The sequence below is a fragment of the Cupressus sempervirens genome, chromosome 6, assembly GCF_028749045.1.
Source record: "Cupressus sempervirens isolate cs-2001-9-10 chromosome 6, ASM2874904v1, whole genome shotgun sequence".
NCBI lineage: Eukaryota > Viridiplantae > Streptophyta > Pinopsida > Cupressales > Cupressaceae > Cupressus > Cupressus sempervirens.
Genome location: NC_143123.1, coordinates 502,933,740 through 503,005,828, shown reverse-complemented (window position 1 = coordinate 503,005,828; position 72,089 = coordinate 502,933,740). Strand labels below are relative to the sequence as shown.

The 72,089-nt window shown below is 31.7% G+C and overlaps 2 protein-coding genes and 2 pseudogenes across 2 annotated transcripts; 1 reads left to right on the top strand and 3 right to left on the bottom strand.

Annotated features, from left to right (window-relative positions):
- Positions 1-7,856: 7,856 nt before the first annotated feature.
- On the bottom strand, positions 7,857-16,438 carry LOC149553228 (uncharacterized). Its single transcript, XM_089790305.1, has 3 exons — positions 16,208-16,438; positions 9,343-9,498; positions 7,857-9,223 (listed from the first exon to the last, which is right to left on the bottom strand). Exons 1-3 carry the CDS (start codon positions 16,436-16,438, stop codon positions 7,940-7,942), a joined length of 1,671 nt encoding a protein of 556 aa, XP_089646431.1. The 3' UTR covers positions 7,857-7,939.
- Positions 16,439-38,518: 22,080 nt separating this feature from the next.
- On the bottom strand, positions 38,519-40,446 carry LOC149553226 (cytochrome P450 71AU50-like). The gene is made up of 2 exons (XM_089789863.1): positions 39,445-40,446; positions 38,519-39,358 (listed from the first exon to the last, which is right to left on the bottom strand). Exons 1-2 carry the CDS (start codon positions 39,508-39,510, stop codon positions 38,747-38,749), a joined length of 678 nt encoding a protein of 225 aa, XP_089645989.1. The 5' UTR covers positions 39,511-40,446; the 3' UTR covers positions 38,519-38,746.
- Positions 39,562-40,424, bottom strand: LOC149553227 (cytochrome P450 750A1 pseudogene; annotated as a pseudogene).
- A 23,133-nt stretch (positions 40,447-63,579) lies between the features above and the next one.
- Positions 63,580-64,843, top strand: LOC149553225 (UDP-glucose 6-dehydrogenase 1-like; annotated as a pseudogene).
- The last annotated feature ends 7,246 nt before the right edge of the window (positions 64,844-72,089 follow it).

The following is a 72,089-nucleotide window of genomic DNA, read 5'->3' as shown; positions in this document are numbered from 1 at the left end:
TCTTAATCAGATATCCTTCTTCATTCGCATATTATCTTCTTCATGTCTATCTCACATATTCAATCCACAACTTGACTTTTCATATATATAAAATACAATGTCAAGTTCACTTGAATGCCCTTTGAAACAAACAAATAATATCCACTATGTCAACTAGAATAAACCAACAAATGGATAAAATTAATTTAATAAAGGTCAACTAAAATTGGGTCACTCGGTTACCACTAAGTTCCTCGCTAACTAACTTGACTTGATTTACACTAAACTCCTTTGGTAACTAATTTGACCTAGTTTACAAAGGAATTTGTGAACTTCCCTTCTTCTAAACTTTTTCTTGGCAAATACTAGATTCTTTTGAACTCCGTTCCAACTGGCAGTGCTCAATAAGAGTATAACATTTGTATAACATTGGATCAATGACAATATATAATTGAATAGTTGTTATCAACAACTACCTCACATTTGATGATCTATCCACATGCTCAAGAACAACTAAAATCTGATACCACCTAATGTAATGCAAGGCAGGACAATCCCCAAAGGTGATGTCCTAGCCCCTAACAAATAACCATATAGAAAAATGCAATACAAGATATAAGATCTAATACCAAAAACAACTCTTTACTCATAACACAATTGATTACAAGCAATGTGTCAATACGTAAGGCCTTCCTAGTTATGACCAAATACAAAGAAAGTAATAGTTCTCCAAGATCCCTACAAATCTAATACAAATTGTATCTAGTCCACATCTACAATATGGTAGAAACCTCCAAGAAAGATCTAAATGTGTGCTCATAGACTACCAAGAAATCTCCTTGTTCCCCAAGCCATAGCAACTAAATATTCTCAAACTTCACTCCTCTTCCACATCCTATTCTCGAAGCTAGATGATTATGGATTAAGACTACATAAGACCCCAAGGTACTTATAACCAACTAAGACAATCATCAGCCTAGAGAGTTACAAATTAAATAAACCCTTACATTAAATACATGTTAACCCACAAGTGAGCCTGCAAAGATATTAAATACCAAATGCCTTAGAAGGCTTACAACACTCATTAAATGCACCTAGAACAAATAACCAAGATCCAAATAGGTCCACACAAGCTCCAAAAATTTTTGCACATCATGATCTCAATCCTCAAACAATTAATTCATTAAGTTAGAAAAGAAAATCCCTAAGAACTACATCCCATAAACTATACTAATGAGCGTCAGCAACCACCAGCCAAGCACTATCGATCTCCCTCAATTAATTTTGAGTATCATAGTAAAAATTGAGCAACATAGTGTAGATGTAGAGCTAGTCTTTAGTGATTGATTTCCTTCAATGACCTAGATCCTCGACCAACACTATACCCAAAAATGATCGAGCACCACTCATTTGATGATCGAGTCCTCAACTCCAAAGAAAAAGCCCTCTAATATGCAAGATTGCTAGCTACACTAGCATGCTCTTGCATTAGTATACAATCTAGAATCAAGTGTGCATAGTCTGATCTTTAGTCCTCAAACCAAAAAAACTTGATCTCTCTTAGTTTTTCTCCTAGTCTTCATAGGATAAAAAGTGTGTTGTCATCAATGAAAAGCTCTATTATGAATGCAACACATAACCATTGAGTCATGTCTCTAGTACCACTAGGATATTGCCCCATAGGAATACCATTACTAGTCATGCTAATAAGATAGCCCTATAGCCTGAGAAATGAATTTCTCATTAATCTTGAATGTAATGTCACCAATGGTGACACATTTTTCTTACCAAGTGTTAACTAGTTGCATGGAAACCAAATCATTGTGTCTTTCTATGGCCTCCATAAATGGAAGCAAGATGTCCTCAGTAATTTACATCCACACACACACACACACAAATATCATACTACTCATGTTTGATCCCTAGGTGGTGGAGGTGTTATGCCCATTGGCCCTTGGAAATGTGGAGGTAACTAAATCCAATCTTCACTAAGTGACAGTTTGTGTAGAGTATCCTTTATTACCTCTCCTTCAAAATTAGTCCATGTAGGCATAAAGTTAGATTTAGAGAGATCAAAGAAATCTAAACCATCTCCTTATACATAATCGGTCCACCCTTCATGGTATGGATCTATCGATTCTTCAAGTTGAATGGATTGTTCCTGAATGGATGGGGGTGTCTAGGTTGCAGTCCTTTGTCTCTCCTCATTTATGGCCCTTGATGACTAGGTCCTTTTATTAAGTGAGAGATATTTAGTCTCTTCTCCTTTCTCTTCATCTCCCCCTTTAGGTATGGTTTATGGTAATTGAGGAGTGCTATTATTCTTGAGCTTCTTCCTTTCCACTCCTACCACCATTATTTCAATTCTAGCCCTCTTTGAGACTGGTGGGGAAGCTTTTGCTTGAACCAATGCTTCTTCATGTTGATCCTAGGTTTCCTTAGGCTGAACCTCTCTCAATTGGGCTTCCTCTTCTTGTGAAATTTTCTTCCTTTTCTTCCCATTTACCCTATAACTATGAAATTATGCTACTTCTTTCTCATTCTCATACATGGTCTCTAGTCTCATAGGTGACTTTTCTGGTATGTTAGAACTATAACCTTAGTTCCTTTACCCTTCTTGGTCCTGATAGTTTCTTAGAATGTTGGTGTAGTGGGAATTCATTGTAAGTGGAAAGGCTTCTTTACCCAATCCTTAGTCAATTGAATGACATTCGTTGCTTGTTTCTATATTTCATCACTTTCTTCTTGACTAATTTTGACACTCATTACATGTCTCTCAAATATCTTTTCCCTATTGTTGAGAGGATCCAATACATCTAGTTTATCTTGGTTCCATGTCTTTAAAGGTATGGTCATATTGAACACCTTCTCTATGAGTTGTTGAATCATCCTACACTACTTCCTAATTTGAAGATCATTATCATCTACATTGTTCATCCAATCATCTTCAATTGCAGCATTTGGTATGAAATTTTTCCTAGTGAGATTTTGGACCATTCTAGTATTATTGAAGTAGGGTCGAGGAACTAGGTAATCATCTAAGGGATACTGATCACATTCAATCTTATGGGTAGCCATATCATTATTTTTATTTACCTCAAAAGCACTAATGTTAATCAACCATACCCATATTTCTTATGTTTCTCCCTCACTCTATCATAAGATGAGGCCAACTGCCAAATATCTCTATCCAAGGGATAGCACAAAAGCTTCTTGGGGCACATGAGAGTTCCAACTACCTGGATGTAAGTGAGTGTATTAAGCTAGATGAAGTAAGCACCCACTTGTGCTACTTTGGCAGTAGCTTCCATAAATAACCTCTTTAAGGAACAAGATTATAGCAAAGATAAAACCATAATTACCAACTTGTATTTTGGGATCCTCAATGGGAGCTTCTTCCACACCAACCATACACTATATATGGCCATGCATTAGTATCGTGCATGCTCCCTCTCTTTACCAACCCTAGATAGTTTGTTGGCCTTGCTACTAGCAGATATATAACATATGAAGTCATATAGAACTAAAGGTCTAACTTTAGTGAGATTAGCTTCTTATTTAGGTTTTTTCTAGTGATTGTGGTCCAATCAATCGACAAGCCTCTCCTCTTGACCAATCTCTATGAAATGGACCATCCATGTCTCCAAGTGATCGGTCGCATGGAGTCCCATGACACTACCAAGAAGGAAAATGCAATAACCAATGTCATCTACCATGTACCCATGAGTCATGTCTACTTTTATGGATCTTCTATTAGGAGAAGGTCTAGCAAGAACATATTTCTCTTACACTAGGCCTCTTGCCTCTTGTTCATGTTCCTAGTATCACCAATTAGCTATGTCATAAGTTATTTTCTGGAACTTATCAAGGTGTATGCCTAGAACTATCTTCCAAGAGATTTTTTTCACTACTTTCTCCTTAGACACATAATGATGAGTGAGTGCCATGATCAACTTGGAGGAGTCAATAGATACAAGGTGTGAGGCCACATTAACAAACCTGCTTAGAATCAATGAGGAGATCATCTCTGATCTCTCCCTTATCATGTTGCATGGTACTAGGAATACATTCAAATCTATGTATCCCAACTCAGTGTCTCAGACCTCTAAGTGTTTATCCACAAATTGAGATTTCTTTGTTGCAACCTAAAACTTGAATGTCACTAGTTACAGTTTGATCTTTGATCCCATGGATGATGATGAAGATGTTATTTAAACTTGTAAAAGATATAGATGTCAGTATACACATGCTAGCAGATCATCATGACACTTGACGACTAAGCCAGACTAGCAAAAAACTAATGAAATAGAGAGGAAAATGATAACAAGATGCTAACATTGAATCTAGCCTAGTAGCACACCTAGTGCATGTGCACAAGGTGCATATAGTGTCTCTCATGACCTAACAAAGGTTTGTGTAGCACACATGTGTAGTAGTGCACACGTGCATGTCCTCTTTCTCCTTGGATTTAAAATTAGAATAAAGGATGCCTTAAGTTATAAGTATCCAAGTGGTTCTAGTGTCAATCCATGCATAGCTATGAGGGTGCACATGTGCTTGCTAAGTTTACCTTGGGGTGCACAAGTAGAGTTTTTATAGATCGATAGGTGTAGAGGTGCACACTAAGAAGAGTTCAAATGTGAGTCAGTGAAAGGAGAGGGACCACCCTCCTATTTATAGGCACAAGGGTGAAAGGCATTCCTAGCACACCTTGATGGTCATGATGGTGTACCTAGTGTGCCTATGTGCACAATATAAGGGTGCACATGTATTCTTAATGTGCATGAGCACAATTTAAAGCCTTAATTGGAAAATTTGTCTCCCCAACCTTTTATCTTTGAATTAAATCAACTAATGAGACTCCTAACCCAGAACTATGGGAGGTAGTGGCAGGCTGGGAGAAGGGGTATTATTGGAGGTGCCTAAAAGGATGCCTTGTTTTAGAGAATAGATTCCCCTATCCCAAAAGAAAAGAGTGGGTCCCAATTTTGATTAAAAACTAGGTGTGTTGTGAGGCCACAATAGAATCTATAACCTCTAATTCTTTTGACCTAACTATCATTAATCTTTTGTAACCCTCCTAAGTTTATTTCTTGTAATCTTATCAGAATAAAATCTCAAACTAATTTCCGAATCAAACAACCCTAAGGATGTCACATCTCTCTTTCCATTACCTAAACCATCTCTTTTTACATGATTCAAAATCTCTCTTACACCTCAGATTCCTCCTATTTATGCTTTCTTTCAATGTGCTATATACTAAAAATATTTAGCATCTACCATATATCAAATTAGTAAGGTTTTTTCTATTCCTACTCATAGAAAAGAGAAACCTATTTTTTATCTTTCCTAAACTCTATCAAATATCTAGAAGAGCTAATTATAACCAATGTGTTTATGACTACTCTAACAAAAATCATGCTAGCGTCCAAGAGCTTGTTTCTAAGACCACTTCCTCCCCTAAAATACTGCATAATATCTTTATTTTATTTTATCAACTTATGCATAGTCTAATGGAGGAAGTTATTCTGATGAAGATTAAATTGTCTAGAAACAATTTTTTTCTTTTTATACCAAGGGTCCTTTTTTGATTATTTGATGAACATACTCATGGTGATACTAATGATTTCAATGGCACAAATGACGTTCCTTTGATATTGATGATATGCATGAGAGAATTCAAATAAATTATGAGTTATCATCTACCCTTTGAAAGCATCATCTCTTTATCCTTGTCAAAAATAATGTGACTACCTTTGGGGGAAGAGGTCAATTGATTATGATTATGATTATGATTATGATTACTATTATTATTATACATGATTTATCACATATACATATTGATCCTATAGTTAGTATATCTTCTATATGATCTTTTTATCATGCACTTTGTTTCTCGTGAATTATCCTTCTCTAAGAGCATTTCATAGTACAAATATGTCTTCCTTATGGAAAAAAAGAACAAAAAGAAAAGTTTAACTTGCAATTGCTCCTATTAAGGCATACAAAATTGCTTTAGTGTGAGGTATACTCCACTCTTTGGTACATATTATCCACATGCTATGAGTCTAATTTTGTAGTCATTTTCTTATTAATTATTTAACAATTGACTATTTCTTTATAGTCACATTTTAGCATATTCCTTCGGTGACAATGATTTTCTTAAGGAAATCATTTTGTGGTATTTCCTTTAGCATTCCTTTGTAAACACCATTTTTCTATGGGGAAATACTATGTGTCGTGAATTTCCTTATATGCAGTGCTTTGCAACAAGATAACAATGTTTGATTATTTTTAATTAATCTTGCAATAGTCTTTTGATACATGTCCTAAGAAATATTTATATTGTAGGAAACAAGAAAATAAGCACTCTATATGCTTAAAAATAACATGTTATAGAAAAATGAGAAATCTTATGAAATAATGATAATATTGTATAGATACAAAGATGAAGTAAGACATTGCATTTAGATTTTAAATTTTAAAATTATCACAATCATTCATAGTTTGTAGTTTGTTTTCATCTACCTATTGACTTTTTGGAGTGACATTAATGTAACTAATTTGCTAATATTTTTATGTCATTAAAATTAATTTTTATTATCTAATAGAAATATGACATTTGTATTGTGTTACAACCATTGTTATTATTGAATAATCGTATATTGACTGTTATTATTGAAGAGGAAATTTTATGTCAAAATAACTTTTGCCACATACACCTTCATGTACTATAGTATGATCTAAGGTATATATATTTTATTTTATTATGGCAAGTGTTACATGTATTTACACATATATTTCCTCGTTGATTAATGTTAGTAGTATTTTTAATAATTTCCTTATTCAATAATTGACTTATTATAATACTTGCAGCATTTTTTCAATTTCATTCAACATTCTCGATTAGGTCGTACAAAGCCAAATTGCTGATATGGAGGCCATAACTGCCATGGACGGGGATGTGGGAATTTATTGCGAGAGACGTGGTGAGAAATGTAATATAAGTTTAAAATGCACAATGCTTATAGCCCATACAAAGTGCATAGTGGATTAGCCGATAGAGAACTCGACAAGTATTTTGGAGAGATCAAAGATTAGGGGGACGAATTAAAAATAATAATAACTGCGCGATCTTTTCGTATACCGTGTGTCTTGGACGTTAACTCTAATTCGGATCCAACAATACAATAGATAACCCCAAGTGGTGCTGGCCGTGGCCCTGTAAAGATACGCGCACTAAGAAAAATTGTAAAGGATACGAACCAATATGTCACATACTCATTAAATGAGAATTTCATATAAAATTTCGGTAGAAATGGAATTCACAAACCCTAAGTAGCAGCCCAAACATAACAGGAAACAAAGTTTAAAAAACATAGACAACATATTGAATTCAATCTTCGAAGATAAGGTTAATATTGAATTTGATTAACATTTATACCAAGTAGTCGTGCCTCTCTTCTTGACAATCAAGTAGTCGTGCCTCTCTTCTTGACAATCTAAAAACTTGAGACACATTCGTGTGTTAAAGAAAGATATTTGAGGTCCACAAGCATTTAGGGTTCCAATAAGATGAGGGAAGATGTGTCTGAAGGATTACTTCCTCGCATGCTCACACAATAACCGTATCGATTATACACTCTGTATGAAGTGGAGGTTGTTGCCGTGAAGTTCCTTGGGCTAGAATAACTCGAAACATTACATTCTCAATATCCAGAACTCTCCGTGTCCCCTTTTACACCTTCATGTATGAGGGTTTCATTGTCGATTGGAATACCTATAAACAACTTCATTTGTCAATTTCTCACATCAATATGCATTTTACACATCGACAGATATTATCTATTCAGCCTGGGATTATATGGCAGAACATATTTTTTAAGTCATCGATTTATTTCGCTTTCAAGCGAGCTTTTTTCATGAAAAAAATTCAGGGAACCTTTAATTGTAAAAGGTTCTAGTAACCCAAATTTTGCTGGACCCAGGTGGGCGACAGCACCGGATGTTTGGCAGTATCAGTCTGAATCCGCCACACTTTCACCGAGCGGTCAAGACTCCCGCTGTAAACAAAAGCAAAACCGCGGAAATCATCGAAACTGGCCGCGATGGATTTAATGGGTCCACCATGGCCGTGCAGCACTATCAAGCTGGTATGCAGCGTACTCGCATCCCTTCTCCACACCCGTATTGTCTTATCCGCAGACCCGCTCAATACAAGACTTGAAACCGTAGCAACGCACAGGACGGCAAGCCCGTGACCTTTCAACAATCCCGCATGCCGCATAGACCTCGACAGCTCATCCGTTTCCCAGTAATTAACAATCCCGTCAGCCGAACCGGCATACAGAATCCCTCCATCTGGACTCACGGCTACCCCGTTTACAGGGCACTGCCGAAGATCAAGTGTCTGGGCGAGAACATGCTTTTCATTGAACCTCCTCCATACTCTAACCGTGCAGTCTGCCGAACCGGTGAAGAGTGACCCGGCGGGTCCAACGGCCAGACAATTGACGGCGTCGTGATGAGCCTGAATTGACTCAACACATTTCCAGTCGCACATTCTCCACACTTTTACAGTCTTATCCCACGAACCGGAATACAATAAACCCTGCTCCTCGTTCACAGCCAGGGAAGAAATAACATCAACGTGCTTGATCCACAGAACCTTATGATGCCGACGCACGGGAACAAAATTTCTAGGATTAACAGAGTTCTGAATCTGATCCGTTACCGTCGGTAGCGTCCCAATTCTTTTTCCCTTTCTCCATACGCGGATCTTCTTGTCACTGTGAGCACTGAAAATCTTATCACCAACGCTCACAATAGCCTTCACGGATCCGCTTCCCGATCTCAGGAAACCGTGCTCGTACAAAATCGGTTGCCTCCACACGCAGATGTTTGGGCTCTCGGACCCTGTGTAGAGCAGACCATCGGCAGACGAAATCGCCAGTGTGTAAACATGGCCGATTTGTTTAACGACATTGTTGATGCATCCGCACGACCGCTCGCCCGTCAATGGAGTTACAACCCGGGATTTCAATGGCGACGGAAACCCGTTGTTCCACGCGGAGACCGGACTAAAACGAAACGGCGACACGGGAATCCCCAACTCCTGGTTCATCAGACAAGTAATTTGGTCCGACTTCATAGATGTCGAAAACAATCTCTTAACGTTTAGGGTATCCTTTCCTTTCAATTTGAATATGGAAGACACTCGCAAGTGATCAATCTCCCTTTTGATCTGGGTAGAAATTTGTGCAACAACTGCACAATAATAACCAACCAAGCTGATACGTGTGTTTGAGTCACCTGATTACGTCGAATTATATATTAGCTGGACTTTAGTGTGTCGCATAATACCCTCGTCATATTTGCGAATGCAAACATGAATTTGTACCCGCATCGGTTCACACGTCTCGCAGGAAGTAAGCTTAATATACCCGGACTTTTTACAGTATTTAGGAGTTTACGTGTAATTGACAGAATATAACAGTACAACACAGGGAATGCGGGATTCTATAATTTGCACAATTATGGAGTGAAGCTTGAGGCCATTATATAAGATTGACCTTCCAGCATAATGCTTTTCAATCCCAATTGTCTAGAAGTTTAACCAAATGCTGCCATTTAATTTGTCCCTGCATATTGCGTTTATTTAAAATAAAAAAATAAGATCTCTTGACAACATGATTTGGAATAGGGAGAACGTGGCTTATTTTATTGGGATTTGAAGGATTTCTCGATATTCACTTTGGGTTAACAAATTCCTTTTAAACACGTCTACACAGGAATGGTGTCCACTTTTCTTCTTTGTGCGTGATTTGTGAAGCTATGGAAAGGAAGGTGACTCTGGATGACATCACTTCTTGGACCCTGTTCATTTGTCACCTTCGTTGTGGTCTCGCTTGGCATACGTAAGTTGTTAGTGCCTGCCTGAACTATAGCGGAGGGGGCAAAATTAAATTAAAATAATAATAAGTCAACCAGTCCTCCACACAATTTTTAATATTTCATTTGCTAAATTATATTCTACTGTTGAATATAGAGAACTGGTCGCTTTTGAAGCATTGACTACTGATATATAATTTTGTGGAATTTTAACTGGTGGTGAAGAGATGTTCACACTTCGGTTTCTAGATAACAGGCGAAAAAGAGTCGTGTCGGTGTGAGTGTTGAGCGAAGGTGTAGACGAGAACGTTAGAAAGGAAACAGAAAATGCAAGTTGCAGTAAGGCTGGGTCTTATGGAAGAGAGAAGTAGAAGTGGCTCCCAATTTTTTTTTTTGGGAATTTCTTAAAGCTAGTTGTCTTATGACTTATACTATATATTCAAAGTTCAACATTTTAGTTCTAAAATTTAAGGAATGTATGCATTAAAAAAAAGTTAAAAAATTATTTTCCATTAAAATTATATTTTAACTAAAAATCTAAAATTTAGATGTTTGACTAGTGGAAAAATATATTCTTAAGCTGATCGGACTTTTACGAAAAGATTCTGAGTATTTCCATAGCAAAATATAATTTTTCTCATGAGACCACCCACTTCATAAAAAATAGAGCTTAAGCCCTCCTCATGGGACTGCATCCTAAGTCCAATTTGGCAATTCCCTAGTCTAAAAGTTTGCTTTGTACTTAATATTAAACATAAAAGTGTCTCTCTTCTAATTTTTTAATTAGTACAAATTATAATTGAGAATCTTTTCCTATTTTCAAACACTAGTTATTGTTTAACAATTAGAATTAGGTTTTCCAAAAAGGAAGGGCTATAGTCATGCAAATGAATGTAAGAACTTATATATTAGTGCACTATCTTGTTGGTGCCATCTTCACATGAGTTTTCCTCTCATCAAGAGATTTTCTAGTAAAAATTCATTGCTTCATTATACATGGTTGATCTCTTGTTATGTATCATTGTATCGGCTATTGTGGTTGATTATAATAAGTTGGATTTAAGTTTTTAGTCTTCATTTAGATCTTTTGTACTCCTATTTTGTCTATTTCAAGATTTATTGTTTATTGCATCTAAAATATTTTTGCATCTTGAAATATTAAGTCTAGAATATTTTTAATAATTAAATATTAACACAAAAAAATTTAGGCTTCGGATCTTTTATTTCAAAAAAGAGAGAGGTAGGCATCAAGTAAGCCTAGTAATCAATAATCAAGTCATATGACATAAAATTGCAAGAAAAAAATATCAAGAAAGGATTCATAGAGCATCAAGTAAAATGATCATAGATAAGAATAAAATTATAAATCATTAGATCAATGAGAAACAACGATAGAAATAAAACATGCAAATTTTTGATAAATTGATTTGCAATGCAATAACATGAAATTATGAAGGGTTTTGAATTTGATATAACAAATCTTCACACTTCTAAATTTGTGAACTTGGGTATAATATTATATAAATTCAAATCTCCTAGAAGAAAGAAATGAAGCTTAATTAATTTCATGAATTCACTTACATAAGAAATGGGGTAGAAGAGTGAAATAAAATGAAGTTATTCAACATTTAAGGAAATTAAGGATAAACTTTTTCATATAAATAAGAAAGAGAAATAGTTTATGAAATGATTAGATATCCTTTGAATCTTCCATAAAGACCTTACAACATGATTATAAAGAAATGAAGGGTGGATTTTCAAATTGAGAAAACTAATAACTCTATTTAGACATGAATATAGAGTATTACAATTTGCATTAATAAAGGAAAATACATTCATTTCAAGTATGATACAATATAATCTAAGATAAGATTTTAAAAAAAAAAATACAACAACATAAATTTAGTTTACATTATGTCTTTTAGATATTTTTTCATCATTGAAATAGTTCCTAATATAGGAAAAAAATGTAAAAGAATTGACAAATGCAAAGGACTTCTAAATCTTCTATATTGTATACAATGTTATATTTTACTTGAGTGACATCAATATTAATATCTAAGTTTTTTATTAAACTCGCCATTATAATTGACACAACCTTTATCATTATCATTTGGAACAATAATGATAATTAAGGGAATGTGTTCTTATTTTCATAAAACCTTTGGTGAAAACATAATGATAGATAAGAGGGTTATTGTACTACATGTTATTATTCTATTCAATTAATATCTAGTGTCATAATTATTAGGCCGAGAGGCATATACAATGAGAGCAATAGTTCCCAGCATGGGAATATTCCAAGGAGTAATCTATGCAAGGGAAAAATAAACTTGGATAGTTACAAAATCAATCTAAATTTGAAATTAAAATAGAAAAATTATTTTGCATTCCACATTCCAATATCCACTAAATGGAATAAAAAATTGAACTTCCATTTGGTGATCAAATCATTTAAATTAAACTACCATTTGACATCATTGAACTGCCATTTAATATGTAATTTAACATTAAAAAAATTAAAATTTAATAATAAATGCAAAATATTTATAGATGCATGTTATTTTTATTTTATATAAAATCAAGATTGAAATTATATTGAATAAAAAAAGATATAAATGTAGATAAAGCTTAATTTTAATTGTATAGAAAATAAATAATTGATTTTTCAAAAATTAAATAAATTAAATAAATATTTAAAAAATAAAAATTAAATTAAAAAATTAAAAAAGAAATATTTTTAAATTTTTTTTGTAAAAAAATTAAAATAAATAAAATTAAAGATAAATAATAATAAGAATTAACAAATTTATGAAGAACTATGCATGCATGTGCATGTGACTGCTGACAACACTATTGCATCTGTTAGTGAAAGTAACTACATTGGTCAGTGCGATAGTTACTACTACTGACAATAGCAATAGTGCTTCCGGGGAGGGGAAAAGAGTGGTGTTGAGGCGTGGTGGCCTTTCACCATGTGTTTGTATTTTGAAGTTATATTTAATCTTTTAAAATTTCCTACTATAAGGAGTGTGGAGTGGCAGGGGATAGTGGCCCTGTCACCTAGATTTATTTTATTTTATTTTATTTCTTTTCTAATAATGCCTAGAGTAAAAAATGTGTTTGAATAGATATTTTATTAACCATGATTTAGTGTGTTTTATTTTAAAAACTTGAAAATTTTATGAAAATGAAGAGCCATATTTTGGAATTTGAAGAGTCAAAATGGAAACTTGAAGAACATGCATATGATGACAAACACGTGTAGAAAGATTTATATTATAGATATAAGTTGGTTTAGATTATTGTTACTTTATGTTTTCAAATGTTAATTTTGTACAACCTATGGTATGTTAGAATTTGTAAATTTACATATTATAAATTTTGATGTTACGTTGCATTTTCTAAAAGTACATGTGGAGGACAATATCACCATATGAATGTTTTAAATAATAAGAGTTCAAAAAAAATGTACATTAATATGTTACTGTATTTTTATCTTCTTCCTTTCCTTTCTAAACCCATCCTTTTAGGCAATACATATAATATCTCCTAAAAAGAGGGGTTTAGAAAGGTAGAAGAATAATTTGAAAAGATCGTTTACCTTACATTAATGTTAGTTTATGTTTTGTAATTTTATGTATGGAAGGAAATGCCACCATATCAATAATATTTTAATGTTAATATATTCTTTTTTAATATAGAATGTTAGCTTTTATTTTATTTTTATTTTACGTTTATGTCATGTACTAACTTCTCTTATTTTTATAACTTCTAATAGATTAATAATGTTACATTAAGCATTATACTTTTTATATTGTTGTAATACCCTGCCAAGGGATCCAAAGAATTAACCTAGAATTTCACTAAGTTTGGTAGCATTTTTTTTTAATTTTAACATGAAAGTAAATACCACAAATAACTCATGCACAATGATAGAAGCAATAGTAATGTCCATCTGAAAGTAAACATAACATACACAATTGGTTACATTCTTTAAGATCCCTTAACATTGAATTACATCTAGAAACATAAATCCATCTAGTACATCATCCACATGAAATAATAATGATAAGTCCAATGTTTATACATTACATTTCAAATGCTCAATCATCCACTATACATGTCACAGGGTATGACAAGCTCAAAAGAATATACATACATAGAATAAGGTACATCATCCTATTCTAATCCATGATTCATCAAAGTAAAGATAATCACATGATACACATGATACATCATCATAGAAGACAGTTACATCCATCATAAAGATCAACATAATAAACTAAGTGCACGGTTCCTCCCAACCGTTAATAGCATCATTAGACCATCGTGGATCCTAGCCATCCCTCCGTGTGTAACATTCCAAATCACCGAAGAGATTATCGGTATTAACATAGTAGGAATGCCACTCCTAACATATACTATATCATATACAGAAAGTAATCGAACATGCAAATAAAAGCATAAGATAACATCATCTAACATATGCTAATCATCAATGAAAGGATAGATATCCACCATCATGAAGGACGCATCAGCCATGATGTCTCAATGAATCTCAAATTATAAGAGTGGAAAATACACTACCACCCGACCGCATGGTACCTAAGTGGTCCACTCCCACCGTGCTCAAGAGATAATCTCAAGTCCCAAACAAGCTATCCAAAATCACAAAGCAAAAAACTCTATAAGTTCAGGAATCCTAAAAGTATACTAACTCAAAGGTTCCAAACACAAAATCGACATCTAATCCTAGAGGCAGACAAAGACATGTAGGAACCTACTATGGAAGCGAGCAAGTGTCATCGCATTTATCACGTACAAGTTACCCTGACAGTTAGCTAAACTCCATGGGTCCATACTGATCTCATGTGGCCACTAGTATCCTCTCATACTGACGAGGCATACTACAGAATGCAAGGTCGCAACCATGCGTCTCACTACTCCCGTCCTAGCCTTTACAAGCACTCAAGGCATGGGTGAGAACAAAACACTTATCTTTTTAGGTTCATTCAGTTAGTATTAGGTGTGAATGTTATCACTTATTAATCCAACTTACAATGAGTTACCCTGGCAGCCTCTTAGGGCCTCGACCCCCATTGCAAGCCACTTCCCATCACTACATGCAGATATCCTACCCTAATGCTCATGGAATCATAAATCTCAAAATCACAAAAGATAATCCATAATAAAATCATCAAATATGCATAAAAGCATCAAATCTCCATGAGCAAACATCCATAGAAAATCATGATAACAACAACTCTCTATTGGCAACTGAAGTATCACTGATAATCATAGTATCCAATGGTTCTCAATAACCAAAATATATCTCAATCATACTGATCGAAGACTCCAAAAATGGTTGAGTCAAACATGTCACGACATGACATCATCAAGAATAAATCCACATTACAGTCCCATCATGGTGACTAGAAAATAACCAAAGATAACTGATCGATGACCAAAAATAATGGTTAAGTCAAGTGTCTCATACATAAGAATTCTCAACTATCAGTAATCACATCCAATACATAGAGCATTCCATCACATAAACATGGTTGGGTTTATAAAGATCAAGATTAAAACATCATCATAACATCACAATCACATAACTCCCAAGCCTCTGGTAGACGTCTTATAACTGGTCAACACTAGTCAACCCATAACCCAAAACAATAGCATAAGAATACACAATGTAAACGCATGTTTTGGTTTTACTAAAATTACATCGTTGAATCAAATGTGGAGGTTTTCAGTTAACGTTTTTAGACATCAAGTGGAAAAATTCCATGTTTTAACTAAACCATGTTTTTTGTTTAATAAATAAAAGTTTCTCCCTAAAACCATTAGACTCAATTCTCTAAATGTTCTATATTTTCATTTAGACCCCCATCATTTTCAAAATAATATTTGAAATTCTTTCCATATTCATCTTTCCAAATTAAAGATTGTATTAAATCTATATTGCTCACCATTATAAAATATCTTGTTATTAAATAATTTCTCTTTAAATTCCAAACATCAATTAATATATCAATTATTTATTATTGATAATGTATATACATATATATATATGTACATATATACATGTATATATGTATATATATACATATATATGTATGTATATATATACATACATATATATGTATATATATACATACATATATATATATATATGTATATATATATATATAACATTTAATAATTTAATAACAATGCAACATTGAAAAGCCGAAATTCGACTTCGTGTAACATAAATTTAAAAAAAAAAAAAAAAAAACACAACGAAATATTTGAATGACCCCCCCATGCTTACTACGGTATGCAGTACCTGTGGTCGCATGCACTGCGCCGACAGCGGGTACGTAGTACCCCTGTCATCGCAGACCCGCGACGACAAGCCTCTACCTTCTGTAGGCATGGAGTACAAATCGTGCCAAGCAAATGTTAATATGTTTTTAAAAGATTTTTTCAAACGCCGATTCGCAATATGAATCGCGTCGCGATTTATTAAGTTTTCCCCACTACAATTTACCAATCGATCACTCACTGAATTATACATACATACATACATACATACATACATACATACATACATACATATATATATATATATATCAGTATATATATAAACATGTATGTTTTTCCACAAGGAATTATATCCACAATTTAAGAATTTCCTATAAAATATTTGCACTCTAAATTCATTCAATTAATTTTCTAATGGATTTGGCTATAAATTTAAACCCTAACCCCGTGATCTCTTTAGATCTATGAATATAAGGTTTCTCAAAATCAATTTAACTACCCATAATGAAAATCCATACAATTAAAATAGGAAAATCCTCAGAAGACATATGGAAGACACGAAGAAGACAGGGAATGCATGATGCGGAAATAGCATAAATAAAATCACAAGAATCTACTCGGATTCTGATGCTAATTCGTTCTTTCTCAGAAAACCCGCAGAGCAAGCTCCCTTCTTCAGAGTTCTCGAATCCTCCAATGCTCCAATTGCACTCCAAACGCTATGTCTAAGCTTCTAGGAATACCTGAATATAAAGAGCTCTCAGGAAACATCTAGAATGCTTCTAGAAACAACTAAAAGGTGTCACCAACTAAGCATTGGTCTTTTCCAACCTTCTAGATGGGTCATAAGGTTGTAGACACCATTTGCTTAATTGTTGCACTAACCTCCGTGTTGTTGACACATGAGAAATAGAAAAGTGCGTTAATTCTAATGCAAGCTTATAACTCCAATTCACTTTTTATACAATTTCCATTTAAATATTTATAACTTTCATTTTAATTTTTATAACTTTTATTATTATTATTTATTTATTATTTTATTAAACTATTTTATAATTATTATTAATTTTAATTTATAATTTTCTTTTATTTAATTCTTTTCCCTCAATTAATTCACATTTAATTAATTATCAAAATATCAAAGACCATGATATTTATATTAATTTTCTCAAATAATTAATTTATTAATTAAATCTATTTATTAAGACTTAATTAATAGAAAATTCACCATAGACCTCCAAGATAAAATATGAAAACCCATCATAGAGAAAATCACTCAAAATCAGTCTAAAGGGTTAAAAATCATGAATTATGTCATCCGACACATTCGGTGGGTAAAATATCCAAATACTTGTCCTACCTCACTAGGACAATTGGCTTAAAGGTTTGGGATTTTGACTTGAAAATTTATCTCCCTTCTCTTATCATTGAGATAGTATAATAGGGTACGCTCATCCTGGAAATTCAAGGAAGTCGATACCCGGTACCTGCAACCTGCAGAAAAACCATGCATGTACATAAAATATATAATGCTAAGCTAATTAGACAATGGTAGGAAGTGGTGCATTGTGTAGATCCTGACTAAGCAGGTGACTACGACTCCCTTCCTTAACCACATCAGAAACGCCATACAATAAGAAAACATGCACACCATACACATGCAAGTATGGGGTAAGTATCCATAATAAAACACATAAGATAATAAACCATCCAACTAATCCTCAACAATAAATGAAAACAATATAATGATCATAATGTATGCATGAAATGTAAAGTCTAAATGATCTCATCACATAACCACTGAATCCATAACATAATGTCTGATAGTCTCAAAACAATACCACTAATCCATCAACATAAAACTAGTCCATCAAAGTCTGATAATAATAACAACAATAAGTCTAGAAAAGATATGAACGAGGGTAGGCACTACAATTGTTCTAGAATTTATTTTCATATGTTAGTATATTTTTATCTTGTTCCTTTCTAAACATATCTTCTTAGGAAATACTTATAATATCTCCTAAAAAGAGGGTTTATAGAGGTAGAAGAACTATTTGGAAAGACCATTTATTTGACATTTATGTTAGTTTACATTTTGTAATTTTACATATGGGAGACAATGCCGCCATATTAATAATATATTCTTCCTTAATGAATTGTCAGTTTTTGTTTTATTTTTGCTTTAGGTTAATGTTATACTAACTTTTATTTTTTTTTAATGACTAAAAGATTAATGTTAGATTTAACATTAGACATTTTTTCATTGTTGAACAAGTTGTTTTACAATTATTTAAAAATTATCTATTGAAATATCAATTTTTTTGTAATCATATTTAAGGAAGATACAATGGAGAATCTAATTGGCATGAAGGTTGAATGTGCTCCATTGAAGTGGGGTGTTAGGGTGTGTGGTTTGAAGGCACAATAATAGGATAAGTGTCAAATAGAGATGATCCAACATTTCATTTTTAGCATGATCATTTTGTTATAGATGAGTGGACTAAAGAACCACTTGTGGAGCAAGTTAATATACACTATATTTGTCCCTGCCACTTGCCATTCCATTATTGAGATGTACAAATGTGGAGGACTCTGTTGAAGTGAGAGAGAATTATTGTTGGTGGAAAGGGACTGTCAAGGCTACATTTTGAACCCCACTAAGCCATGAAGATTTATCTAAAGTTTATTTTCTTGATACTATAAATTTGAAACCATATTCACATTGAAACTTGAAACCAGGGTTGGATTAGGTAGAAGGCGAATGGAGGTCTCGACAATGGAATTGATTTAATGTTTGACCTTTTCTTTTTCCATTCTTTGACCTTATAGAGGATGATAGATCATTCATTGGTATCATAACTTTCATTTTGTAAATGAGAGAAGACTTTTTGGATTTTTCAAATATGTAATTGTTCTCTACAAATAAAAGGTCTCTTTCATGTTGTTACAAATTTGCACCACTCTTTTCATTGAACATTATGAGTTAGCTTGCAAATTTTGTTCATTTCATTGTTATTGATTTTTTAATAAATTTGTGTTATCTTCAACAAAGAAATACAAATATAATGATCATATTTAACTACATATTTCATTTATATTATTTAAGTCCATGTTTCAATATGAATACACCACCTACGTACATACATTTATCTAACATGATTGTTTACTTTATTGATGATGTTGAAGGAACTATTAGAACCATTGCAAACCAAAATGGTCTTCTTGATAGCGAGTTTAGAATATTTTAGATGTGGTTTAGGCATGTAATAGATAGTTTTAAGACTCCAAATATTTATCATGTTTCTCAAGAATCATATCCTTTTATGAAAGTTAATCATACTTCTGAAGGTCCTACATGTAATAAGTGTCTACAAGAGAGAGGTATTCATAGATTTTCTTCTCTAAACCATATGGATCCCGGGTTTCAGCCACAAGTGCTTGTAAATTTGACCCTCATTGAAGAAATGTTGATGGCACATGTTAGTTATATACTTCAAGTTATACATGCAATTGGTGGTCAATACAAGTACAAGGGACACACTATGTATTTTCCCCAACATGTAGAAGAAATATCCAAAGTTTTTGCACATACAATTGACAAGTTGCCCATAATTATTTTCCATAGATGGGATCACCATGGAAGCTATTATAACTTTATTATAAATAAGGAGCATGTGTATAGATAATTAAGGTACAAAGTATAAAATGATCCCTTTAATGGAGATGTTTGAATCCATGAAGGTTCTCTCAATGACTTGACCAAAAATTATGATCATAATATTTTTAATAGGTTGAAAGTAGTGGAGATGGAATTTTATTCTGATGCAAATGGGGTTATCTTTGTCGATACACTCATGGAGGTGGATGAAGTTAATATACTTGAGAATATTAAATATATGGCCTATAGACAATGCAATGTTAAAAGAGAAATGCAATTGATTCATGCATGGGTGAACAATCCTAATTCAGTTCATTTAAGTTAATTGAATGGCTAGCTATAGGTGTATCTCCTATCAATGAATATGTTATGTCATGTTTTGGATGTGGCTTTTTAAATATTATATCTTGATGGAAGATGTGATTGGTTAGAACCAAGAATGAAGCAAGGTTATCTTCATGAATATGCTAAGCATTTGATTTGGTATAGAGATCATCATTTTGGTAAACATCCAAGGTTCAAGTATTTTATGACAAACATGATACTACAACATCATCCACAAAGTTCATCAGTTGTACTTGTAAAAAGGAACTTACAATATTTGTGAACTATAATCAATGAGTTATGTGAACAAATGGAAAGTATGGCACATAGTAATTTGGTTGATAGATTGATGAGGTTTGGAATAACTCTAAGTAGCACAAGGTCCTATTGGGCTAAATGTGAAGGTGAATTAATAGACTTGCTTTACCAACTAGGAACTCCTACAATTTTTTTCACATTAAGTGTAGTAGACATGCGATGGCCTGATTTACACACATTAATGCTTGGGACACTGCAAAGTGATCCACTAGAGGAGAAAAAATTAAGAAGACAAAATATTGTTGACTATACTCACATTGTTTCACATTACATGCATCTCAGACATATAATGTTTAGAATGAAATACTTTAAAAGGGTATGAAAGTCAAAGAATTTTGGTGTAGATATGAGTGGCAACACTTAAGTTCACTTCATGTGCACAGTTTCTTATAAATTGGATAGAGCACCAAACATGGACACTATTAATTTGTCAAATGAGAAAGAGAGGAAAAGTGTTGAAAGACATTTTGAATCCATTATTTATGCATGGAATCCTAGACATGATGCACACAAAAGAAATATACAAGTATGTTTTGAATGATATGATCCCATAACCCACTATGTTATGATGCTTAAAGATTTATTTAAGCACAAATTTTATTAATAACTAACTATAATGTCTACAACTATTTTTAGGCTTTTCAACATTTTGGTCAACATCTATATCTCAAAAATATTGCACAACTAGCACAAATGGATATTGATCAAGACTATGAAGAGATATTAAACTATGTTGAAAGACACACTATTTGTAAGAAGGGTGCATGCTTACATAAAAAGAGGGGAAGAATGGTTTGTAGGTAGTTGTTGTATGAATTTAGAGTTTTATGTCCATTTAATACATCAACTATTTAGGTGCATCAACAAAAACTTATAATTTTATCCCTCCTAGCTATAATGCTCCTCGACCAATGAATTTAGGTGGGTCTAGATTATATGAGGATGCAGCGAAAAAGAAATGATGATAGAGCTAACATAAATAATCAGCACATCTTGCAACTTTGGAGGGAAAATGCTAATTGGAAACAGGTACTTTCTAGACATGTAATTATCAATTATATTGCAAAGTATGATTCAAAAGCTGAAAGAAGTTTTGAAGCATATCAAGAAATGTTAATTTCTTTATCAAACTTGTAAAATCTTGATGATCTTGCAACAAGGGCATATAGAAAGCTTCTCACAACAATAGTTATAGAAAGAGACATTGGAGCTCAGGAAACATGTCATATGTTGTTAGAGATTCCACTGATGGAGAGTAGAAAAAAATTTGTTAATCTAAATGTTTCACCCAAAGTTTTCAAACCTATAACAATTAATATAGAGAATAATGAGGAAGATCATACAAAGTCTTTTATATAGGGTTATAAAACAAGACCCCTTTGTATGGAAGGTATAACAATTGACACAACAAGATCTTGGATATACAATGCTAGGAAAAAGGGAGATAACAAATGGGGCCTAAGAGAAATAGTAGCTATAGTTAGAGTTTTTCCAAGGTTTATATTGATTCTTCCATGGAACTCTAACAAATGGGTTGAATTTTGTTCACCTAAGTTGTTTCTCTACAAGCCTTTTCATGACATTGAAAGGGACATTTGTGATAGTGATGATACTATATTGGCCAATTGGGAGTCACTCTATTATAGTACTTGGCATGTTCAATGAGCCAAACGAATAGAAAATGATGAACCTACAAGTGACTAGGATGTAGAAGATATTGTATGTGCTCAAGAAAATACTACAGATCATGAATGAGAAAGAATATACAGATTACATCATGGTCAACATATGCATGTTTCTAAAATATACATGTTGGGAAGAAGAGATATTGATAGGAATACAAACTGGTCTATTGGATATCAATGTGAAGATAATATTAGAAATAGGAATTACTGTTGGGGGGGATGGTGCGGGGGGGTGGTGAATCAATAATCTACAAGCTTTAGTCACTAACTTGATATTGTTTGTTACTTTAAACCATACATAAAAAAGCAATAAAGTAATGCTCAACAGTAACATTAACCATGCACAAAGATAACTTAGAACACCATATTTTAACTAGGAAAACCATAGCCAAGGGAAAACCCTAGTGGGGATGATACCCACTAGATGATATACTAATATATAAGTTCCTTGTTAAAGGATGGATCCTGTTAGGAGTCAATGAGAAAATTTAGTATAGAGATTATCTATTAGAAGACTTTGAATCCCTATTAGGAGTTGTGGTATAGTAGATGCAAGATGAGACTACTGCCGAAACATGCACTTCCAATTACAAGTAGAGCTCACTACCCAAACAAGTAATTAGAATTATGAAATATAGATTTTGTTAATTCTTTGTTGTATAATCTCTAATCTTTAGCTTGATATCAGGTCACAAAAGAGCTTTACAAAACTTTGCATCTATCGCTTTCACAAAACTTTCCATACAACAATACTTGCACAACTTACACTTGAATTTGCAAGATGTCTTTTTCATAAAAACCATTCTTTTACACAAATTTCTCCTAGGTCAAAAAAGACGATAATACACTTTTCCAATTTAGAGTAAAGTTCTAGGATGTTGGCCCTAATTGGTAAAGTAATTATTTTGTAAACAAAATAATTCCTTTCATTTAATTCTACCACATCCTATTTCACTGGTGAAACATGAATATCTCTTTTCTATATAGTCCATAACGACTTCTGAGGTTATACATGTTATCATCAACATGCACAAAATCTCCATCTAACTTCTCTAATCATAATATGACATCAATAACAAGTTACATACAAAACAATATACTACTATATACAAAATTCATACTTAGACAATTTTCTGAGTAGCAAAAGTTAAGTATCTTCATTTCTAAGATTTTTTTATAAGAATGTACATCATGTGTTTCCATAAATGACAATAATTATATATATTCATTAGCCAATTGTCAAAAATTTCCCCCTTTTGTATTCATGGCAATAAAATAGGGAAAGGTGGCTAAATATCAAAAACTCAAAAAAATAACACAATAACATTACATCTATTACAACTTGTCTATCTTACATATGCTCCCCCTTACAATATAATTTTATATCTTATAATTTTATCTTCTCTTTACCTAATTTACAATTTTCTTATGAATTTCCTCACCCTTTGACATCAATGACAAAGGTTAGAATGTTGAAAACTATTAAAAATTGTTGTTCTTCTGCCTTAAACTGATAGTATCTTAATGCAACCATAGAAACTTGCTTTAAGATTGCTGATACCATTTTTCCATGTATCCTTGGATGATTTAATAGAGGTGATAATTTCACATAAGGCATATGATGCAATCTCAACTATGTTAAGTTTCGAGCATAAAAAGTTAGATTAAGTGTCCTTGGCCTTGACACATTCCTCTAACTATTTCTCAACAATAGATTTTTTTGGAGCAATAGACTCTTTAAAATCTGATACTCTCTTCAAATTTTTCTCCTTCTAAAGTTCTAGTCTTGTGATATCACTATGAATACTAGCCAATTGACATTCAAAATCATCAATCTTACTAGAAGGATGCTACAACTAGCTAGATAGAGCATCTAGCTCACTCATCTTAGTTTCAATCCAACTATCAATATCCTTAGTCAACTTATAAGATAGGGTACACTTGATGTATAATATCTTTCCATCCTTTTGAAATTTCCAAGGTTCCTTGATACAAGTATCGAGACTTATAAATTTTTTCTTGATGTTCTGACAAATAGTGCTAAACAAGTTAGCATCATGTGAGATTTTTGCCTTTGTTTCTATAACATTCAAAAAATTTAATAATTCTTCATCAAAATATTTTAGCACTGACTATGCCCTTTGTTTAGGATCTACCTCTGTTGTTAGGCTAGCAAAAAAAAGTGAAGTAGATGAACGAGAAGGTTTAGTGTCATCTTTTTAGTTGCCTCTTTGACTCTTCTTTCTTTTTCCTCTTTCTATTCTATTTCCTTTCTTTCTTTTTGTCTCTCTTCTTCCTCTTCTAATATCTTCATATTATATTCCTTTGTTCTCCTTTTCACTTCTTCTTCAACTAATGTTTTCTTTTCTTCCTCTACTTAACTTTTCATCTCATCTTCAAGCAATTTCTACTTGATCTCTTCTATTTTCTTCTTCTCTTGATCTAATAGCCTCTTTTCCTCTTTAATTTGTTTCAATTATTCTTCAATGTCCTCAGTATGAGGTTCATTCTTTTGGAACTCTCAAAAGGGTTAGTACCATCAATGTTAATGGTAACATTGGTCTCATCTATCTACATTGTCTAACCACTTACTAACACTTCAGAGGTTCTAGGTGTTGGTGAAGATGCTGCCTTGGACTTTGTCATCATCTAACTTATAGCTGCCATAGTTCTACTTCTTATTTTATCTTTCTCACCAACCATAAATAGGAATTTTCTTACCTTGTTCCTCAAGTAAGGTGCTAGATTGTTCAACAATCTCTTGATTTCTTCTTCATCATCAGTCTTGCATATTATTCTTATCATAGAATTTTGAAGTTCTATGTCCTATTCTTGAGCTAGTGCCTTCTTTTTAGTAAGTCTATCATAGACATTCTAGTTTACCATTCCTTTAATATCCTTAAGTTTTAGATTATTGGCTATTATGTATCTCATAGTAGAGATATCAATATGTTCTTTCTCAAAATTATTATACAAGTCATAAATAAACATTAGGAATAGATGAATTTATCTTCTCTATCTTTGGCTTCTAGGGTTGCCAAGCTTTGCTTGCTAACTATTTAGAATTAGTTACCTTCTCTACATGTTTAACTTCTTATTATTCTTCCTCCTCTTCACTAGACTTAACAATTGTCAAAAATATCATTTGTGTATTTCCTAGTCTAATGGCTTATTGCTTGACCCTTTTAGTCTTGGTGGCCACAACCTCCATTAATCTCTCTAATTTCCTCTTCAACTTACTTGGCCAAACATCTAATACTGTTGCATAAGGAATACTTTGTTTCAAAGATGTCTCTGCAATAGACACTAACAAAGGTTTCACATTCAATATACCTTACTTCATAGTCTACCTAATTGCTTGTGACTCACTCTCAATCATAATGGCCTTAGATAAAGCTTTCTTGATTATTGTTTCTATATTTTTGTGAGATACTTTCTCGAAGTATGCCTAATGAGCTGATTGGCTAATCTCATCATAAGTTCCAAATCTATACTCAACTTGGTTCTTCTCTAATTTCAACAATAAGTCAATGCATCCAATTGTTGTTTCATCACTCAATTCATAACCTAAGGGATCAAGAAATGTTTCCTTAGGTTCTACTACTTGAATATAAGTAAAATATGTATCAACCATGACACAAATATCTTCTTTAAATCTATCTACATTTTTAGGTGCAATTTTGAATCTTTGTCTTGTCTCATTCTCAAATGTTTTCATTATCAAGATCCCACTATCTAATATTTTATCTGCTAGATTTCTTCTACAGTACATTTGTAATCTTATCCATTGTACATCTCTTACTACTCATAATTATCGTGACTGACAAAATATGGAAATCTCTTAACTACATGAAAAAATAAATGATTGATTAGTGACTAAAATCTAAACACACCATTCCTAGTCCTTTTGATTTTCTCTAGGTTCTCAAGAAGTTTCATTCTTAGAATTTCACTAAGATTAACTTGGTCCTTTACAATACATATATTGTAGGTTGCATAGATGAATCTGATTGACAATTCATCAATCTTAGAACTTGTACATAGAGAGTAGGCAATGATTTTACTCGGGAATATTACATCAATTTGTCTAATGGTGTTGATCACCATGGCCTTTCCATTATACACTACCTTTGTGTAGCTCTCAATTCTCTTCTTAACAAATTTCTCACCTATAGGTATAATGCCTTTTTTTACTAAGACCAATTATCTCATAAATAAGGTTAGATGAAATATCAAGTACACTATCTTCCATCCATAGTTTTCCATCATGTATTCTACTTAGCATGATTTGTGTCCACTCATATGTGTCCAATTCTTAGTAGAAATGATATTTTAACAAGTCTCGTTCTCTTAAATGTTCAAATCTAAGTTTCATAGTCATATCATGATTAAAGATTAGTTCCATATCCTTTTTCACATACTCACTCCCAATAGATTCAAAATTATAGGTAAGATAACTTCCTACATCTTCTAAATATGCTACATTGTTCAAAGTAATGGATAATGCTGAATTAGGGTTTTCTTCCATGGGTTTCATGGAAATAGCCTTCAATTTCAATGTCTCCTCATTCTCAACATTATGAACTATTGACATATCCATGCTTCTATCAAATATAAACTTTTTATCAAATAAATTCTACAAATAAATGATAAAATACCTCTTTTGAAAATAGGGTTTGCTTTGGAATGGCCCTGTCAAGTGCTTATGAGTGCTCTATGCTTCCGATGTAATCACAATAAAGTAGCACTCAAGTATGTACTCCATTTTATTCCTCCAAATCAAACTTGCATTAATTCCATACTTTGTAAATATGAAAAGTTGTCAGTTGCACTTTGAAATCAAATATCTATTCAAGATCTTCTATTTGATCTTCATATGCTACCCAAAGTTTCCGATAGCTTCCTACCATCATGAAAATGCTCTTAAATTTGTTCCATGAAATTCTTAGTACAAGAACATAATTTTCATCTTGTGCTACAGAATTGACTTACTCTCTAATAAAAGTAACTCTTAATTCCTTCATAACTAGTTTAGATAAGCTCCAAATTACAAGTGATCTTAGATACAGTCTAAACTTATATTGATACACATTTTCCCAACTTCGCTACCTCTAGTCTGATCTCTAGATGAAGTTTCAAATTTTGGTGTTGTGAACAAGCTTAATCCAAATTAATTGAATCAAAATCAATAACTGACTTTGATCTTCATGTCTCATCATCTTCTAACTTTTCTTTTGAGATGTCTAATCCTTTTTACAAATGCCTCATTGAGTTTTTCTCAAAGTTCACTAACTACATTTCTTTGTTCCTTATTGTCTTTGTTATTTCTAGAGTCTCATGGTTCCTTCTATCATTTTTTATTTTTCTTCCATCATTCCTTCTATCTTTGAAGTTTCTTCCATTGTTCCTTCTATCTTCAAAGTTTTTTTCCATTGTCCAATACTTTGATGTATGTCTAAAGTTGTTGCATAACTAATGTACTAGAGTTCTACTTCTAGGATTTTGGTGATCATCAGGTGTATGAAAATCCTGAGCAATGTATCCAAATTTCTTACACTTATAACACATGATCTTCCTTCTTTCTTCATAATGTATTCCTTCTCTTGATATCCTTTCATTAGGTCCTCTTCTATATGCAGGGTTAGTATTTCTAGAAATTCTAGTATTCCTTCTATCATTATATTATTTACGTTTCCTATAATCAATTTCTTTATGACCCATACCATAAAAATTAAAGTCCTTAACATGATCAAATGACTTATTTGTACAATCTCTTTTCATGTGACCTATTTAATTACATGAAAAAAACTTACCTCTGAATTCATACCTGGTTTTCTTAGGAGATTCCACTTTCTTTGGTTCATCCAATATATCAACTTCCATGTCCTTTTCAACTTCTTTAGGTTTATCAGAAGATTCACTAGATTCAATCTTATCATCAGATTTATCTTTTTCATTTAGATTTGATCTAATCTCAGGTTTCTTTGTAGACATGTTAAATATATAACCAAGATTAGTCTTGTCATAAGTAGGTCTTGTTGCAAATTTAAGAGGAGTAATTGAGAGGGGAGGGGTAAATCAATTACCAAAAATATTTCTTAGCTCCATTAAATGTTAGTACAAAATAAATTCTTATAATTGAACTCTACCAATGCTTGACAATACACATAAAATGTTCTAACTTGGTAAACATTGAAAATCTTAAGATGTGATTCATGATTACCATTACTTTAATTTATTTTCAAAAACATAAAAGAAATAGCATGAACATATATGAAACTAAGATTTAACATGAAAACCCAATTTGGAAAAATCTCACAATTGCAACTAGTTACTAATTTTCACTCTTTTGAAGTGAGCCCTATTAAAGGTTGCAAAACACACTATTAGGTGTGACCTTGTTAGAAGATTTAATCACCTTGTTATGAGTGGCCTTGTTAGAGTTCTTTAGACACTTCAATATAAATGCCACCTTGTTAGATGATTTACAAATAGATGTTAAGTCAACTTTGTTAAGAGATTTAGTTCACCGCTACAATGGTTAGAGAGTAACAATGACATGAGCTAATTTGGATGCAATTAAATTGCTAATTAAATATCTCAATTCTATCTTGTATACTTGATCCTTCTTGATATAATATTTCCTTTTAGCTCCTTTATGCTATTTTTCTTATCCTTCTTATTCACTTCCTATTCACATCATCAAATCATCAATTCCTTCCATGTATTTCACATAGTCTAAGTCTCAACTTGGCCTTATCATTCCTATAGTCAAGTCAATTGGAATAAAACTTAGAATAATTAATATTCATATTCTTAGTTGGCTAAAACCAACAAATAAGTTAATTGAACTCAATATGCCAAAACAAGAAAATCCTTTGTTAGCCAACCCTGCTGGGCAGACACTAATTTGGAAATGATTTTTCCTTGTTAACTGAGTGAACTTGGTCAATATTGCATACTCGTAAAGTTTATTTTGTAATTGAGTGATTTCAATTAACACTAGTTCAATCCAACATTTCCTTCGTTAACTGAGTGAGCTTAGTTAACACTTATCTTCCACAAACTTTCCTTTGGTGCCCAAGTGAACTTGGTAGATACTGTCTTCTAAACTAGGCAAACTCTGGAATGCTGAATAGGCATAGAAAAATGTCTTCAATGCCTAAGTGAGCTTAACATACACTGACTAATAATGATACAACATTTTTTGTAACATCAAAGACAATGCACAATTAATCAATTGCTTCAACAATCTCCCTCTTTGGCATTGATGGAAACACAACATGTCATAATATAATTAAAATTTGGAGAAAGAATAAAGTAAGGAACATATCCTTAGTTTAATTTTGATTCTAATCTATGAGAGCTCCCTCTATCAATATGAAATCTTTTTGCCTTTAGTTTCTCCCTCTCTTTGAAAACTTCAAACTACTATAACTTCTTTTGATAGAAACCTCTACCAAGTTTATTCTCCCTCTTTGACATCTCTTTCTCTTTCTATTTACATTTAAATTTCTATGATATCAAAATTCTCCACAAATTTTCTTATTAGATATGACAAAAAACTCTCCCTCTTTGACATCTTATGCCAAAGACAATGTTTAGGAAAAAATAATGTACCTCAAATACTAATTCATTTGTAATATGCCCTTGTCAATATTGCACCAACTTATTGATCTTCAATAATACTCTGGTTGATGCATCACTAAACTTCATTTAGTGAGCTCTAGATAGGGGAATGACCCCTATCTTACCTCTTAGATATATAAATACATCCTTAGATAATGGCTTGGTGAATATATCTATAATTTTCTCTATTTTATTTACATATTCCAATCTAACTTTTTTATCTTGAACCAATTCTCTCAAGAAATGATATGTTATAGAACTGTGTTTTATTTTGGTGTGAATCATTGGATTCTTTGATATATTTATTGCAATGGAGTTATCATAGTATATGAATACTGGATCCTTGATTTTTTTCTTCATACCTACCAATAGTTGTTTGAACCAAACAATATTAGAACAATTGACTATAGCTACCACATATTCTACCTCTATTGGGGACTAAGAGATAAAATTTTATTTCTTTCTTGTCCAAGACACTAGGCTTTTACCAAGAAATAATGCTCCACCAATAATTCTTTTTCTTTCATGAATACTTGCTACCCAGTTATGATTCTTTTGACTTTCATCATGTGATTTTCTTTGGGATATGCTGAGAATCTTGCCACCATATCAACTAATAATGCAATGTTAGGCCTTGTATGGACTACATACTATAATTTTCAAATCATTGATCTATATGTGGTATGATCTACCTCTTTGGAATCATCATTCATGGAGAGTTTATCTCCAATAGACATAGGGGTTCCAACTAGTTTAGAGTCTTCCATTCCAAATTTCTTTAGTATGAGCTTAACAGCTTGAGAAAAGATAAAAAAACATAGGCATCTCAAATTCTCTACTCATTTCTTCTAAAAATGCCTTGCACAAGTCATCATTTCTTGTGAATAAAGTATCGTCAACAAGTATTTCTGCCAACACAATCTTTTTGTTTGGTCCTTCTTTGATATAAAGAGTAATGTTATCACTTTCTCTTTGAATACCAATCTGTACTAAGTAGTTATGAAGTCTTTCATACCAAGCTCTGGGAGCTTGCTTGAGACCATATAATGCCTTATGTAATTTGCAAACTATGTCCTTTTTGCTAGGATCTACAAAACTTTCAGGTTGTTCAATGCAGACTTCCTCATTAAGAATTCTATTTAAGAAAGAAGATTTTACATCCATTTGATAAACTTTAAATCCTTTGTGAGATGCATATGCTATTAAAGTTTTAACATCTTCTAATCCTGCAACAAAAGAAAAAGTTTCACCAAAATCAATACCTTATTCTTGAGAATAACCTTTATATACTAACCTATTCTTTGTTTTCAAAAACCTTTTCCATCTTCATCCAACTTATTTATGAATACCCACTTTGTGCCAATTACATATTTACCCTTGGGTCTAGGAACAAGAGTCCAAGTTTTGTTCTTCTCTATTTGTTTAGTTTATTCATTCATAGCTTGAATCCAACTTTCATTATCCAATGCATCTTTAATATTTCTAGGTTCAAATTTAGCAAGTAAACATGTGCCTTTCAATTTGCTTCTTGTTATTGTTCCATCTAATTTTTCTCTAATGATTTGATGAAGTGTATGACACCTTCTGACATATCTTGCTAACATAGGTGTTGGAAATATTCAAGACTAAGTTAAGTTAATGAGAGAGGAGGGGTGAATCAGTAACTTCTAAAACTTCAACAATTTCAACCTTTACGCAACCATTCAATTAGCATTTAATCCATCATATAAATTCTGATTTAATTACATGAATAAGAAACTGAAAACATGAAAGCATTCATAACACTAATACACAAAGATTTGGTAACCCAAAAACCTTTCAAATAGAAAGTAAAGCTAGGGTGGGGATGATACCCACAACTTTAGTACTACAATATAAAGTTAGCTTGTTAAAGTTTACATTGATCACTTCTGATGATCTGCCCTGTTAGGAGCAATAAAGACTGTTAGGTCCACATTGTGAAAAGATTTAAAAATATACAATTAAGTATGGATTTAGTAAAGAGATTTACAAAAGATTGTTAGGTCTACCTTGTGAAAAGATTTTGACTGATCCACCAATTAGGATGAAGTAGTAGTAGATCTCTAATTTCAACTTAATTTGTTGAATGAGATTCCTTTGTATACTTATCACCATTTGGTGATAGATATGTCACTGTTGCTCTGTGTGTTGTTATGGCCTTTACAATTCATTCCTTCTACGTTTCTCTGATGTAATTCACATTCAAATATTTATATTTTCACACATATGGTTGCTTGGATATGAAACAATGAATTATATATATATACATATATATATATATATACATACATAAATATATATATACATACATATACATATATATATATATATACATACATATATATATATATACATATATATATACATACATACATACATACATATATATATACATATATATATATATGTATGTATGTATATATATATATATGTATGTATATATATATATATATATATATATATATATATATATATATATATGTATGTATATATATACATACATATATATATATATATATATGTATATATATATGTATATATGTATACATACGTATATATATATGTATATCTATATGTATATATATGTATATATATATATATATGTATATATACATACATATATATATATATATAGAAATATATATACATATACATATATATATACATATGCATATATATACACATGTATATACATACATACATACATACATACATACATACATACATACATACATACATATATATATATATATATATATTCAATTATATAAATTACAAAGTTGGCCATTATACAAGTTTACAGAAATGTTATAAAGTTGGTCCAAATGAAGACATTTGAGTTTTGAAGACTAACTTGATGAGGTTCTAATACTCAGCATCCATTGGCGTTGCTCAGCATCATCATGCACTCAATAGACATAGAGGGTTGGTCCATACTAATCACTTCTAAGTAGTCCTAAACTCGGTCTACACTGGTGATTCCATAGGCATTGTGAAACTTGTCATATAAACTGTGTCTCTAGATTTACACTATATAGCTCAGTAAACATTCTCACCTCAAGCTCAATATAAACTTAAGTCTTTTGGGTAATACTGGGATGCTCAGTTCACATTGGACTCTTATTACATACACTACACTGCTTGGTAACCATTGATAAATTCAACATCAATTGAAATGCACAGTTTACACTGTTGGACTTTACATTAACTGAATCTTCTCGGTAACCACTGAGATTTTTCCAAAGGACTCGATAGGAACTGTAGAACTTGCTGACCAATTGACTTACATGGAAAACACTAAGAACTATACAATGAGCTTGGTAGCTATATACAATCTGAATAAGTGTGTGTCACTAATAACAAACTTGACTAATATGGCAACACACTCCCCCTTTGGCATTAGTGACAAAAATACTTGGGTAAAAGTACAAAGCCATGTCACCTTTCAGGCTAACTTGTCAAAATGATTGAATTTGGGTATTTCTATCCAAAAGTCAATTTTGTTCAAATATATAATCTAGATAAATTAATTTTAGCTAAGTTATATATGATCTCACACTTTTCCAATTGAAAATGTCAATTAAATGCATGTTTTATACTAGTTTGTATCTAATTACCAAAGAAATAAAATTATTTTAGAAAAAGTGGCATTTTAATAACTCTTGCTATTTTTTATGATATTATTTTAATAACATATAAACACCATTTTATAGAACTCAAAGTCAATAATATTCTCATATAGATTTTATAGTGTTTTAATTGGATATAGTATATTGTAATTAATAAATTCTATAAGCAAGTATTTTACCACTAAAAAATATGTCAATTTTGAGAAAAAAAAATACTAAATCATATCAAAAATATTTTAAAATTATATGATGTTCTAGAGGAGAGAGTCCTCTTCCAAAATGTATATTTTTACTTTTGCTTAGAATAGATTTCTTTTGAAAAATGTGTTGGGAGATGAAAACTATTCATTTCAGATGAGTTAAAATTTGAATCATTATAAAAGAGAAAATATAGGTCTAAAGATCATTTTTATTTTTGATTGTTCTAGCTATATATGTTATCTCTAACATAATCTGAGATCAAAGGCAAATAAGTTTATTTTCATATAGTTTTGTGGTGGGAACTAGACCCCTAATTTTTAGTGTTTTTTAGCGGCCAAAAATTTATCAATAAAAAATAGGAAAATATATCAATTCTTACTCCAAATAATTATAAAAAATTTAAATCCTAAAATTCATCCATTTCTTTACATTTCTTTAATTTATTTCATTTTTGAATTAAATATAATAATACTAGTTTTATTTCATTGAAGGTGAACTATCATACTTTTATTAGCTTTTTCCTTTACAAAAAGGTGACACAGGTTTGTGCTTTTACCCACTTATCAGCCAAAACTAAATACCTTATATCAATCACCACATGATACTAGCTCAATAGAGTATACTATTTTTGGGATTTTTCAAAATTGATTTTGTAAGGAATATATAGTATACTATTCATCTTCTTACTATATACAACATGGCTTTCTATTTATTTCTTACTTATTGCAAGTTCTCCCCCATAGCATATTTCTCTTCATACTATGTGTCTCTCTATGTGTCTCTCTCCCATAACATATGGCTTTCTTCGATATATCTCTTCTCTCCCTTTTTTGACAGTAATGCCAAAGATTTATTCTATTTTATTTACATAGAAACATCAAAATGAGACAAAAATTTAGAATGTACCTTAATAATGATTTCCAAGGTTTTATCCCAATTTTCCTATATGACCTTACATGTATGAAGTGCAATTTGTACCTCTTCTAACAGTTTTATCATATGGTCCACAATAGAGAAGTTATTTTCATGAATTAGAGTTTTAGAATATGCAATAAATTTATTCAAAAGCTTACGATGGAAGTGAAAGAAAAACTTCTGGAGTCTTCATTATGACACTGATATGCTCACATGGAATATTGTTGATTTGATTCAATAAACATTATTACAACATTATTACATTATTAAAATATTACATGCAGAATGTTTGCCAGCAAGATGTATACACGCACTTTGCTCCTTGCTAGCTTTCCTGAGAGAGGAAGACACCTCTTCCTCTCTCACAAATTTGAAAGACTTGGTTTACTTAACGATGAGCAGTTCAATGGTGCACAGCTTTCTCATCTACCTCCAATACTCTTCATAGGGGCTAAATGCCAAGTCTTTATGATCATAGCATACATACTTCCCATGGGCATAGTTTGGTCTATTTACAAAGATCAAATTGTGGGTTTTGAGGAATTCTTTTGCCATGGCAGGCAAAGAAGTCACAATAGTGGGGATGGAGCCCAAGTCGAGGAACATAACGGGACCATATTTCCTTGCCAGCACCGTAAGAGAGTGATGAGGAAGGCTTCCATGGATGTGGCCCTAGGAGAAATTGTATTCTATTGCAATTGCTCTTCAACTTATAAAGAAAGAAGTAGAGGAAAAAGAGGATCGAGAATCCAATGGTGGTGGCCCCTTTCAGATTGCATGTCATGAATTCCATGCTCTGAGGAAAGGGAAGAAATTTTAGAAGCCTTAAATGGATACAAACCCACAAACATCCCCTTCAACATAGATACATTGCAAGAACACAATGGCTATGGTCAATAAATGGGGCCCACATAACTGACAAATTTCACACCATATTCTTTGAATATTTTTTCCTTCCCATAGCATAATTTGGATTATTATTTTTGTTAGGTTGTAAAGCAACACCAAAGGAAAACCATATTCTATTTTGGTATCGTATAGATATCTAGCCTACCTTCTATTTAAGAGATAACTCCATTTTTATCGTGATGGATGATAATTATTTTGTTAAATACCTATATATGGAGTACTATCTTTTTGGTAGATTGTGATAATGAAATTGATAAAGAATCCCATCTTGTTTTTATCCTTAGAGAGGTGATAATTTGTTTGGAGATTTTTTTTGTTTTTTTGGATTTTTTTGAAGATTGGTGGTTGTTATTTTGTGGTATGTACTTGTGTATGTATGTTGACATAAAGACATTAATTTAGAATAGTATTATTCTTAAGAAAATTGTTAAATATTTATTGTAAGTAATACTAATATGAATATTTTGTTCTGAATTATTTGTTAGCATTGTTAAGATTTTACCATGTAATTCTATATAGTATTGATAGTTTTGTTTCTTATTTTTTCTTAATTCATAATCCTATTTAAGTTAACCATATCTATAACAATGATAAAAATGAAGATATATCTTATCAAAATTGACTATATCTCATTCTATTGAATCACCTTTTTTTGGAGAATAATTTTTATTTTGGTCTCTATATTTCCCTTGGTTTTGCACTTATATGAAAAAGCTTCCTCACCATTTTCTCCAAAGGATTCACTCAATATTTCTTTGATAGACAAAAGAGATCTGAGTAGATGGTTAGTGTAGATATATCATTAGTGCATTTGAACATTTAAAGCAACATGGTTCAACATTGATGTTATAGATCTCAAAATCTTATATTGTCATACTATTTTTTTGCAAAAGCTATTCAATATTTCTCATCTTATTAACTACATACTTTGATTTCACTTACTACACACTCACATTTTATATCTCTTGTATCTTAAAGACTTGAATTTATCTATTTAGTGGCAATTAGTCAAAAAATTTACATGATCACAACTTTGGTATGCTTCTTTAAGAGTTTTCTTGGCATCCGTAGCTTTCTTTGTATCTGTTCTTTTTTAAACAAGCTCTTGCGATAACTATATTAATATAAAATGACTTTTTTCACTTCTTATTTGATCATATTTATCATCCACTCTTTTGTTTACCTTTTAAGGTTATTTCAATTAGCTAATTATTCTATGTAAATTAGTTTTAATAAAGGAGGCACGAGGATGACCCTGAACTAGAGAATACAATTACAAATTACTTCCAAATTCAAAAGTAAATTCATAAATAAATCAAATCACAAAGTAAAATGATATAGAAATGTTCAACATATTTACTAATTGATTCAACATGAATAGGGTAGCTTAAACTTACACCTTCCACCACCATTATGGGCTCAACTGTGCATTCACTAAATGGTCATGATTGTTGATAGTTTAGAGGCTTTGGGATATTTACATTCTCTTTTCCCTCTACTATGCTTTATCCTACGTAACTCCATCCATTTTATAAATATTTTAGGGCAATTGCAAAACTTACCAACTACCCTACTATGATCATTCAAATTCTAGAAAGTGTTATGGTGTTATATTGCAAAATTATGATTTTGCAGTATAGCACTATCATAGTTTCATTTGATATTTTTTTACAATCCTTTTGATAATGTTTTACATTTGGACCATATCAAAGTTGAAAACAAATAAATGACCAAAATGGAGCGATTTTAAGAATACCAAGGCGATCCTTCATCACTAACCTTAATTTTTATTTTTTAATAGCTCCATTAGACATGAACTTTGTTCTTTAGGTCCACTTGCAACCAACGACATTTTGTTTCCTTCTAAAAATGTTGAAAATTTCCATGTTCTATATTTTATCAAAGAGTTGTGTTCTTCTATCATAGTTGCTTTTGAATATGTGCTTGGAATGTCAACCTGCATCTCCTTAGTACTAAGAGCATTAATGTTAGCAAATATGTTTCTAGGACCTTCTTGATATATTTCTTGGATGCCTCTAATTTTTCTTTGATTTTCATCATCACTTTCACTTGGTTATTTAACATGTGTTCGTTCTTCTCCTAAAGAACACTTCACACCTTGATTTTGACCACTGATAGAGGTAGGCTTGTCTTCATCAATCAAAATTGGAAAGAAAGATTGTGTTGAAGAATTACCATTCTTAACATCTTCATCAAACCATAAATTTCTTTAAGTATGAACTTTATTTGTGTTGGAGATATATAACTTATATCCTTTTGATTCCTCACTATATCCAACACTTTTCACTTTTTCTTTGAAGTCTGTTCCTTCTCACATGAGGGATGTGAGCATATGCATTATAAAAAATAAAAAATCTTCTAAACTGAGATATTGTACGCTTTCTTCCATTCCATGTTTCTTCTAGTGTTGTCTTCAAAACTTTCTTAGCAGGTGTTATATTCAAGATATATACAACAACATAAACTCCTCCAGTCTAAAATTTATCTTCTACATTTTTGGAGTGAAGCATACACCTAGCCATTTTTATAATAGTTCTATTTTTTCTGTCTACAACCCATTTTGTTGTGGTGAGGAAGTGACAATTGATTCTTTCTTTGAGCCACATGATTACAAAAATCTAAAATGACATTATACATATGTTGAGTCGCTCTATTAGTTCTTATTATCTTTGAACATTTTCTACTTTATTTTTTAGTCAAATATTTAAACTCCTAAAACTTTTGAAACACTTCATAAAAGAAACATACAGCCGAACTCTTCTACAATCATCTATAAAGGAGAGACCATGCCTTGATCCTCTAATTGATTGCGTTTTAAAAAGATCTATTACATCACTGCGTGAACTCAATGTAGAAGAGTTTTTGCCCAATGACTAACATTCCGAGAAGTTTGACATGTTGAAACAGAGTATAACAGCAGTCTAAGAGCTATTGTTTTTACAGTATGAGGTAAAGAAGAATATAACAGGAGACTAAAGGAAAAACAGGGCAGCACACAGCAAGATAGAATGAAGCAGATATGCACAATACAAGTTATAATATTTATTTAGATTGACACAAAATTCTAATAGAGATAGCTCTCTTTATAAACTTTATGGAGCACTCTTGAATTTTCTTCGGAAGCTGACGATGGAAGTGAAAGGAAAACTTCTGGAGTCTTCCCTACAGCACTGATATGCTCACCTGCAATACTGTTGATTTGATTCAGTAAACATTATTACAACAGAACCGCCTCAGCGAATGCTTCTTCAAACTGGATATTCAGCAGTCAGCCTCCATTTAGGACATGCAAACAGCGGATCTTTCCTCGGAAGAGTTATTCCAGACCCTTCCGCCATATTTATCTCACCGTCTGCAGTCCAATGAAAGCAATGAATCAGTTGAGCCAGTGCCAGCTCAGTAACAGAAAGACCCATCGAAATCCCAGGGCATCCTCTTCTTCCTGCTCCGAAGGGCAGCAGATCGAAGTCCTGACCTCTCACATCCTTATTACTCCCCACAAATCGCTCTGGTTTAAACAGATGGGCGTCTTTCCAAACGTTTTCATCCCTTCCGATCGCCCAAACATTCACATACAGCCTTGTCTTCGGCGGAATAAAATATCCTCCCACGGTGCACCCTTCCATCGACTCGTGCGGAACGAGCAGAGGAACTGGCGGGTGAAGTCGAAATGTTTCCTTCACCACACATCGCAAGTAGTCGAGTCCCATGACGTCACTCTCCTTTAGTCTTCGATTTCTGCCGACAACAGAGTCAATCTCTTTCTGCGCTCTTGCCAGCGTTGCGGGATTCCTAAGCAGTTCACTCATTGCCCACTCTACCAGTGTCGACGATGTTTCCATTCCCCCTGTTAACATATCCTGCGCACACATCGAAAGAAGACTGGCTTAAAACAATTTGTAATAAGATTTTTGAAAGCCTAGTTGGCCTTGATTCTCAGACTTACCAGAATTATCGCTTTGATATGCGTTCGTGAAATAGTCTGGCCCTCCGTCTCGGCCATGTCGAGCATCACGTCTACCAAATCTTTAACACGATCTCGTTCCTTGTGCTTTGCTTTTCCTTATCTACGATGAACGTGCTCTTCGATTACATTCTCAGCAAATATGTCGTATATTTGATAAATGGCGTGCATGCGACGGCGAATTCCATGTACGTCAACCCAATGGAGGGACGGAATGAAATCACCAACGCAAACTGCACCGCTCGCAGCAGTTATCTCGTCAACCATTTCTTTGAAGGTATATCCCCCATTCAAATCGTTGTCGGAGTACGTCCTGCTGACAAACATTCTGCACGTAATATTTTGTGTAAGGGAGGAGAGCATTTTCCTCACATCTACACACTTCTCTCCTTGCCCGCTTTGGTGCCAGATGGAGGCGATCATGGCAGCAACTTCTTCCTCTCTCACGAATCTGAAGGACTCGGTTCTCTTAACGGTGAACAGCTCAACGGTGCACAGCTTCCTCATCTGCCTCCAGTACTCTCCATAGGGGCTAAACGCCAGGTCTTAATGATCATAGCGTACGTACTTCCCATGTGCACAGTTTGGTCTATTTGCAAAGACCAAATCGTGGGTTTTGAGGAATTCTTTCGCCATGGCAGGCGAAGAAGCCACAACAGTGGGGATGGAGCCCAAGTGAAGGAACATAATGGGACCATATTCCCTTGCCAGCGCCGTAAGAGAGTGATGAGATAGGTTTCCCATGAGCAGATTGAGATTTCCTATGAGAGGCCATGGACGTGGCCCTGGAGGCAATTTGAATCTGTTGCGATTGCTCTTCAACTTATAAAGGAAGCAGTAGAGGAAAAAGAGGATCGCGAATCCAATGGTCGCAGCCTCTTTCAGATTGCATGTCAGGAATTCCATGCTCTGAGGAAAGGGAAGAAATTTAGAAGCCTGAAATGAATGGGAACCAGCAAACAGACCCTTTAACACAGATACGTTGCAAGAACACAATGGCCATCGTCAATAAAAGGTGCCCACATAACCGACAAATTTCATTTCCATGGACACCATACCCTTTAAATATTATAGTTATTGCCATGGCATAATTCCGATTATTATTTTCGTGAGGTTGTAGACCAAGGCGAAGGGAAAACCTTATCCTCTTTTTGTATCGTAAGGCGAAGGGAAAACCTTATCCTCTTTGGTATCGTATAGATATCTAACTTGTATTTAAGAGGTAAATCCACTTTTATTGCGATAGATGATAATTATTAGTCCCTGCCTTTAAATGTAATCTTTTGCCCCCCTCTTAATTAATTTCTTTTCAACAAGCTCGCACATTATTCTAAAAGTTGAGTGTCAAGATTTAAAATTTTCATTTATTAAATGCCAATTTCAATTTTCCGATTGGTCAAGAGAAATTTTCTGGAGTTTTTGCCTATTTTTCTATATAGATTAATCTGAAAAATATTAAATGCTATTGTTGTGTTCTCTGACAGAAAATTAATTCATCTTGATCATCGCCAACTGTCCATACTATTTGTGTGATGGTGTCGTCATTTTTTCTAGATGAAATAAACACCTTTTGAACATGGTAGATCCTTCCCGATGCTTTCAAAATCTGATAAATGAGTTTTTATTAAAAGTTATGTTCTAATGCTGCTCCAATAAAAAGGAGGAAGGGAAGAACTATATAGTACATGATTTTTTTATAGATTTATTAACATATTTATAATTTTTTTAAATTAAGAAAGAGTAAACAAAATATTGTGTATAAAATAGATAATCAAGATATATCAATTCTTATAATTGTTATTGAAATAAAGAAAATGAAAGGTTTGAAAAGAACTTAATTACAAGAAAGTTTAAAATACAAATTTAGAGAAAGAAAAAAGCTTTAAAGGTATTTGATTTTGAAGTAAAAGTTTAAATTAAATTAATTATTTATAATTTACTAAAAATACATAATAATTCTAGAAAATTCAATAATATTTTAAAAAAGAAAAGAATTTAAGACAATATAATATGATATACTACATAAAATATTCAATAAAAAATATTTTTATCATTTAAATAAATCAAACAACAAATACAAAACATAAATCAAATGATATAAAATAAAGAAGTTTAAAAGAAAAATAATGGATTTAACTATGTATGATGAAAAAAGAAAAATCAAATGAATAGTAACCTTTTGCATTCTAAAACAAGTTTTTATATTAATTTATATTTTATATCACATGCAAAAATAAATACTCTTAAATTACATTTGTGGCAATGGGATTATAGTGCAATTTTATTTTAGATTATTTTGACATTTGAGGAAATCATTGATCAAAATTTATTGTACTTTGGGGCAAGCTAGTAGTGCATTAGTTTGTAATCTATAAACCAATAATGATCAACTTTTTTTGATTAATCAAATATTTATAAAGTTTATATACTATTTTGTTAATATAATTTAATTTTGAAACTATTTCTCTTAATGATAATTAGCTTATTTCATTAGTGACATAATAATTTTCAATTAAAATAATTTTTTTCAAACAATTATCAAATTAGCTAATTTATTTTCATTTAAAATTAATATTTTACTTAAAATTTATAATTACACATTTATGAGATCAATGTAACATTTTCAGTAGCTATTTTACCGATTTGTACAATAGATTTAATGTTTTTCCTACTTTCTCAGTAATTGGTGATAGCTACAATCCTCACTATGAGTCCTTATAGCTACAATCTCCACTATGACACCAAAACGTAGGGACTCCTGCTCACAAAGAGCTCTTGTTTTTTTAAATATCTATATGGAATACTATCATTTTGGTCAATTGTGTTAATCACACCAATGAAAAATCTTATATTTTTTGATCCTTAGTGAGGTGATAATTTGTTTGTAGATTGTTATTTTGTGGAACTTATTTTTGTATCTATGGACATATTAAGATAATAATTTACTGTAATATTACTCTTATTAAATTTGTTAAACATTTCTTGTAAGTAATGCTAATATAAATATTTTTTTGTGAATTATTTTTTGGTTGTTAAGATTTTATGATGTAAATTTATATATTATTCATATTTTTGTTTCCTATTTTCACTTAATTTATAATGTTATTAAATTTGACCACATCTATAACAATGATAGCAATTAAAATATCTCTTATCAAATTTGCATGTATCTCATTCTATTGAATTACCTTTATTTGAAGAATAAATTTTATTTTGACATCTACATTTCCCTTGGTCTTGCACTTAGATGTAAAAGCTCTTCATCATTTTTTCCAAATGAATCTTTCAATATTTCTTTGATAGACATAAGAGGTGTGAGTAGATGGTCGGTGTAGAATTACCTTTGGTGCATTTGAATAATTAAAGTAATTTGGTTCTACATTGATATTAGAGATCTCAAAATCTTTTATTTTCATACAATTTTTTTTCTAAAAGTTATTCAATATATGTCATCTTATTGTTTACAAACTTTACTTTCACATACTAGACACTCACATTATATATCTCTTGTCTATTGAAGATTTCAAATTTTCTTTTTTGTGGAAATTAAGTGCTAAATTTCACATGATCACAACCTTGATATGCTTCTTTAAATGTCTTCTTATCATTCTTAACGTTCTTTGTACCTACACATTTTTAAACGGGCACTTACCATAGCTATATGAATATGAAATAACTATTGTCACTTTTCATTTGACCATATTTGTTATCCATTGTTTTGTTGATCTTTTGAGGTCATTTAAATTAGCTAACTATTTTACATAAAAAGTTTCTACAATCCCAATTGAATTATGTTTACTTATTTAGAAAATCATTATCTTAATATAAAATAATCATACCTACTTCCCCTTCATTCTGAAATCAAGTTTGAATTTGATATGTTTTTAAAGATAATATGAAAAGCTTACTCTTCACCTCAAAACAAAACATCTAATATCATAAAAAATTAATATTTTAATACAAACAATAAAATTTATTGTAAATAAAAACATAGAAAATATTATATTCAATTTTGAAAGTTGGTCACATTTTGTACCCCAATATGAAACTCTATGTTATACCTTAGAGTACTCATTGTATGCTCATTTACTATATTATACAATGCTAAAAAAATATAGTATTGTAGTATTATAAAAAACACAACAATCGTTAAATAGCTCATCTCATATAAGCATACATCCATTGTGAATTTCATAAATTATTGATACAAATCTGGAAAGTATTATAAATGATTATTCTACATTTATGAGAGAGAAGGAAATTAATGTCATGGTCCACTCCATTTAGAAATGAAATTAGCATGGAATATGGTGACATATGCAAGAAATAGGCTCTACTTCTTGTGTTTCTTTGCATAGTACTCATTAGGGAAATATATTTGAAAAATGTGACACAATGAGATGGCTTTAAAAAAATTATTGCCAAGATGTCTATTGTAGTAAATTTATTGTGTAATGCTGAGTATGATAATTATTGTTCTAGTTATAAATGATTTTTTTTTCTATTTCATGCTTGTTATGCATGAAATAATTGATTAATTTCTTAGCAAAGAGATTTTAGAAGAAATTTCATAATGCACATATATTATAGATTAGGAGAAAGAGAACTAAGCTATCAATTTAAGGTTTAAAATTGATAGATGTAACTCTAATAATGGATAAGAAAGAGGAAAAACAAATCTTGTGGTTTAAGGGCTAAGGAAAAATATAAAGAGAGATAAAGTAATAATGGCACCCAATACATTAGGGTAGCTAGGGATTATAGAATCTAAAATTACTTTGGATATCGATTGGATCACATTGTGATACTATTGGATATGAAAGAATAATGAACATAAAAAAGGGTGGGATGGGGTAGATGGGGCAAGGTTAATGAAGAAGCTTAATACCTTATAATAAATTAAATACAAATCATAATGTGTCAAAGTAATCAAGATGAAATAAATAAATGACCATCATAATATCAAGAAATTATACAAATCAAGTGCTTATGATTAGAATCTTAGTAGACCCTTAGAGCCAAGATCGAATACCTTTTAAACACATAAAATAATTAAAGAAATGGGAGTAGTGGAGGTGTAGAGGATGTTCTTTACACCCAATAAAAGGATCAACATTTCAAAATATCTTAAAATAACTTAATATACATAAGCCTAGACAAATGGAGGGAGATCACATCTAGCTGGAGGGGGCCACTATGGGAGAAAATTACAAGTAGAAGGGAATCCTAGAGATTGAGTGGTTGCAAAAGTCTATCATGAACTTGGTCAAGAAGAATTCAGAGGTGAAACATAAGCTCAATAGGGTTGCAAATTTATTAGTGCAGGTGACACATTCAGTGCTCACCACCCTTCTCCTCATGCAAAATAACAAGGAAGGCACTGATGATGATAAGGGAATGGAAATGGTTCACTCATTGTATGACTTCATAGCTGATGACTACTTCCAAAGAACCCAATTAAGTAGATCAAGGAGGGTTAGTACCTATTTGTGTGATTTTAGTTTAGTTTATAGTTTTATTTTTAGTAGGTTTCTTATTGGCCTAAGGGCTCTCTTTGTTAGTTTTTACTAGACTAGTTTAATGACCATTGTGAATATTCTGACCAAGTTTATGTATAATGTTGATATTCTGATGGTTGAAACTAGTAGTAATATTCAAAAATCTTTATCATGCGGTTTTTGATGGTTTTGAAGGGGTTTTTGGGGGTTGGGTAATTGCATGGTAATGATTTCCAATTGATTCTTAGGCTATATTTTTCTTTGTATGGGTCAACCCCCATTTTGGAAGCTTCTTAATATAAAAAATATAACAGGCGTACTATGAATGGAATTTACATGTTAAGTATTCAATGAGTATTTTTAGTGAGGAATGAAAGAATAATATAACATGTATCATATTTTTTCAATGTGTGTGTGTGTGTGTGTGTGTGTGTGTGTGTGTGTGTTACATGTTAAGTATTCAATGAGTATTTTTAGTGAGGAATGAAAGAATAATATAACATGTATCATATTTTTTCAATGTGTGTGTGTGTGTGTGTGTGTGTGTGTGTGTGTGTGTGTGTGTGTGTGTGTGTGTGTGTGTGTGTGTGTGTGTGTTGCATCATATTTTTATTAATGCCAAAGGAAAAGTAAGTACAATTCTAAAGTTATGCATTAATCATTGGTGTTGCTACTAATAATAAATGAAAAGATTATTAGGAGTATGAAGTTAATTTAAATAATCAACATCAAATTGATGTGAGTATATGTTTATTTAACATGCAAGGATCCAAAAATGTCAAAAAATAAGTGGTCTTCTATACACATGTCCTCTAGTGATCATTTTGAGTATGTTATGATTCTAAAAAGAGTTAGTATTAGAAATTTCAATATGCAATAAATTTATGTATTATTAATTTTGAACTTTTATGTTGTATCTCCCAAGAAATTCATTTTTTTAATAATTTCTAATTGTAATGATAAAGGTTTCATTTGAAAAATGGCCTTAGATAATGTCATCTATTACTCTGGAGTATTGTTCCTAGCTATGTTGTTAAGATGAACTTCATGTAATTTTCATGTGTATGTATATGTGTATATATATATATATATATATATACTTATGTGTATATATGTATATATGTATATATGTATTGGTGATAATGGGAAGGAAATAAATGCGTGTATGACATGATTGGGTGATTCATAACTCTTGAAGATGTGTCATTAGGGAGCAAAAATATTTGAAAACTTTTTTGATACTCTACATTGAAATGGGTTTTCATTATGGTTTCTACATCATTAAGTAATAGCCCTAGGGAGAGAATATGTATAGTCCAATCTCTTCCTCATGGTTCCTATATATAAAATTTTATGGGTAAATATAGCATGGAAATTCTTCCATATTCATCCCATGGTTTGATACATAATGGCAAGAAAGATAATTTCTTGGAGGAAGTCTAGAATGACTAACATTGCATGATTAGTATTCATAGTTTGTGCCCTCTAAAAATTCATTTAAAATATGCTTGATATGATAATTTTGACAATTATTTCTTGTTTGATGAAACTAGTCAATATTTGGTAGCTATATGTAAGCCCCTTAATTTTAATCCTTTAGATCAAGAGCTCAAATTAGTTTACTTAGTGGAATTAGAAAAAGAGGTCTTATTTTTTATAAAGAAGGTAGGGAAGGCCCCCTAAAACTAGGAAGACAAATAATAAACTAGAAGCATGCCCCAAGAAGGGGAACTATAACTGATCAATGAGAAACCACAAGACTAAACAATATAGCCTAGTTCCAACAACATTTACCAAAATTGATCAAGAACCACCATGTTTAAGATAAGTAATATAATAACACTATCCAAGAAGTACGAATAAATAAACTAGTGTAACTTGTAATTGCTAACCAAAAAAATAAAAAAAATTATTGTTTTTATTCCAAGAAACCATCCCAAAAAGGATAGAGGAAACTATCTCCATCCACTAGTACCAACCAAAAAACATAATTGATCAATACATTAATACCACCAAGAGTTAAGTTAGGATTTTTTGATTTCCTCTCAATATTCTACAAGTTTTCTAAGGTCATCTATCTAGTCCTAGGACTCAAATCCTTATTCTTCCTTCAACATGTTATTCATTTTCCTTGCATCTATCTTCAATGTTCTCCATCTAGTAATAGTTGTAAATGCCATCTTTTTTATAATTTCCCTCTGAATGTTGCAAATGTCATAGATAGTGACCTAATTTTTAATTATAGAGATAGAATTATGTTTAGTACCCTCCAAACTAGAGAATCTACCAGAGAGGGCATGCACTTTACCTAGAAAGCTATCTTTGAACTCTTACATCATTTAATTCATCTTGTTACATGAATCCTTTTTTATTTATTCTTTTCTAAGAGATTCTTCTTCTCCTTGGCTTAGGATGTCACTTCCTAGGTCTACTTCAATATGTGGTTCTTAGTTATCCTCCTTCTTCCCTTTTGTATCATCGCCCTCTTCTTCTTCATAGTTTTCTTCCACCAAGTCAATGTCCTATTGTTTACCTAGGTTATTATCTAGTTCTATCTCATATGCTACATTTTCTTATAGTGTAAGACTTTCTTCAAAATTGTCCAGCACAAGGAACTTCCCTTACTTTTATTTAGCCTAGCAAAGAAATGATTTCTTCCTCCATCCTACTATGCATAGGGGTTTTTATTAGGTTGTTCTTTATAGACACATTCTTTCTCTTAGAAAAGTTTAGGATAGGAAAATAATATTCTAGGGAAAGGGTTTTAACAATATTAGCCGGGTGAAACATAGGATTCTTACCTATGTTGGGAGTTTTTGGATTAGATATACTTAGGCAAAGGGGTACTCCTTTATTCTTCTATGAAAATCAAAGTGATATGGTTCTCTAAAGCATTTTTGTGATTGGTAATGCATCTACCCATGGCAAGGGTTTGGAAAAAACATGCTAGTAGAGAATGTCAATAAGGGCCTAGTGGAGGGGAGTGTTATCTCCCTTAGATATTTTTTTTTGAAGAAAAGTAAACCAAAATAATGGAAATTAATTCAATCACCATGCTTAAGGAGGTTAAGTAGGGGAAAGTGCTAACAATGGTAAGAGGTGAAATGACCTTTTAGATCAATTTTTTATGACTCGTAGGAAAATATCAACAAAAGGAGAAGATAAACCAATATTTGCATACATCTTCTTTTTCAAAAGTAGCCTACATATTCACCCTAACCTCGTGAACAAAAATATAACCTTTCCTTTTCTAGAACTAAATAATAACATTTCTTCCTTTACAAGGATTACAGTGGGGATTAATGATTTCAAGTGTAATAATTAAATTTTCCATGCCATGTTGTTATTTTGCATTATAAGTAGACATCTCTTTTTACTAGCATTCATTCCTCCTATTTTTGTAGTCAATTCACCCAATTGGACATTTAAATTTTGCACTATTAGTGACTTAGGTTGTAAGTATGTTAATAATGAATGAAAGACTCCTACTAGAACATTATCAGTAGAAGGTATTGCTAAAAAGAAAAATCATAACATCATGATGATTAGCATTACGTTTTCTATTAATTATGCTAAATTTGATGAATTTAAAAGTTGTGCTACAACTTATCATATGTGGATCAAACTGAAAGCCATCTATGGAGGAGATGATAATGTAAGAAGAACTAAAACTAAAAGTCTTAGATGACAATTTGATCAGATGAAGAAGAGAGAAGATAAAAAGAATTGTAAAATATGTTGAGAGAATTAAAGCAAGTATGAGCGCAATCAAATCATCGGGAGGAGACATTAATGACAAAACAATTGTAAGAAAGGTATTGAGAACCCTTCTTCCTATCAATGCAATCAGAGTGTCTCCTATTCAAGAGATGAGATGCGATCCAAATAAAAAAATAACTTTGGATGTTCTAGTAGGAAGATTGATAGCTTTTGAGTTGGATAACTATGATAACTATGTCCCTAGTTCCAAAGGTATTGAGTATGCATTTTAAGCCAAGCTTGAACTCTAATCTATTTTTCTTGTGAACAAGTTGATCGCATTGCTACAAGGTGCCCAAATAGAGATGACGAGGATGAAAAGAAAAGAAATAAGTAAAAAGGAAAGAAGGAATTGAAAAACTACAATGAGTACAAGGACAAAGGTAAGAAATCTTGTTTTATGGCTAAAGATTTTGATAAAAGTGAAGATAAAATGGTTTATATTGCTATAAAAGATGAATTTGATGATGAAGGAGATAAAATGACACTTATGTCTCATGTTATCAAAAGTGATACATGGATTATTGATAGTTGCTTCTCACATCATATGACTAGAGAAAAAATAAAGTTTAAGCACATGGAACATTATAATGGTGTGTGAGGTTTGGAAAAAATAAATCCTGTTACATAAAGGGAAAAGGATGTATCTTGTTAACCAATGAATTTAGATGTGACAATGCTTATTGGGTTGAAGGATAAGAGAATAATCTATTGAGTGTGGCATGGATGTATAATATTAGATTAAATGTAGAATTTATGAATAGAAAGGCCAAACTACTAGATTGAAAAGAAAATTTGGTTGGATCTAGCAAACAAACAAAAGGTAATCTATTCTATCTAGATCTCAGTGAAAGTTCATGTTTTATTGCTCAAGTAGAAGGAAGTTGGTTATGGCACAAAAGATTATGTCATGTGAACTTTGAAAACTTGGTCAAGACTAAGAAAATAAAAAAGAGTAAGAGGTATTCCTAGCTTGAGGAAACCTAATATGGGTCTATGCGAAAATTGTCAAATTGCTAAGATGGGAAAAACTAGCTTGAAAAGCAAGAACTATCATTTAGAAGAAGTCTTAGAGATTTTACATATAGACTTATGTAGATCTATTGTAATAGAGAGTTATAGTGGAGATAAATTTTTCATTCTTTTTATTGATGACTATTCTAGAATGATGACTATAATGTATCTAAAAGAAAAATCCGAAGGTTTCCAAAAACTCAAGTAGTATCTGACAAGAGGAGAAAAAGAAACTAGAAAGAAGCTGAAATGTTTGAGATCAGATAGAGGTGGTGAATTCATTTCTAGTAATTTTAATGAATTCTTCATTGAAAAGGGAATTAAGAGACAGGTATCAGTCACTGGTACACCTTAGCAAAATGGTATACCTAAAAGAAAGAACAGATCCATTGTAGATTGTGAAAGAACTTTGATCATAAAAAAGAATGTTGCACTAAAATACTAGAAGGAAGTAATCAGTACTATAGTACATACATTGAATAGAGTACAGTTAAGGAAAGACTCAAATCAAACTTATTATGAACTATGGTATGGCTACAAACCAAATGTAAGTTACTTGAAAGCATTTGGCAGAAAATGTTATATGTTGAAAGAATCTAGGAAAGGTAAATTTGATGTCAAAGGTTATGAAGGAATATTCCTAGGATACTTAGGATACATAAGTAAAGCATAAAAATGTTTGAATTTGTCTACTTATAAAATCCTAGAATGTGCACATGTGAGAATTGATGATTTTGTAGAAAAGAGTGAAGAAGAAAGCAACAAAGAGCCTGAGGATTATAGAATATTTATTTACTACAAACTTGATACTCTTCAAAATCTATCTTGAACATAGGAGGCCTCACCTCCTGGTCTCCAAAATCTCCAAAAGTTATTGAGTTTCAATCAGTTCTACTTGAGTTAGAGTTTGAAGAACTCAAGTTGGAAGTAGAAGCTACTAAGTTATTACTAGAGAAAACTAAATTTGATGGACCTAAGCCATAGAGAGTGGGACCCAAGCTTAATATAGAAAATCATGAAGAAATTAGTGAAAAAAACTCCAAATCCACAGTACTTGTGTTAGCAAGATATGTCAAAAGGCATCATGCACCTGATCAGATCATTGGAGACAAGTCAGATGGAACAATGACAAAAACAAATTGAAAGGTACATGTTTATTTTAACATTTCAATTCGAACAAATTGAAATGTTAAACTACACATCTAAGAATTGATGAGTTTATAGAAAAGAGTAGAGAAGAAAGAAACAAAGAGCCTAAGGATTATAGAAGATTTGTTTACTACAAACCTAATACTTTACCAAATTTATCTAGAATAAAAGAGGCCTCACCACCCGAGTCTCCAAAATCTCAAAAAGCTATCAAGTTGCAATCAGTTCTACCCATGTCATAGTCTGAGGGACTCGAGTCACAAGAAGAAGCTACTAAGCTATTACTAGAGAAAATAGAATTTGATGGACTTGAGACATAGATAATGGGACCCAAGCTTAATATAGAAAATTGTGAAAAAATCAGTGAAACAAACTCCAAATCCAAAGTATCTGTGTTAGGAAAATATGTCAGAAGACATCATGCACCTAATCAGATCATTAGAGACAAGTTAGGTGGAACAATGATAGGAAACAAATTAAAAGGTACATGTTTACTTGCTGAATTTGAACCTAGAAATGTTAAACATGCTTTGGATAACAAAAGTTGGTTTGAAGCAATGAATGAGGAAATAGAATAGATAGAGAAGAACAAAAATTGGACTCTTATTCCTAGACCCAAGGATACAAATGTAATTGGCACAAAGTAGGTATTTAGAAATAAGTTAAATGAAGATGGGGAAGTTTCTAGAAATAAATAAAGGTTAGTATGTAAAGGTTATACTCAAGAAGAAGGTATTGACTATGATGAAACTTATGCTCCTATTGAAAGATTAGGAGGTGTTAGAAATTTACTAACATATGCATCTCATAGAAAATTTAAATTTTATCAAATGGATATAAAATTTCTATTTTTGAATGGAATTCTTGATGAGGAAGTCTACATAGAACAACCTGAAGGTTTTGTAGATATGAGCAAAAGAGATATAGTCTAAAATTTACACAAATCATTATATGGTCTCAAGTAAGCTCCCAGAGCTTGGTATGAAAGACATCATAACTACGTATTACAAATTGGTTTTCAAAGAAAAAATGATAACAATAGTCTGTATGTCAAAGGACTAGAGAAGAAGATTGTGTTGGCCAAAATATTTATGGATGGTACTTTATCCATAGGAAATGATAACTTGTGCAAAGCATTTTTGAAAGAAATAAGTAAACAATTTGAGATCTCTATGTGTAGCGAAAAAAATTCTTCAATAGAAGAAAGATGGTATCTATATTACTCAATGTAAATATATCAAGGAGATACTAAAAAAATTTGGAATGGAAGACTCAATACTAGTTTGAACTCCTATGTCTACTGGACATAAGATTTCCAAAAATGATGATCCCAAGGAGATAGATCAAACAACATATAGATCAATGATTGGAAAATCACAGTATGTAGTGTATACATGGCCTAATATTGCATTAGCAGTTAGTATGGTAGCAAGATTCTTAGCAAATCTCAAAGAAAATCACATGATGGCAATCAAAAGAATCATTAGATATCTGAAAGGTCCTAAAGACTATGGTTTAAAGTATAAAATAGGAGACAATTTGGATTTAACGATATTCATAGATGCTAATTAGGCATGAATTATTGATGAAAGAAAGATCACCAGTGGTGGGAATTCTTTCTTGATAAAAGACTAGAGTTTTGGAAAAGTAAGAAATAAAATTGTATTTCTCAGTCCATAGCAAAGGAAAAATATGTGGCAGCAATAGCTAATTGTTCTAATATTGTTTGGTTCAAACAACTATTGGTAGGTATGGAGGTAGAGATCAAGGATCTAGTGGTTATATACTATGATAACACTAGTGCAATTAATATATCAAAGAATCCAGTGATGCATACCATTTAACAAAACACATTGCTATAAAATATCATTTTTTGAGAGAATTGGTACAAGATAAAGAAGTAAGATTGGAATATGTGAATGCTAAAGAACAAAATGCAGATATATTCACCATGATATTACCTAAGGATGCATTTTTGTGTCTAAGAGGTAAGCTAGGGGTCATTCCCCTATCTAAAGCTCACTAAATTAAGTTTAGTGATGCATCAACCAAAGTATGTTGAAGATCAACCAACTGGTGTAGTATTGACAAAGGGCATATTGCAAAATGAATCAATACATGAAGTACATTGATATATACTAGATATTCTCTTTGGCATGAGATGTCAAAGAGGGAAAATTTTTCTGTCATATCTTATAGAAGTTTTATAAAGATGTCAAAAAGGGACAATGAACTTGGTTTGATATCAAAGACAAAGTTTGCTATCAAAAGAAGGTTTTGAAGGGAGAAGTTTTCTGAATAGAGGGAGAAACTAAAGGCATAAGAAGTTCACACTAATAGAGGGAGTTCTCATGGATGTGAATTAGAATGAAACTAAGGATATGTTCCTTACTTTATTTTTTCTCTAAAAATTTTATTACATTATTCTCATATTGTGTTCCTACCAATGTCAACGAGGGAGATTGTTTAAAATAATTGATTGATTGTTTATTGTCTTTGATGTTACACAAAATGTCTTATCATTTCCAATTAGTGTATTTTGAACTCACTTAGGCATTGAAGACAGTTTGATGTGTCTACTGAGCATTCTAGAGTTTTCCTAGTTCAAAAGATAGTGTCTACTGAGTTCACTCGAGTGACAAAGGAAAGTTTACAGAAGTTGAGTGTTAACTAAACTAACTCATTTAACAAAGAAAAATCATGAATATGCAATGTTAACCTAGTTGACTTGGTTAACATGTGAAAATTTCTTTGAGTTACTATCGACTGAGTAGGGTCAACTAAGGAATGATTTTCTTGTTTTGGCATATTGAGTTCAATTAAATTGTCTATTGGTTCTAACTGACTAGGAAGATGAATATTAATTATTCTAAGTTGTAGGATATAAATATAAGGTCAAGTTAAGGATTGAATTTGTGGAACATATTTCAAGATTTGATGATACTAAAATGAAGCAAATTGGAAGGATAAAAAAAAATACTTGTTGTGAATTTAAGATACATTCGACCAAGAAGGATCAAGTATACAAGCCAGAATTAAGATCTATAATCAACAATTTAGTTGCATCAGAAATCAGGTCATCTCATTGTTACTCTCTAACCATTGTAGTAATGATGTAAATCTCTTAACTAAGTTAGCTTAGTAGCTATTTCTAAATCCTATAACAAAGTGGCATTTCTATTGAATTGTCTAAAGACCTCTAACAAGGCCATTCCTTATAGTGTGATTAAATACTCTAATAGGATCACACCTAATGGTGTTTTGTTTACACTTTAATAGAGTTGGATCCTAATAGGGCTCACTTTAGAAGAGTGAAAATCAGTAACTAGTTGCAATTGGTGGTTTTTCCAAAATTAGCTTTCCACATTAAATCTTAGAGTTAAGTGTGTTCATGATATTTCTCTTATGTGTTTTCAACTAAGGTAAAGTAATATTAATCATAGATAATATCTTAATATTTTCATCTTAAGCATTTTTTGAGCTTTTCCAGTGTTTACCAAGTTACAACATTTTGCCTATGTGTTTGTTGAGTTTCAGTAGAGTTGAGATTAATAGAGTTTGATTTATATTGACATAAAAGGGATCTAGGATTATTTTTATGGTAACTAATTCACCCCTCCCCTCTCCAGTTACTCCTCTTATATTTCAACAATTGGTATCAAAGTTTTTTGAGGTTATGGAGAAGGTTTTAAGGACCAAAGCTAGCTATCAGGATATCTTATAGAAGAGATATTCCCAAGTTGAACTGAGACAACTTTGTAGCATGGAAATGAATTATGAGGTTACATTTGACAAATATTAGTAATTTAGGTTCTAAGTATCTTCATAATGAATACAAGACTCCTAATAGAACATTATCAGTTGAAGATATTTCTAAAATGAAAAATAATAACATCATGATGATTGACATTGTGTTTTCTCTTAATTATGTTGAATTTGATGAAGTCAAAATTTGTACTACAGCTTAAGATATGTGGACCAAACTAAAAGCCAACTATGGAGGAGATGATAATGTAAGAAGTCCTAAAGCCAAAAGTCTTAGAGGGAAATTTGATCAAATGAAGATGAGAGAAGATGAAAACATTACAAAATATGTTGAGAGAAGTAAAACAGGTGTGAGTGCAATTAAAGCATCTACATGAGACATTGATTACAAAATAGTGTTAAGAAAGGTACTGATAACCCTTCTTCCTATCTATGCAATTAGAGTGTCTACTATTTAAGAGATGAGATGTGATCCAAATAGAAAAATAACTTTCGATGCTCTAGTAGGAAGATTGACAGCTTTTGAGTTGGAAAACTATGATAACTATGTCCAAAGGTGTTGAGTCTTCATTTGAAGCCAATCTTTCACTCAAGAAGAGGGGGTTAGAAATCGAAGGCCAATCAATCAAGAAGTGAAGAAGAAGAAAGTTCAAATAGTGATCTTGAAGTTGTTGAGGCCCTACTTGTAAGGAAATATTCTAGAGGCAGAGGAAAGTATAAAGATAAGATTCCTCTAATCTATTTTTCTTGTGAAGAAGTTGGTCACATTGCTACAAGGTACCCAAATAGAGAAGACAAGGATAAAAAGAAAAGCAATAAGTACAAAGGAAAGAAAGAATTCAAAAACTACAACGACTATAAGGAAAAAGGTAATAAATCTTATTTTATGGCTAAATATTATAATAAAAATGAAGATAAAATGGCATAAATTTATGTAAAAGATGAATTTGATGATGAAGGAGATAAAATAACACTCATTTCTCATGTTATAAAAAGTGATACATAGATTACTGATAGTGTCTACTCACATCATATGACTCAAGACAAAAGAAAGTTTGAGCACATGGAACATTATGGTGGTGGTAGTGTGAGATTTGGGAATAATGAACCTTATTGCATAAAGGGAAAAGGATGAATCTCATTAACCAATGAACTTAGATTTGACAATGCTTATTAGGTTGAAGGACTAAAGAATAATCTACTAATTGTGGCATAGTTAAATAACATTAGATTTAAGGTAGAATTTATGAATGGGAAAGCCAAACTACTAGATGGAAAATGAAATTTGGTTGGATCTAGTAAATAAACAAAAGGTAATTTATTCTATCTAGATCTCAGCGAAAGTTCATGTTTTATTGCTTAAGTAAAAGAAAATTGATTATGGCACAAAATATTATGTCAAGTGAATTTTGATAATCTATTCAAGATAAGAAAACATATAAGAGTAAGAGGTATTCATAGCTTGAGGAAACCTGATATGGATTTATGCAAAAATTATCAAATTGGTAAGATGGGAAAAACTAGTTTGAAAAGCAAGAACTATCATTCAAAAGAAGTCTTAGAGCTTGTACATCCAAAATTATGTGGGCCTATTGGAATAGAGAGTTAGAGTGGAGATAATTTTTTCATTCTTTCTATTGATAATTATTCTAGAACAATGACTATAATGTACACTAGTACATTTTGGCAAATATGTGACTATGTGACTAAAAATTTTAGTCATGTGACTAAAATTAATCACATTCTAGTATTTATTTGCAATTTACAAGCATACGTGACTAAATACATGACTAAGTTGGCCACTAGGTAAAATCACAAGATCAACCATATAGAAATGACTAAATAAGTGAGTAGATAATTAGTCACACAAATACAAGTGACTAAATTAACTTACCTAATAAATGAGTTAATAACTGACTCACAAATAATTAGTCATTTGTAATTTCTCTCTTCAAATTTTCTAAGGTTTATTTATTAATGGATTAAGCTAATTTTATTTTCCATAATCCATTCATGGCCCTTGGAGCTTTTCTTTCTCATACTAATTGTTGTTTCACTTTCCATCTTTTGGATAAGGAGTACACTTTGTTAAATGGTTTGGCTTGATAGATTTTATTCAACGGTCATCTAGAAGATAACTTTTACTTCTAGATTATGATGTAGTTATTTTACAATATTATAATGTTATGGTAATATGGGTTATCTAATTATGTATTAATTATTTTGAAACAATTATAAGAATTAGTTAGGCAATGCCTAGTTCCACTTATTTATTATGTCCTTCAAATAAATTGATCAAGAAAAATAAATATAATAAAGTCATATCGTCTCCAATCACACTCCTCCTCAAAAGAGATATTTTGAGATAAAATTAATAATTTAATTTAAATATTTAAGTTATTACTTTGATTATTATAAAGAATTTAGATTATTCTTTAAAATTAAAACTCAGTACCATAAATACAAAATTGTAAAAACTATCACAATTAATTAATATTTATTATTATAAATAAAAATTAGTTTTGATATTTATTTTCTATAATCATTAAAGATTGAAAAATTCAAGACATCTTATTATAGATATACTAAGAGGAAAAAATAACATTATTACTATTTAACCATTGTTATGAATTCTCATTTGTCTATAAATACTCATTATATAATAATTACAATTAATTTTATTACAATAAAAATTATTGTAATTGATATTTATTATTTTAAATAAAACTCAATGATTTTTCTTTGAGAAAAGAGGGAAGACACAACACTTTAATTTTTGCACTAGAGATGAGAGAGAATGATCATTTTCATGTGGGTAGGAACACAAGCACTTAATCTTCTTACTCCATCAATAGAGGGAATTCAACTAATTTTGCCTCCTCTAATCTGTGCAAGGCTAAAGCTAAAACAATGGTAAGATGCTACGGTTTATTTTTCTAATTACATCAATATTTGTTGTTTGTTTGATTATGATATGGCCGCATTGAAGTGGCGACTAACAGGAATAGGTTCTTATGCATTTCAATGCATCAAGTTTTCTTAGCTAAGATTGGGTTGAGATGAATTTGAACATGAATGTGTGTAGGTATATTTTAAATTTCTCTTATCTTGTATCAATCACCTTTTTATTTGAACTTTTCCACACCTGTGTGCTTGTGCATAGATTTATTTGAAAGAACATAAGTTGCAAATATGATATTTCAAAAATCACAATATTATTTGAAATGCTTAAGCTATACTCATATATTACCTTTAGGAAACAAAAAAATATTTTTTTAAAACTACCACATGTATAATTGCAACAAGAATAATAGAATCTCTATAGATTTCAATTTGAAAGATTGACTCTATAGACTTAATCCTACCCTAAAATGGTAGCTAAACTTTTTGAAACTCCTACTGACTTAACCCTCTTCTCAGGTTCTCTAGTATTCTTTGAAACCTTGAGCATGTCAAAAACAACCATCTTATAGCCCTCTCAAAGCCTACAAGGCTATCACTCACTTTTGTTTAGTAGACAAGGCCAATACTCTTAATTATGACTGCCAAGACCTTCTTCCTATAACTGATCATAGTCACCTTCTCAAATTGAATCCACGTGCCAGTGTTGCATGATTTTCTGGAATCTTACGAAAATAAAGTAAATTCTTTTTACTCCCTAATGGCTAGGATTGTGGCCTTATAGAATGTGAAATGCATTAGAAACTTACATCTTGCATCCATGAGTTTCCAATTTGAGGGTTTTAAGAAATTTTGAGTTAAAAGAAGACATCTCTCACTATACTCAATGAAATAAAGTCGTTCAAAAGATTAAATAGTCTTATCTCATCCATATTTTCTCCTTAGACAATGATCTATTAAAATAGTAATGTTTGCATTGCTGAGAACACTAAGAAACTAACTGTCACAGTGAATGAAAATTAGAATACTAGAAAAGAATGTATCTTATTGGTTTCAATTATTAGTACAGTATTCAATACTTTTCCCTATCGCTTAACTCAAGATTTCATGTCCCTATAAAGCCTCTCTTATATTTACCTTACCGATCAACTATTTGTAACCTTAGTTATCGATTTAGGATATGAATCCAACTCAGGCATGTGAATTGGATCCATGGATTTGTGATTTTTTTGCCAATTAAGATTCGTGAATATATGTGTGCATTATATATACAAAAATAAATAAAAATTCAAAGAAATATATATAATTCTAAAACTAAATTATTTCAAAATAGAGAACAAATGTGAGATTAAATGTGTTTACATGATGAATAAAATGATCCATTTTGGGGTTTGGAAGGAACAAAATGTATTAAAAAATACAATATTTTCAAGTTGGGCCCACCTTTTACCCACCATTGCACATAGATTCTTGTGGATTTCTGCTGGATACTTGGGTAGCTACCTAGATTTGAGATCATTTTAGGTAGGGTCCATGATCCTACATGTGGATCTATCAAGGTCTACAACCCGTGGATCCCAACAAATGCATAATTAGGATCACAAATGCGGCCCGGATCCTCATGAACCAACACCTAAATTAGGATATTACTAATTAGGAATAGCTTCACATCAAAAATCCTTTTCTAAGATACTAACTAGATATTACTAATTAGGAACAACTCAAGTTTCCATAAACCAATCCACTTTATACTCACACTCACAAGACCTTCCAAAGGCACATCTATTCATTTACTAACTCCCAAACCCACCTTACTTCATATGCTAGTTACACCCAACCTCTAATCATAAACAAAGTGTTGATCACTTTCTTCTTTCGGCTATCATGACCCCACATTCTATTGGATAGTTTATGTATATAAGGATCCCAAAACTTGATCAAAATCTTGACTCTAGTATTCTCCATATAACAAATTCACACTTTGCATTGAATAAACCCACCACCAAATCCCCACACCCTATCAATTCATCCATGCACATTCCTACTTTGGGTTCATAGAAAATAAAGACTTCTACTATCCTAATTATGTCAACATGACAGTCAACAATAACTTAGTGTTCCTTCATTATATTATAGAAGACACAATGGAAACACCCTAAGGCTCTATCCATCCTTGCAACCATGAGAGGCCTACAAACCTCAGTATTTCTCATAGAAATTTTAAGACAACATGAATTTAATAGCAGTAGGTAGCATTTCCTATAACAAATAGTCCATGTAATATTCCATCATCTAGAAACTAGATGAGGATGATATTGTTTCGAAAACCCAATAAAATTTTAAATCCTTAGTCACATGATCTATAGTTTTACATAACCAAGACCTTCTTCCATACATCTTTGGAGGAAAAATCTTCTCACAAGGAATTCACATGTTGCCTATGCTTAACTAGATATCCCTTATTAGTAACATTCACTACATACTAAGTAAATTGAAGATAAGATAAATCAACAAGCCTATATATACATCCCCTACAAAAACTTGCTCTTTGACAACCTCTCTTCATATACATCTAATATGATCTCTAACCTTCACGTCCTACTCCCAATCAATAGCTTCTCTTGAGGGACATTAATCCTTGGACCAAGCCAGTCGATGAATGTAATCTACTTAGTAAGTGCGTTAAGAATGATAACATATTGAATGGTTGAATATATTTCCTACTAAAAGCATAGGATAAATTCAATAAATATTGTTCGAATTTGTATGTAATGAATAACTTTTCTAATGAACTAGGTTTTCCTACTAACTATTTAGGTCATTATTTAAATTATATCTATCTTTTGTTTCAGTAGATTGTATAAAATCTAGAAACATTAAGAAATGGAGTGAAATAGATAGCTCCATAAAGCATGCCCATGACAAAAAATAGTCCTTCCTCTCATGCAATCACCCAATGCTTATCTAGGCTTCAAGAAAATATGTGTAGAAATAGTAAGTGTGCCCCTTGAAACCACAAAAGTCTATTCAAAAATAGCATCAATTGCACCTTAAGAACACTATAACCCTTGTCACATTTGAGAAGCACAATTTGTGGCACCAATCTTTTCAGGATGACTTTCTGTTAGCATTAAGTTTCTACATAGAGAAGCTAAAAAAATGAATGCAAAATAACTCAACCCCAATTTTAAGATAATTGAGATTGTTGTATGGGTTGATAAATTATCCCCATAGCATAGGTACAAGTTTTTCTTCACCGTCAACATTCTAATGTTATTCTGTATATATCAACCACTAAGCTGGCCAAAAAGAAACAACGATATTACCTTAGACAAAAAATTGATCACATGCTTTAGAAGCACTATTTACCATCATTTTTTTAGGCAATGTGTTCATTACCATATTTTTTAATGCCGCTCACACTATCTCTTACAATGACAAGAAATTATATAGGGAACTGAAAAGAGGTGTAAACTGAAGGAACCAAAGCATGGAGTTTGAGGTACTAAAAGATAGATGTATAAGTTATGAGTCCCAACTAGGATTTGTAACAAGCCCAGATGGCAATTGATTTTTAACTGAGAAGACAAATGATTCTAAGCAAGATGCACTCCAGAAAACCTGCACAAAGATAATTTGTCAAAATTTCAAATACACAACATGCACTTTTATGTCAACTAATTTACATTTAAATGAACTTTCAAAAGTAAAAAACATTTCAAAAAAAGAAATCAAACCTACCTGTGGAAATTTATTTTGCAATTGACCTATCAAAATGATGGAAATATCTCAAACATGTTCATCTCTACAAGAAATGTTTTGTATAAGGAAGCATGCATGTGTTGCAAGTACAACTTTTCTCTCGTCTTCCTTGCCTCCAATTGCTGTTACTCTCTTATCTTATAGATAAAAAGGAATTTACTCATTCTTCCATGCTTTGTCTTGACATTTGAACTCTCCTTCCATAGATAATGCACATGGGATCTGTAATAGACATTTTGAATGGCATCTTACATTCATTCAAAACTACCCTATATTTGATCTTGATGAGTTTCAACTCCATTATTTTGGATGAAAAAGTCCATTCCCATTATTCATGTCCCTTTCAAGTTAAGAGGTTTACATCAAGGATGAAGATGTGTTTTGGATTCTTTTATAGTCTTCAAATATCCTTCAATGCTACTAGGTCTCATTTGATTTTACAAATTCTCGATGAATTCTCCTTCCAATTATAGAAAGTTTGGTATGGTCTATTTTTATTGTGAAAATATTATAATGTTCAAACTCTTATTACTTACACCCAATTAAAACAGGGATGATAGGTGCATATTATTTATTCTTCCTTGCCTTTATTTTTTTGAGAGATTCCTCACTGTCTATGATTTTGATCTCAATTTCTATCTACTACTTCAATTAATCCCATTGAATCCATGAAGATATTAGCAATGATTGGTTCATATGTGAATAGCTATAAATGGTCCTTTTCATTTTACATAAGTTATTAATGGCTTCAAATCAAATGATGTGTAGATTACTAACTCCATCATGACCCATAATTTATGACTCATTGACCTCCTCCACTTGTTTCTTTCATTCATAAATCTGAGGTAGCAAATATGCAGACAATTCTATGCATGTAGAGTGGAATAGTTATAATTGTTAGAAACAATAGTTTCTCAGAGCATATCTCTAGACACTTCAGTGTTTCCTAACCAACAAGTCCCCAAGAGTCTGAGGTTGCTAGTTTTCTAAGGAAATAAATTTTCTTATACTTTCATTATATGAAGCTAAATCAATGATACTATGTGTTTTTTCTATTTTCTAAATTGTTAGATGTTGCAATAAAACCTCTATAGGTAAATTGTAACTTGATAAAAAAAAGAAGTCATATGCTTCAAATTGTAGTGTTGGATGCCAAATAGAAATTTAGGTGGTTGTAAGTTACACAATTTGGAACAATGGGTAGTATCACTCTCTTTTTATCAAAATTATTTCTTATTAGTAACTCTTTGAGTGCTTTGATTGTTATTATTCATGCAATAATTCATCTTTCAATTTAAAGCTAACTAGGCCTAACTCTCTGATGGATGGAAGAAATAATGTTCTTTTGGTTTCTCTTAGCTGGAACTATATTTTAGTGAGTGATGTCTTAACCATTATTCTTGGGGTAGATGTTAAACATAGTTATTTTGAATCCAAAATTCTACAATATAATTTATGTATTTCCTTGTTTGAATTATAACTACTTGAATTTTGAACCTTTAATTTTCACGTTTAATTTGTAAGTTGTGGTGAACTAACACCACACTATTTATTTATTGTTGAATTTAATTTAAAAGTAGTTTTAACTGCATTTAATTTTGATCATGAATTAAAAAAGTAAATTATTTTATGGTACAATAAGAGTTACCCATATTACATACCTCTTTTTGGTAGGAAGTTTTGTATGAGGAAGCATTGGTGAATGAGGATTCCGATATAGGAGGAGCCAAAGGGATAAGGAGCCTTTGATTATTAAGGTATGTTGTTAAAACCTAGTATGTTCTTGGATTACTAATGAGCCTTTGATTATTAAGGTATGTCGTTAAAATCTAGTATGTTCTTGGGTTGTTGATGGTTTCTGTTTTCATTCATGTGGTTGTAGACATCCTCCCTCCCTCCTCTCCTCTTCTCATTTTTCCCCCAATTCCAACCATTATTATAGTTGATACTTTCTTTTATTTTTTGTTAGAATTTTACATCTTCTTCCCTCGTACATCCTATTCTCTCATATTTTTCTTTATTTCTTTATGGTCTTACTATAATTCCCAAACATATTGAATTTGGATCTATGAATTGAACCATCAATGTGTGTTGTTTGATGACTCTACTGCTCATTCAAAATATAAGCTAAATACAATACCAATATTTGTATGGTTGTAAATCACCTATTTGTTTGTTTTATGCTGCATAAATTAATTTTTATTCTAAACTCTATATTATGAAGTAGAAGAGAAATTTATTTTCTTCTGCAATGTCAGAGGAGTTAAAGATGGTGAAAATTTTCTGCCTTGTAGCTAGATATGTAGGGGGGCCAACAATGGCTTTCATTGCACTGAAATGCCCTCATATTGATGTAGTAGTCTTAGATATATTAGTAGCCAGAATTGTTGCCTGGAATAGTGACCAATTGCCCATTTATGAGGTAGGGCTTCATGAAGTTGTAAGAAATTATAGGCGAAAAAACCTCATTTTTAGTACTGATTTACAAAAGCATATCATTGAAGCAGACACTGTATTCATTTTAGTCAATACCACAATAAAAGTTGGATGTTTTGGGGCTAGAAAAGCCATAGATCTGTGCTATTGGGAAAGTGCTACAAGAATGATTGCAAATGTTTCAATCTCAGACAAGGTTATGATGGAAAAGGGCACTATACCTATGAATATAGCATTGATAATTGAAAAGGTTCTCATGCATGACAAAAGGGGATTAAAATTTTAGGTTCTTTCAAGTCTAGAGTTTGTTGCAAAAGAGAGTGTAGTTCAAGATCTTTTCAATCCAAAACTTGTGGTCATTGGAGGGAGAAAGAGTCCTCAAGGGCAGATGTGTGAAGTAGTTGGGGGAGATGTTATAGAGGTTGCTAATTCTATCAAGAGGGATTCAAGAATTGGGCCAAATTTTTTGAATGCTAGTGTTGGTTTTGATGGTTCAAATCTAAAGGATATTTTGAACTTGGTTTACATGTGTGAATGCAATGGGCTAAATAAGGTAGCAAACTACTAGGAATAGGTTATGAAGATAAATGATTATCAGAAAGACAATTTGTAACCAGGGTAATTTCCTCAATGTTTAATACAATTGTGGGGAAGAAGGTTGCCATTCTTGGGTTTACATTCAATAGGGGCATAGTTGATAATCTGACAATTGATGTATACAAAAGTCTTGTTGAAGACCAACAAAATATTAGCATTTATGACCCACAAGTAATAGAGGAGCAAATCTAGAGAGCCCTTTCCATGAACAAAATTTTTTGGGATAATTTAATGAGCCCTTCAACTATGAAAAAAGTTCAAGTTGTTTGGCATGCCTGTGAAGCTATAGGGGATGCTCATGGAGTGTGCATTCTAATGAGGAGGGATGAATTTAAGTTCTAAACTACTAGAAGATCTATGATAGTATGCAGAAACTTTCTTTTATTTTTGATGGGCCTAACTGTGTGGATGTACAGAGGCTCAGGGAGATTGATTTCATTATTTATTCCATTGGTAAGTCTCTAGATCCATGGTTGAAAGATCTTACCCCAATGGCATAGAAGATTCATTTTATTTCTCTATTCATATCTATATTGTGACTACTTCTTTTGATTATGTAGTTGAATGATCAATAATTGCTATTTTTAACTTTTAAAAAAATAAAAAAAAATAGTGATTCTAAGAAATTTTTCATTATCAAATAGGAATTAAATGATTGTTTATTTTTTATAATATAAATCTATACTTTTCATGTATGCAGGTTGATTCAACCATAAGTTAGATTCTGATGTGATAGACATCATTTTAGAGTTAGAAGAGGAGTATTATCAATTGGTAAAGTATTTTATTACCATTAGCAATCATTTAATACTTTTTATATCACTCTATTATCATGAAGAAAATTGTCGATTTCATTTACATCTTTGGTTTTTTGATGGCTATACATCCGATCTAATAATGGACAAAGAAGGCTTTCTAAAAATAGATTAAAATCAACTTTGGGATGTGACTAACAGAGATGGGTATGGGTATGGTTATCTTTCAAAGGCTAAATCCTTATTTGTAGTTTTCTTAGACAATTAAAAGAGGCTAAATTAAGTTCATGTGCTATTCCAATTTTATCTCTTAAGAAGTTTGAGAATGGGCCCCTTAAAGAGAGATGCCTTTGGAAAAGAGCACTACTAGAATGAATATAGGCTGGTTGATTCTTAACTAGAGTTCTATATCCTTCCTCATGATCCTTCCTAGCTGCAAGGAAGAAATACCTTGTAGCAATTGCCTTGCTAATTTTAGTAAAGTTCCTTCCAGCACTCATAAAATCTAGCTCATGTCTATCCATAATGGTGAGTAACTGCTTTCTCACATCTTGAGCCCTCTTTAAAGATAGAGCTTGAACAAATTTTTCAAAACACTAGGGCCTGAGAAGTTCTTAGCCTTCCAGGCCTCGTATAATGCCAACAAAGTTAAATGGTCTCCTTCTAGTTGGAAAAAATTTTCTCTTTTCTAATTAGTGTAAGCCTACATCTTTGGTGGCCTATAGAAAATGTTTTGTGTCTAAAACATAGCTATGATAGTTAGGATCTCATTAATGCAGCCCAGATACACACTGGTGAGGAGCATTTTTGAGGTAGGAGGGTCTAATGGAAATTCCACCATCTTCCTCCTAGGCTTAGTTAAAACACCTTCCTCATTTGAAGCCCCTAAATTGTTCAGTTATTCCATTGCTGATATGAGAGCTTGTAGAGGGGGACCCATAAAATCAAAAGACAAGAGATCATTGATCCCCATGGCTTTTATAGTAAGACCAAGGTTAATCCTATGAATTTCTAGCAGATTTGTAAGTGACATCTCATTATGATATGAACTTTTGGTATATATCCTATAACACTTTCCATGACCTGTATGACTTGCATGACCAACTTGTTGCTTGGCTAAGACTTGAGAAATTGGGGTAATGACCAAAGAGTCTAGTCTGAGCTTAGGGTTGTATACATTTTTCTTAGAAAAATTAGGATCCACAACATAATAAATTCCATCTATCGTAAGATAAGCCTCATCAATATTTGTAGCAACAATCACTTTCCTTTTACCTGGGGCAGTAGGATAAAAAATTCTTGACTGCATCTCATGGGGTAGGGCATTGTATACTAGCGATATGATTAGTTTAGGAAGCTTCTTCCTAAGCCCTTTCATTCACTCATAAAGAATCTAAGACCCAATATCAATTTCCTCTTGTCTAGTTAAGAAGACAAGGTGGTCACCTTTAGGTTCTTTCAAATGAATCTGCATAACTATGATCAATGCAGCATCTAGATAGTCACTCTCTAGTTGTTTGGTATATAATATCTCTATAGGAGAAGTCCTCCCAGGAATAGTAAATATATTGCAGTTAAACAAATACCCTGAGGATTTTTCAACATCCAAAGTTTTAGAGGTAATAATTAACCAAAGATCAAAGTTCATATATAATGGAAGAATGCAGATATTGAGATTAGTATGTCAAAGGATGAACAACACACCATGCCCAAATGGATTTATGTACTTCGCAAAAACTCTAGCTCTGATAAAAGAATAACACGACATTCAAAAACTTACTCAACTCCCTTCCAAGGCACTTTTTTTTTTTTCCAAGAATAGTCAACACTCTTAAGGAAAATAGGACTCCCATAAAGTGCAATGGCTAAACATATACTCCTATAAAATGCAAAATTTTCTCTTAATAGATCAAATAAGGTCCATAGATAATATTGGAAGCTGCCTCAAAACTGCCATTGCACTAAAAGAAGATATATGAATAAATAAGTTAGTTTCAAATGCAACTACCTAGGCTTAAATTTTTGAAGTCGTCTAGAATTGAGAATATATGATAAGTTTAAACTTAACTAACATTTACTAAGACTAATGCAACATCTAACAAAAGAAATTGACACTTTGAATATTCCAATGCTGACATGGCATAAAACCTGACTTGGAATGTGCAAAGATAGGCAAGCAACACAAGTAGACATCCAACTAGCTTTGATACCATTAAATCAAAACCTACATTTTTGATACATTATTTCCAAATATAAAATATAATCACAACAAAGATGCCACAAATTAATAAGCTGGTGTAATAATGAAAGGCATGTAAACTCGATCTAAACTATTATTGTTGATGTGGTAGGTTAGGAAGCTTGCAGGTCCAATCTAGCTAAGAAACTCATCACTCCTACAAAGTATCATAGGTTGTTTCCAAATAATAGCAATAGAAACATATAATTTAAACAACCTTTCTAACTCACCAATGGTCAAAGAAGTAGAAAGTTACATATCTGCACTTACTTATCAATCATAACCATCAAATTTTGAAAAGCCAAAAGACATATCTGATGGACTAAAATCTAAAGTCACACTCAAAATCATATATGTAGTCACCTTGAAACTTTATGGTCTAAGGATAGACTAATTTGGTATGTAAATTGAAGCTTAAGAAAGTCCATACAACTCAAAATTGCATTACATAACTAGAATAAAATTACTGTAGGTTCAAAAAACCAATACAGCTACCTCATTCCACCATATTTACATCCAAATAACACCCAATATCAGGATTAGAGTTAGTGATATCAAATGACATTAAAATTGTAAGGGATAATTGGCTTGCAAGATTGACATTATGTTTCATCTACCAGTGTAGCTTATATTATGGATTCGTATAGCGTCAATATAATATCCCCATTTTTAGGTTCTCTACCAGTGCAATTTTTGAATTTTGAGGTTTGTTTCAACATGATCAAAGGGGTAATTTGTTGTTTCTAGTGATCTTAGAGGGTTTAGAAGAGTCATATGACACTTTCAGATGTTATTTTTGGCTTCCAGTTTAGGCTAAAAGATTCGTGTAGGGGGGCTTTATTTTTATTAAGTCATGCACTTAGGTTCATTTATCATCTTTCATTATCAAGTTTAATCCTATGTAGTTAGATTTCAATTTTGATGTACTTCAATCATTGTTGCTAATTAGGTGTATTATTGAGCTATGTTTAATTAATTCCTCTAAGGTTGTCATTTTGATTAAATATATTTATTAGATAGCCTAGTGTTATGGTTCATCAGAAATAGGATTGAAAAATTTAAATGATGGGATGCTTAGAAGTGACTTTCAAGAATTAAATCCACCTCTAAATTTCTATACTGGTTTGATTATGTATTTTGGCAACAATGATAGTACTATCTTTGATAGATGGAATGAAGCCATGTAGCTTGAGTTGCCAATTAGGGAAGAGCTTGAAAGTGTATAACTCCAAAAGATGAGATGAGATTTAGTAATAGTCTAAACTATGCCATTTCAGATTATTATCCTTATCAGAGGTTGACAAGCCTTTCTGAACAATAATGAATATGATGGTTGAGCTAAGTTATAGATTCATTTTAATGATTATTAGAAAATTGATAGAGTTCTCAAACGTCCATTGGTTCCCAGAAAAGGTTATCAAAACCTTGTTAGATCCCAACAACCATTTCTCAACCTTCATTATTTTCATCTCTTCTTGAGCAAATCGTATAGTTTTGGAAACAATTATAGACTACATTTTTGTACTATAGATAATAGAACTAGGGAGGGACAATATGACTCCAAAAGAAACATCAAGCTTCTCCAATAGAGAATTCTCATTACCATCACTTTTAGAAATCTCTCTTCTTAATTTGGCAAGTTTGATTATCATTTTTAATGTAATGTTTTGTGAAGTTTTCACAAAGTAAGTTGATATTATTTTGGTATAAATTTCTAGATAAAATAATTGAGCTTATTGAATATTTGCACAATGTTAGAATGCATGATCAATGGTTAACACTTTAGATCCACTTCAATTTGAATAGTTTCAAGTTAGTTATATGTATATTGTTGTTGACCCTTTTTACTACTTCATCATAGGATTTCATTTGACTTTGGCATCAGAGTTATGGTAATTCTTTTAGTTTCAAAAACTTTTTCCTTTCTAGAGTCTTCTATTTTTGGTTTGTTTACTATCCATATTTCTTTCTTAGCCAGGAAAAGAAGATTTCATCAAATACTACAAATGTATTTCCTTTCAACATGGCTTTCAAATACTAAATGATGATTTATTAAGTTTGGAGGATATGGACTTTGAACTTTAGAATTTAATTCAAGGACCTCTTTGTAAAGGTAATTCTTGAAAACACAATTTCATCTCTTTTATTTCATGCTTTTATGTCATAAATTTGGATTCCATAATTGCATGCTTTATGTATTATAAATATAGATGCCCTACTCTGGTTTATTATATAAGGCTTAAGCAATTATTGTGTTACTAAATTTGAAGATCCCAAAAAAAGAATGACTTTGGATGTTGTTGCAAAACATTTGAGGGTTGTAAAAGGTAATTTTGCTATTTTTTCACTCCAATGCTTGGCTATTGTGCAAGTAATTCAGTCATGTCTTCAAAAGGATATTACAAGGTAATTGATCTTTATTCATTGGAAATAGCTTTATCTAGAGATAATGATGTATATTATTGTAATAGGTATGCATATTCCTTTGAAAAGGGGCTTTATATTTCTTTGTATTTTGATCTGACATCATGATGTTTCCTATATTTGCATTTTACAAGAAAAGTTTTGTTTTTTTAAGAGGTTGAATTCTTTTTGTATATGATGACATTATTTAATTGAAATGATTCTAATTTTCATTAGAATTAAATTTTTTGCGTGCCAGTAGTCTAAATGATACTACACTACCAACTTTTTGTGAGTGTGGATCTGTCTACAATATAGTTCACAACTTCAAGTCTTCATTTATCATGTTTAACCTTTGGTGAGTACTATAAAGACAAAGAAACATAACTCTTTATTTTCTCCTATTAAATTTTATTGGCACCAATCCATCCTGGATTTGATTCTCTTTAAATCTCATGTCCTTTGAAATGCCTATTTCATCAACCCTATGTATATTGTGAAACATAAACATGCTATTATTTAAAATAGAATTTAGACATCTAGTACATGTTCAAGAGTGCCATCTTTAAACCTCGCCTACACCAAGATTATATGTTGGCATTGACGTCAAAGGTTGATGAGAAATGTCTTCTAGAGGATTATTCTAAATATTAAAGAATTTGTTTGAGATACTTATGATGGCTGTGTGTCTACTTCAGTAGCTTGTCCTCTTCCTTGCCAGGTTAGAAGTTATGCCTTGTCAATATTTTCCAAATGGTGAAAATACATATGGACCTTTGATGATCAAGGTCATATAAATTCTAGAGGATAATTCTAAATAATAAAAGAATTTTCTTGAGGATAATTCTAAATGTTTCAAAAATAGTTTTGCAACATATTTTTAATTTTAACTTTTTCATGGAAGTACTTCACTATGAAAATCTTCTATGTTCTTTAAGCAGCACCTACACCCTATACTAGGCCACTAAATTAGACATGCAAATATTAGTATTTAAATTATATATAAATTAACCCTAGCAATTATAATTCAATTAAATTTTCTTCACTTGCAATTGGGTTATTAAGGTTAAGGAAAGCCTCTTGGATTGAATTGAGCTTGGAGTCATCAAAGCAATGAAACTCATTGACAGTAACCCTCTCAAAATTTTATAATGTAGACATGAGATTAATAACATATCCCTTTGATGCTTACAATCCAGATACTTCCAAGTAGATTTTTCTCATTCCAGATGTGGCATTCCTACAACATACAAAATGCTAATGCTAAATTGTTTTGGTTATCTAAAGTCAAACATTGGATGTAGTTCTAGTTTGTAGAGAAGAGTAAATCAAATTGAAACTCTAGGGCCATTGTTCTTGTTCCCAACCACATAGAAGGGGGAAAAAAATCAGTTGTAAAGAGACTTGTTGTAGTCTTATAGATAGAATTCATCTCATTAACTGAGCTAGGATTTACTAGCGACTTCAATAGTGCTTCACGCTACCAAGACTGCACAGAAGTTGTAGTAAACCTAGTCATGTTTCAATATTATTTCTACCATTAGTGTGGAAGGAGATTCCATTGGTTTCATTGTTTCTGCTAGGAATGCAACAATTATAGCCTGATGCTAATATTGAACATATCATGGAAGGAGACACATATTGGTGATGCAATCCTACAAATGATACTAACTAGGTGTGTTACAAGTATATCAGATATTTGATATGCTTGATGATCTATCTTATTGATTTATTTATGAATTCTTTAGATATTTTAGAATGGTGAAAACTATTTTCAGAATCATTACCTTATAGATAACTCAGTGACAGTCTTGGAAAAATTGATTAGAGGAAATATGATTCCTAAAGTGATAGTATATATGTTATTATAGCTTGTTCTCTTCAAAGAAATAAAATAAATTGAATTTTTTTTGATAAATCATAAATTATTTTGATATCCATTGGAGTTACAAAGCATAATGTTTTTTTATAAAGAAAAAGTACAAATTGAAATTGTGATAAGATAGGAGTTCTATTTATTTCAATCTCTTTTTAATTTTCCTTTTCCTCAATTCTCCATATAATATGCTTCTAAATATACACTTGAAAATGAAAAGGGCTATATAACATATTCTATCTTGGCTTAGCCACTTATATGTCCTAGTGTTGTCTAATAAAGCTCAATTTTATTGGAATCTGTAGCTATGGGATTCTCGCATGCAAGACCTTGGATTCTATGATGGTGGTGATAAAGGTGATGGTTTTAATATGTTAGATGTTGATCTCACATTTGAAAACTATGAAGATGTGTTTGGTAGTTCACATGATCAGTCTATTTCACTATTCAAGGACACAAGTGCAGCTTGCTCC

Excerpts from the sequence above, each read along its gene's own strand:
- LOC149553226 (XM_089789863.1), bottom strand. The coding sequence starts at position 39,510 with ATGCTCGACATGGCCGAGACGGAGGGCCAGACTATTTCACGAACGCAT. Across the intron at positions 39,359-39,444 it reads ATATCAAAGCGATAATTCTG|GATATGTTAACAGGGGGAAT; the intron begins GTAAGTCTGAGA and ends ATGTGTGCGCAG.
- LOC149553228 (XM_089790305.1), bottom strand. The coding sequence starts at position 16,438 with ATGTATAATTCAGTGAGTGATCGATTGGTAAATTGTAGTGGGGAAAAC. Across the intron at positions 9,499-16,207 it reads CGCAGTGCATGCGACCACAG|AATCCCGCATTCCCTGTGTT; the intron begins GTACTGCATACC and ends TGCAAATTATAG. Across the intron at positions 9,224-9,342 it reads CATTCGCAAATATGACGAGG|ATCAAAAGGGAGATTGATCA; the intron begins GTATTATGCGAC and ends ATTTCTACCCAG.